Here is a 66416-nt window from a genome sequence, read left to right on the forward strand (position 1 = left end):
ATAGGCTCTCCATTAGACATTGCCGCTTGGCCTCTTTGACACCAAGGAGTGGGCATATGCACTTTCTCTCCGATGCACTCCCGTTCTTCTTAGGCTCTTGTGCCTCAGAATGTTTTCCCAAGGGAAACAACTCAGGCATTTCTCAAAAGGAGGACAAGGCAGTAAAAGCAAATCCATGGGGATCTGAGGAGGTGTGCCTGCCCCTGCCAGGGGGACTGGAACCTGCTGAAGAGAGAGCCTCTGCCCTCCTTGGAGCTACCCTTTAAGGACTGGAATGCTGTGAAGAGCTCCCCCAGCTTTTTTAACCCATGCTCAGACATAGGAGACTGAGGGGTGAGTGACATCATCAGTGTTTACAAATACGTAAAGGGTGAGCGTCAGGATGACGGAGCTAGGTTTCTTTCAGTGATGTCCAGTGACAGGATAAGGGGCAATGGGTGTAAACTGGAGCATAGGAGGTTCCATGTGAACATCAGGAAAAACCTTTTTACTGTGAGAGTGACAGAGCACTGGAACAGGTTGCCCAGGGGGGTTGTGGAGTCTCCTACGTTGGAGATATTCAAGGCCCGCCTGGACAAGTTCCCGTGTGATGTACTCTAGGTTACCCTGCTCTTGCAAGGGGGTTGGACTAGATGATCTTCTGAGGTCCCTTCCAAGCCTTGGGATTCTGGGATTCTGGGATTCCATTCTGTTCCGTTCCATTCCATTCCGTTCCATTCCATGCCATCACCTGGCAACGCAGCAGTCACAATGTCCCGGGACAGTATAAAAGGGAGCAGGCTCCTGTGTCCTCTGGCCTCCTGTGCCCGACTGGGCCAGGGAAGCCCAGGACGTCCTACAGGAAGTCCTTGAGGAGCTGCTGCAGTTCCTTGTTTGGAGGTTCTAGCAGGGGAGCGCAGCTACTGTATAGCCATGACTGAGGCAGGGGAGTGCAGCTACCGTATACCCGTGACTGAGGCAGGGGAATGCAGCTACCGTATACCCGTGACTGAGGCAGGGGAGCGCAGCTACCGTATACCCGTGACTGAGGCAGGGGAGCGCCTGTGTCGGGGAAGGTTGTCCTCTTGCCGAGCGTGCAGTCTGGGGAGGGACGCATGTGGAGTGGCAAGGGAGGAAGGGCACACGTGCGTAGCCCACCAGATGAGCTGAATCAAGCCCAGCGATCAACAAGGTGACAGATATCGCAGGCAGACGGCCCTGAAATGCAGGCAGAGCGAGAGGCCGGGCAGAGAAGAGCTTCAGAGTTGTGCGCTGCAAGGCCAGCTCCTGGCAGGGCCAGCTTCTTAGCTGGTGGCAGGGATAGCAATCCTTTTCAGCTGGATAGGCAGGGCTAGATGCTAGGAATGCCTTTTTGAGGAGCACCGCAGAGCTCCCCATTCTCATCCCCCGCGGAGCCAGGGCCAGCAGCCATAAGCAATGGGACGCAGAGGTGCTTCCAGAGATGCCAGCGCTTTGGAGCAGCCAGTGATGCCCTGCCACGTGTAGGAAGGATGGATTTTTGCCCCCAGGCTCGATGTGGCCGGCGGCCTTTGGCCACTCTCAGCAGCCGCTGAGGTGGCTCCAGATTGAGGGAGAATAGGGCTTGGGCATCTGCGGGGAGGCGTGAGCAGCCTGTGGAGCAGGAGCAGGTCCTGCTGCCATGCTCAGGGATAGCCGATCGCCAGTGCTGGGGTCAGGAAGGAATTTTCCCCCGGGCCACATTGGCACTGGTCCCGGGGGTTTTTTGCCTTCCTCTGAGCATGGAGCAGGAGCACTTGCCAGGGCTCCTCTGCTCCATTCTGGCTGCGGTACCACCTGCTGCTCATGCACCATGAAGGTGGCCCCTGGTGTCCTGCAGCTGGGGGAGGAAGGCCTTTTTTCCCCCACGGAGGGCCTGCCAGTGTCCCCGCGGGTTTTTTGCCTTCCTCTGCAGCGGTGAGCCAGCCCCTTGACAGGGCTCCTTTGGGCTCTTGTGGCCCAAAGGCTGCTGCTCCTGCTCCACGCAGGTGGCCCCTCATGCCCCCATGCGGGGGGAGGAAGCTTTCACGACTCCCGGGGTAGCCCCTGGACGTTGCTGCTTGTCCTCTGTAGCATTGAGCACAGCCCCTTGACAGGGCTCCCCTTTGGGCTCGCTTCTTGCCCGCTGCTCAAGCTCGCAGAGGGAGCCGCTTCTGCTCTGCCCTTGGCTCCATGTCCCCGGGGGTTCTGGCTTGTGTACAGCAGCCTGTGCTTCAAGGCCTTGATGCTCGTGAGCATCGCCTCTGAAACCAACCCAAAACAAAACCCCATGGCATCGTGGAAAATTCGATAAAAAGAAGATAACCTAAGGCAAAAGATAAGAAACCAAACTAAAATCAAACGGAATCCTAAAATAAAATCTTTTTTGCACTTGTAAGCTTTGTGTTTCGTGTCCTTGAAAGTGGTTTTGGAGCTGAAAAGCCCTGGCATTGCAGGGGAATAGCAGTGCCACTGTTACTCAGGTCGGGGTGGGTGCAGGGAATGGAACGGCATGGGATGGGAGGGAATGGATTGGCATGGAATGGAGGTTGATGCTTCTCATCTTTGGTATTGATCTGTTTAAAGAAGTGTGTTATTTAAAGCAAGCTTATTATCCAGCAAAGTGAAAAGGCACAGGTTCAAACTTCTTTCTATATGAAATGAGCATCATGGCACATACTTACTGGGTGGGAATGTGGAATACTCTTCCAAAGGACCAAGAAACTCTTTACTGTTCTCGTAATTGTGTTGGGTTAAAAAGCATGTGAGGTTGCAGACAACCCATCTGTTAGCATGTTATCAGGATGAAGAGGATGCATAGAGTGGCAGCTTCTTGTCCAACATCAAACTTCAAGTGCTAGCTTATGGAATCCAAGACATTTGAAAGTGTTTGGTAGAAAGCTAGGTCAAACAGTACAAGCATAACAGTTCTGTTAGCAGATAGGTTGAGTCTGATATTTCTGGACATATCAAATGAAATTAGGTGTCATGCTATTTTGGCAATAGAGTCAAATCTACAGTGCCTTACAGTACTATGACTGCTCCTGGACTGCAGACTTCTTTCTAAGGAATGTTCAGCATGATTTGCTTCTATGAAAGCGGAGGTCTTGCATCATTAAATTAGTTATTTCTAATTTCCTTATTCACAGTCCCTTCCCATTGCAAAACCAGCTTCTTCTATGAAGAATCAAGGCAAAAAGTACAATTGGAATACCACAGTACTGTGTCCTGTTGCTATTCTTTCACTTCAGGTCAACAGCTTTGGCCTCAGTTTACTCCTTAAGTTAGTGACCTATTTGCTTTCAATGTGCTCCCTGGCAACAAAAAAATAGCTGCATCTTCTGAAGCAAAATGCATCATTTCACCTTATTACTGTTACTGGCATTTTTTATGCTGCTCCACCTGTTGAATTAATTAGAATTATTTAAAATTTAATTATTTTATTTGCTGTTATGCTTGGTCATTTAAGATTTATTCTATTGAATCTTCAGTCCCAATATGTCTATTTACAAGACATATTCTCTCTAGATAGATACAGTATTCATTTATTTCACACGTACAAAAGAACTCAGAATTGTATTCCTTATCGAAGGAAAGTTTTTAATCTACAACAAATTCTTTGTATCTATACTGATGTTTTTTCTTCACTATTACACAGCTACGTTGATGTAGACGTACTGTGACCTACGACCTGAAACTATTCTACCTTTTGGTCTGTGGGTTTGCTTTCCTTGGTTCATTAAGAGCAGTGAAGTTCAAAGCACTTTGGATCTTGATTTTAGTAGCTTACTGCATTTTTGTCAGAGTATGATATGTTTCACTAGTCTTTTTTTCCAGAAACACTAAGCAAGTAAAATTAATTGAAGGCAAATATTAGCTTGCAAACATTAAAATTGTTCTCTTTTTTTTTTTTTTTTTTTGTTAGATATTTGGAAACTTATCTGAAAAAAGATATATTTTATACAAAACATTCTACAAGCTTTGGAGCATGATGTTTCATATGGCACACATATTTTGCCAGTGAGGGTTCAACAGAGCAAATGGCTTTGTTTGTCTCAATTTATGCTTTAAAAAATCAAAACTTGGAGATTGAGTGGTATATCCTTAGGGGACATGCCTTAGTTGATGCTGAAATTAATGTCTGACATTTTGTTTGAGCTTGGATATTAAAAGTCCTGATGCTAGCAACCTAGCATGCTAGCTAGAAATCCAAGAGACTCAATATTTAAGCAGTTTGAGAATATTATGCTATTAAAAAGAAAAGAAAGACTAGTTATAGCCCTGTGGTGTTGCTGAGAAGAAAGACAAAGCTCACAGAAAATCTGCACTTGAGCTAGGGAGTGATTCAGATCACTGCTTTGTGCTTTCTGAATCCTGTTATCACAGAAGATAACAAAATTCCTGAGTCTGATTAAAGGATGCTAGGGAGTGAGGTTTCCATGTCCTCTAATTAGCCCCCTCACTGACACTTGGGTTTTCTCCAGATCCTTTGGCCATGCGGTTACTGCCTTAAAAACTTCCGCAGTTTTCTCTAAGTCTTGCTGTCTGACTTACTAAACTTGAGCTTGATTAAAAGCTCACTAAAGTTAATGGAGAGTTCCTTCGCATTCAGTGGTTTTTGGAACATGACTTCAGCTGGAAGCATATCCAGCTGTGGTCATTGCCTAACACATTCATAGCTAAAATGCATTCCCATTGTATAATTGCTGGCAGTGCTAAACAAATTAATTATTCCCTTGTTTTTGAGAGGCCTTTGTTTCCATTTCAGTTCTCCCAGTTCTTGGAGGTGCAATGACTCCTAACTGTGTCCTTGAACTCAGTGCCAAAACTTCAGGGTTGTCCTCTTCTTGTTTTTCCAAACCTTGATTATAAAGCACTGAGCCTTTGATTCAGACTGTCAGCATGCTCTTGATATAAATATAATTTCTCTTTTCTTTGCTTTCCTTTGGGCCGCACAGATTCACCCCCAGGAATTTGTGATAAGAAAGAACATGTGTCAAAAATACTAGTTTTGCCATTAAATGAAAAATCCTGTCTGTCCCTCAGAAAGAGTTTGTGTATGGCACCAAGTTTCCCAGTTGGCAGGTTCTTGGTCTGCCAGCCTGAACAGAATCACAGGTCTTTAGTCATCTGTATCAGCTCCGGAAAGACCTAGTGCTTTTTAACAAGGAATGCTAGACAATATCCAGCTTTGGAAGGAGTGACAGGGGAGTCCCAAAATGAGTCCTTCATTTGGTTGTTTTTACGTGACACCTGGCTAAAAGATGCTCCTGGCCTGAAACTGTAGAGTGAGAGCAATAAATGAAGATGTTGATGTATTTTTCTATAAAACATTAGTAGCAAAATGAAAGATCTCTTTCTCCTGGGCAAGGAACCAGCGTACCTGAGGGAGAGGAAATACATAAGAGTTGCAATACCTGTGACAGTAACTACAGCTGCTTGGGCTACATAGTCTCTTAATAAAATGCATTGAGTTTCCTCCAACTTATTTCTACACTCTGTGACTAGAAATGCATCCACCAGATGAACAAAATGTGGTCACTCTCATTATGTGACAGGGGACCATTGCAGAAGCTCTGTAAGTATTAATTTCTCAAGATATGCTATGTCTCATGACCAAAATGCAGGTAACATTAACAATTTAATGCTAATGCTAGCATTAGATTTTTAACATTAATTTTAGTATGAGGAAGTGAATGTGAGTCACTTAAAAAAGAAGGCCGCAAAAAATAGTCAGGTTGAATTGGTATATTGTGTGTAAGCTAAAGACTATAGGAGAGGCTCAGCAAACAGGGGCAAGAGTCATCTATTCTGAATAAAGATGTTATAAGAATGTCATCTCAGAGACCATAACGTAGACATAACTCATTCTACAGACATTCTAAACTATTTGGAAAGACACCTATTATTGTGAACTTATACCATTTTATTTTAGAACTTGAAACTATCATTTTTCAGGCAATATACTCTAACCCACGTATATACCCAATCTAACCCAAATGGATGAGTTTTAGTTTTCTAGATGAAAGTAGCATTTAGCATTCCAACCTATGTCCACTGAGTGTTCATGAAATTTACCAAGGTTCGTAGCAAAGAGCTTTCCCTTTTTGAACCTGGATCCATCTTCTTGGACATGCTACTTCCCTCAGGCCTTTAACCATGGAATCTTCCAGCATTTTCAGAACTGTTATATACTGTACAAGAGTGGCTTTATGTACAAAAAAAATTTACCTCAGCTTGTTCTTGTGATGTTATTTACAGAATAATTACTTATTATTTATTTTCCAATTTTAACTCTGCAGTCAGAATTACATTGAACAAAGAGAAGCCATAATGTAAAATCCTGGAATAATTGTGTTAGCTACAATCCATTTCAGAGCTAAAATTCAGGCCAGTATTTAGTCTTCTGAGATTCTGAACACCCTGACTCTTTCTGTTTGCTTGTTTGTTTGTGTGTTCTAAAGGCACATCCAGATGACGGAGAGGTAGGAAGCTGCTTTGATACAGCCCTTGCCTGTCTCAGTATCATTTGCATTTCATGAATTGCTGGATTGTGGAACCTTGTTCACCCTAGGATCCTGGGAAAAGGAGCGCATCATATGAACCTCACTGGGACTAGGGAACAAAGGCTAGAGAACAGAAAAACAAATATCTTAGAGAGAAGGAAAAAGGAAGGAAATCGTGTGTCTGCAGAAGGGATTAGCTTTTCCATTTTGCTCATCAAAGTTAAACAAAATACAAAAGAAGGATTTAGAGCGTTCCAACTGTTCAAATCACTATAAACAGGAGGAAAAAGAGAGTTAAACAGAAAATGTGAGATAACTACAATTGTTTTTACTAATGAAGTCTTGTTTAGGTTTAGTTATTTCTGCAAAAACAGTGAATGCAAGGAAGAGAAAAAGCTTTTTCAGTGAGTCACAGAAATAACTAAAAAAATCAGTCACGTATGAGTCAGCTCGAGAGCCTTATTTCACACTTCAGTTTGCCTGATTTTCAGTTCTGCATGATGAATTCTTTCAATTCATGTGCCCTTAAAATCTGTTATTCTTTTACTTTTAAAGTTACTTTTATTGTCACCTCTTACTTCTATGGTTGATTAGGCAGATTAAAATGTCAAATTTTGTAGTATAAGACTTTTTTCCTGTCATTCAAATATCAATTTTTGTACTTCATGTCCAGCTGTCTTTGTTTTGTTTTGTTTTGGTTTAGTTTGGTTGGTTTTTTTAATCGTCCAGAAAAAAATAACTTGCATATGTAAAATTTGTCAGACGTATGCTGAATCTGGTTAATATTGATTACTAACAGTGAAATCTCAGAATATTTTCGTGCAGTCTGGTCCACCAAACTATGATACTTTTCTAAATGTGCACCCAGGATATTGTTTTATTGCATACATAAACCCCAAATCTATTTAGACTCTTAGTCACCATAGCATTCCATACACTTTGAATTTCTTAGTTGTTAAGAATAAAGTATTAACACGGACAATGGAGATTTGCAATTAAATCAAACAACAAATCCATAGATGCAGCAACATGAATAGATGGCTCCAACTTTTCTTTTGGAAAGGATGATTTAGAACCTGTAATGTCTGCTTTGCTTCTGAAATTATTAAACTTTATTGCAAACTATGAGGATGATCCAAAAACTATTACTTTTAATCATCTTTAGCTAGGTTTGTTGGTATGACTGTCCTGTGAAATTCAAAGATTCTCCCTAAATACACTTCCAATTTTACATCTCTAACGTTTGTTTGTATAATCAGCCTACAAGTAAAATCCATCACAGCATGCTGTTCACTCTTTCTATATGTTATAAATTTTCAAGCAGATGAAAAGCTTGTCAGATTATTACTATCTATTATATATGGATCAACCATACAGTGAAGGTAGTAAAGCACTTAGAAAATTAGACAGCTCTGACTATCCAAACTCTGATAAAACAGGTCTGAAACAACTTTTATAATAAATTATATTCCTTTTATTTCTTTTTATTTGATTCAAAACTTTTAAGAGAATATGTTTTTCTCAGGGTATTTAGTAATTTTGGTTTGGACACAATTGGCAGGTAATACTGAAATATAATTTGAATAAAGGCAGGTCCTTAAGATAATATTTTTTCTTGTTCCATGTTAACGGGTATAAGAGAGATGGAGAGATGTATTTTCTGAAGATTTTGCTGGAGAATAATGGGTCAGGTTTTTTCTACTTTGTTTCTAATCCTTTCATACTTTTGAAATTAATTGAATGACAACAAATGTGCATTTTGTGTTTCATTGGTCTATCAGCTATGTTCACACACACATATATGCAAGTTATACTTCTTGTTAATGAAGGAAGTATCAAGAATTCCCACTGAAGCCAAAGCCAGGACTGAGAGCCTCGGACACCCATACTTGGGTAATATTCTACTCGCATTAGACAGGCTGCCATTTTTCTAAAACCAAATTTACAGTTTGCTGTTTAAGAGGTATAATTTGCATCAGTTTTGAGGAGTTGGGAAAGAAATTTCTGTTCTTTTTGTTTAATCATAGTTGACCGTAAGATAGCACTGCTGAGTATGCAAGCATGTGGCATTGCAGAATGTTTTCTATTAACATGCAGAGCTATTGTCTGCTGTTCCAACCCAGGCTGCTGACTGGGGCGTGCTAGGCCCTTTCAGGAAAATACAGTTCCTGGCCCCAGAGATGGAAAACATCAGCTTGTATTTTGCTTAACTAAACAAGTACAGTTCAGAGCAGGGTTATCATATTTATCGCTAAAAGATGTATGATGTTTTGATTGGGATGGAAAAATAAACCAGAAACAAGGTTCAACAAGACGAGGATTTGGAATCCACAAAAGCACAGGCTTTGCATTGTATATTGTATGTTGACATACCCATATTTTCAAAAGAAATTGTGAAGACAATTACACTATACTTATTTCATGAATAGAGACTGTGAAAGATTTTATGTAGCATAAAGAGTTTATAATTATATCAATTAATACCTATGTTTACAAAATGTAAAAAAATGCTTGTGAAGAGGGTACATGATTGTTTGCATTTGAATGCCATCATGTAATCCTATAGTTGCAACATAAAAATTACCTTTGCTTTCACTGAATTTGTTGTAAAGTGATTCAATATTATTTGTTTGTAATATCTTAAATTGTACAACATCAGTGCAACTCATTAGCAAGTAATTCTCACCTACAGTGATCCACATAAATTATAATTACTGAAACCTGTAGCACGTAATCTGGGAATTATTAGTGTGTGTCAGATATGCAGTTGGCATTCATGTTATCATATGTTCAGTTGCATCCTTCAATGTCAGTTATTCACTGTCTCCTTTAGGTTGTCTCTTTCTAACAGTAGCCATGTTAACATCTCTGATGGCACTGATCTCAAGGAAAGCTCTACTGACATTAACGTATATTGCTCTGGTCTGGTATTTGGGAAGTATATTCATTCTCTTTATCTATTGTGGAATCAAGGATTGAATATAAGAGTGTCTTCTTCCTCTGGAAGAAAGAAAAAAAGCTAAAAAAATGCTCATTGTAAAGCTGGTGTACGAACAATAAAATAACTCCCTTTTTTCTTCAACTATTTTTATATATGTTTTAAAAAAAAAACAAAAATTGTATTTAATCTTAAAAGTTATTTTAAATTCTTATAAAAATCATTTTTATCCCATTGTAAAAGCCAGGAACAAAGTGCATATATTATTGAAATGTATTTATAAAATATGAAAATTGTAAATCTAATTTTAAGGTTCTCAAAATATGCAGGTCTGCAAAGCAGATTATTTTTCTAATTAATTTAAGTATGTACACTGTAGATTATAGCTGCATATGATAGTTGAAGGTGATTGTAGCAAAATAGATCAGTCACTATATCCAGAGTTGAGCTGAATTTCAACAGGATTGCTATTGCCAGTCCAGCTGACTGTCTACACTTTGTTCTCTTACCATTACTCTAATAACATGGAAATGATCTTTTGAAATTGCATATGTTTTCATAGAGTGTTTTTCTTCCCCTCCTCCTCATTGCAGTCTCCAAGTTTTATTTTCTGTTAACCACCAGTTTCTAATTTTGAAATATTTTATATTATAAAAAAAAAAAAAGAAAAAGGCCATCATCCAGGCTTGCCCCACGGTTGCAGGAATAGTACCAATAGTTTTAGACAAACTGTAGAGAAGAGGAGCAACTTCACCACCACATGATGACTTGTGGCATCAGAGAGGGAGCAAGGGGGAAGGGAGATGTACCAGCTTTAGTAGCCCTCCTTACTCCTCCTCCTAGCAAAAGACAGAATTCACAGTTCAGTTCATGTGATAGAAAGGCTATCGTCTGCTGCACAGGTACAGGTAGGTAGCCTGAGTGACACAATGGCTATATCCACATCAGCACTAAGTCATCTGATGGGTGAGTGACCAGGCTAAAACCAAAGATATATTTCCCAGTAGAGCTTCTGAAAAAGTATGGGTCCTGTTAAATGATCCAACCCAGACTATAATACAGCATTTCAGGCTCTCCTATCTTTCGGACTCATGGTTCCAGTTTGTCAGCAGTCACCAGGCTTCCACTGGCACAGCTGAGAGGCACAGGAGGAACTGTGGCACTCAGTACTGAGTGTGGGAGGTGGATGATGTGGTCGGGGAGCATGGGGCAGAGCTCTGAGCCAGTCACACAGAGACAGACATAGCTGGTCTGTGCAATGGCTAACCGCAGCCTGACTCCAGGACCTCTGGCACTGTAAATGAGAGACACACCACCCTTCAGCCAATGTTTCTGTTTATTTGGTTTTAATTTTTGCTTTAAACGGTTTCTTTTCTGAGTAGACTTGGGAACATGTCCTTGGAGACACTATTGCACAAAGAATGTGAGGCTCTAGATTTTTCTCATAGGCTTTAAGGAAGACTATTAATTTTCTTTAGCTGTTAGAATTACCATAGTGTTTTATCTATGATCTATAAAATACTATGGCTGTAAAGTAGAATGAAATACAACATTAGCCAGAACTCCATTTCTATAATTTAAATATTTGGAAAACATCTTTTTAAAAATATTAACTTATATGAAATACCAACCCAGTTCAACAAAACTGCAGATTACTATTAGCATGACAGCAAATGGGTTGAATGACTCTTAACAGGTTGAAGAACAACATGTAAATTACCATTTTACAGGTCAGACATTGGTTAGATTTATAAAGGCAAGCACCCAAGAAAAATACCTAAATTGATATTTTGTGATTATTTGTGGTTGAACTGAAGTATTAAGACATTGCTTTTCAGTTTCTGTTTGAAATATATGTGGTATTTCCCAAAAGTGTTTTTGCTAATTTATGCACATGCACATACACAAGACACACAGACAGATCCTGATAGATCACAGGATCTCAAGGTAGTGCAATCAAACGGCCTCAAAAAGTCTGATTTGAGAGACTGTCTTCTGGGGGGGGTTGTTTGTTTTTTCTTCATTGCCTTCACAATGTGTTATTGACTCTCACTGCTTAAAATTGAACTACAATCAGCATTAGCTAAGCTCACCATCTGCAACAAGTTACCATGTGGTCTCTGCTCTGCGAGGTCTGTCATCTCTGCATTGCCATTAACAGAAACAGGATCAGTTAGCTGATGAAAGGCCTTTTATCTAGCACAGCAAATAGAGCTAAAACAAAGGTAAAATTCTTTGTTGAGTGAAATTTCACTAGTGTATATTGTCCAAAAGGGACAAACCAAACCTTAAACACTGGCTCTAAGCAGCTGTTGGGAAAATTCTCAAGGACTGGATAAGCCATAGACGGGAAAAGGAAAGTTTTAAGGTTCGAAATAACTGCGCATGTAGTGTGTCTCAGTGCTATTTTAAGATTCCTAATATCTTGTTTTCACACAAATCTGTGCAGATGAACATTTTCAGCTTATGCAAGTCTCCTGAAATCAGGAAAGTCAGAATAATCCAGATTCATCCAGCTTTAGACTGAGGGAATTACTCCAGCTCTGGTGCAGAGGAAAATTCTCCATCCAAGCATAAAGGAAACTGTTAAATTTCATTGTGCTAATGGTGCTTTCTGTTTCTGTCCTTTGATGAGCAATGTGGTGATTATAGTGCTGTTTGCCCAGATACCCACAGTCATTTTGCTGATTCTTTTTGGTAGTCAGTTGGTCCACTGCAAGTAACCATAAAAAAGAAAATCTGCTGGCACCATGGCAAAAGAGCCTACATCAGCCACATATAAATTGAGGTGGGAACTAAATTTTCTAACCATAAGAGCAATAGATTCTGGAGCAACTGACAAAAGCCATGCATAGGAATAATAGTTCAGGCACAGGAAACAGTATAGTATGTAGTGACAAAATTCAGACAACAGCAGGAAGAAGGAGAGTTCAAAAGAAGAGGTGAGGAGAAATTAATAGCAGCAAGACACATAATTAACACTGTGGAGAAATACAGAAGAAAAGGAGCAGGCTCCATGTTTTTTCCAATCTAAATTCTAGTTTCTATAACATAGCCTTCAGCAGGAGATTGGGGAATCCTCATCACAGAGGTTAAAGATCAAGCAGTGTGAATAAATTGAGTAGTCTAAAGAAAATTAGCAATGGGGGATCAGCAGGGCATGGAAAAGAATAAGGTTAGAACTAAGATCTACTGAAGAATGACCTGAGGACACTTATGGATGGATGTTGCTTCAAAACCCATCAATAAGACGCTGAACTACCAGTTGCTCACATGATCATTTTCTTTAAAGAGAATAGAAATTTCAGCTTCTCGCTTTTATGCAGACATGGAAGTGTGAATCTCATTTGTAATCTCTAGTATTTTGATGATTGTCTTCTACTTAGTAAGGTCCGAGGGACACAGCCTCACCTGGTGAGAATCACCAGATTTTCGTGTTTATGAAAGTTGAGCCCTGAACATTTTACGGTGTTTTAATGATGGGTAATGCACAAGCATGATATGCCAAAACTAAATACACGTGAACAATAGTGCAGTGTGACTTGTAAAACTCCATTACCTAACTAAAGCTATATCTGAGATAAATCATTTGGAGCCCATGGTGAACTTAGTCTGCTGGAGAAAGTTCTTGCTTTCATTTACACCTCCAAAACACCACTAATAAAGGCAGATTCTTGCCCACATGCTACTTTAAACAGAGCTCGAGGGCAGTAAAAAGGCCAGACATTTCTATCATTAAAAAGAATCCTGCTGAGGGGACTGGTCTGTTTTGGTTGCTACTGTATAGTGCCAATGACTGTCACAGTATCAGTTGGTAGAGAAAAAAGTTAGTTCCTGTAGGATTTTCTACGATAGAGTTTGAAATGGTTTCATTTAAATAACTCTGGGTACTATGTCTGCAGCTTCAGACTGTTGAATAAAGATAATAAAAGGGAGCAGAGGAGAACTCCATAATATATTGTCTGAGAAGAAGAATAACCAAAAGCAACAAAAACTTTCCCTTTGGCAGTTATTTTTTTTCCCTTTTACTCCATGAAACATGAGAACTTTTATTATATTAAACTGCTTTCTTGCGATTTTTTCCTTTAGGCTTGCCAATGAGATTTAATTCTTTCCAGATATTCGGTTGATTTAATATAATTTCTTTCATGTGGAACAGAACTGGATAAATGGGCACAGGTCCTAGAATATCTATTCTCTTTCACAAATCCTTAAGGGTATATTTCATGGAATCACAATGTATTTTTGGCATTCAATTCTTGCTCTAATTACATGGTGTTTGATTATAAGGCTGCGTCCTGAATGCTTGTCCTTGCTTTTTTCTTTGTTTTAATGGACTTAGACGTATGCTTGAAAATACTATTTAAAACAGACATATTTGAATAACAACCCCCCTTGCCCAGGTTCTCTAGACGCAGATGTTACTATTGCAAACCTAGAAGCTTTCATGTATCTTATTCTCATTTCATTTATCTTGGATTATTTCCTGAATAGCTTGAAGCATTGATTATGGTTAAAAGTTCATTTTTCTCTAGCTGAAACCAGTTTCATGAAAGTCTTAATTTCATAATATCTTTTATTCAGTCTTCTGCCCCTTCCTCTACCTCGTGTCTTATGTGTATGAAATGTGTTTCTTTTGTGTGCTACACATGCATTGAATTGGAAAACAACGTACTGAAATAAGAGTACATGTCACTCAATCGTGTGCTACTGACATAAAGAGCAACCCTACCACTGTGAGATTCTGACAAGATGGTGTGTAGATATGGAGAGGGAATGCATTATCCACAACAACTTCTTTTTTTTCTTAACTAGAGTATATATTGAAATAAAAATATCATGCCAAGGTTGAGCCAAAAAAGCTATACTGTGGGTAGAGGGACTTGATACAAGAGCTATCAAGTCCTTTCTCATCTTTCTCTCCTACTTGTCACTGAAATTCAGCTCTCAAGGTTAATCTCTTTTTGTGCTGTTCTAGATACTGTTAAAGTAGAAAGGGACTTAGGGAAATTCACACCTTTCCTTTTACCCATTTCTTTTCCCTTCATTTTTTAATAGGAACACATAAGGTCTCCCTCAGTATCTGGGTATGACACCTTTGCTGACTTCATAGTCCAGAATGAAGGGACAGCTAAATTTTGTCGTTATTGCAGCCATGGCCATATCAAAACAGTGCGGTTGTTTTCACTTTTGCTTTGTTAAGAGGAATCTATCTGGGACCAAAGTAACCTAATCTATGTAGTAAGTGATTCATTCTTGGATTACTTGCATAAAGAAAAAAATACAAATAAAAAAAGAAACCCTCAAAAGTGTTTATCTGGAAAGTTAACCTGTTCTTTAGTGAAAACATTCCTGTGAGTTAGCTTTCTGATATTCTGCAATCTGAATTGAAATTTGAATTTGGTCCATAATGTCAAGATTAGGTATTCAGTTTTTTATGTGTCACGAATAAGCTGAATTTACAAAGCCATTTATGAGAGCAAAGATGTCGAAGATTTCATAGTTAACCAGTATTGTGATTGTACTTAAAACTTCTTTAAATGTTGTTTCTATAACCAATCAATGTTGACTTTTCTTCTTCTGCATGGGCAGCCTTTTAGCTGGAATTCATATAAAATGAGGGCTTTTTCATTGCATGATATTAAACGAAGGCTGGCAAGAAGCAAAACTTTGCTTTTGAATTTGTAGTACTTCTGAGCACCTGAAGCATTCAGCACCTGAAAGTATTAAAAGTGCCATAGCATTTCTGAAAACCCAACAAATTAGCATGCCACTGAAAATTAATGGACCATGGACCTTATATCAGCCAGTATGAAACATCAGCTGGTAAAACTAATCACAGGGAGAAGCACGTGCTTTACGGGATAAAGGTTAAGCCTGAGAACACTGCAGAGTTGACTTGCCAGCTGACATTGCATCTTCATGTGGTTTCCAACAGATCTTTAAAGAAATTCATGGTTGTGGCATATTACCATATTCCTTCTAGAATTCCTTCCAAAAGGCAACTCCACATCAGCACGAAACAGTGCACAGAATATAGTAATGCATGATCTGAAGAAAGCTCATGGGTGTTATTTTCACATTGGCACAGTTTCTTTGTGCTTGGACAAGGCTCAAATGTTGGATTATATATTAATCACAGCACTTTAGACAGCATTACAAATATTAAACACTTATTATTAGCTGTTGCTGTCCTGCCAGCTCCCAAAAGAAGTAACACTAGACTAGGCTGAGCCATTACAAGTCTCAGGTTTTAGGGTAAAAGCACAGCTCTGCTATAAGAGAAATTGTCAACCAGTAGTTTCCAACCTTCCAGGCTCTCAGTTTTTCTCCCCCAAAAAACATCTGAGCTCTTTATGTCTCCATTCCTCTCCTTTTACTCTCATGTAAAGGGGTGCTGAAAAAGACATCTCCCAATCCTCCTTCTTTTCCAGATCAGTCTTATTTTCCTTCTTCTTCTTTCATCCTATGTCCCAAATGTCTTATTTTCCCTCCCTGGTCTTCTTTTTCACATCTCATATCTTCTCTCTTGAAGTACTTGACTTCCTTTGTCTCCTTCCTTGTCAAATTGTGGTTATACTGGTGACATGGCAAACGATAAATACAGTTGTTTAACTACTTGGCCAGATGTTCGCTGCAACAAAAGTCTTTTCATGTATCTGGAAGTCCTGCCTAAAATTGATACCAACAATGGCTGGAGGTCTAGCACAGATTTTTGATAACTCTAAGAACTATCCCTAAACAGACAGTTTTTCCACAACTACAATACCGTAAAGAGGGTTGGGGGTTTGTGTTTGTTTTCTGTTGGTTTTTTTGTTTGTTTGTTTGTTTGTTCTTTGGTTGTTTTTTTTTTTTGTGGGTTTGTTTTTTTTTTGGTGGGAAAGACCATCAGTGTGGCAAAAGCTAATATACCTTTCTAAGAATACCATTCACACTTTGGCTGTAATCTAATAATTGATTTCCCATTTGTTCATACGGCCTGGCTTTATCACATCACTTCCCTTTTTACAATGTTTGTATTTGCTCACAGATAACAAGTGATAACTCCATGATCTTGTGATGCAGATGGGGAAACGGCACCTAATCCTGGTCAAGGGCTGTGTGAGTTAGCTAACTTGCAGTGCTTTCAGCTTTTTTTTTCAGGCATAGACAGCACAGAGCTTCAGCATGTCCCACTCATCTTTAGATAGCTAAGAGGCTTTAGTCTGCACCCATGAGTTAAGCTAGCATGATTCGAGGCAGCTGCAACAAATCATTACGTGCACTAAGTGACAAATGGCACTGAACCAGATGAGGCTGGGGCAGTGACAACGGCAAAATTCTGTTCCTCAGCTCAAGTCACTGATTATAAAAATTTTCAGCTTTGGTTTAGAAAAAGAAAAAAAAGGTAAAATTTTTACTCGTGTTTCACATAGATAATGTGTGATTTTATAAACCCTATGAAAAACTTAAAATCCAAAAGTTGATTAAGAAGAATCCCTTATTTTTAGGTTTTTAGGTTACCTTTCACTTTTGTTTAGATGTCCTAATCTAAGAGGCTTGATTCATGTCTCCATTACAGTGGCTGACATAAAAATTTCTTCAGCCAACTTAGGATCCTTCCTGCCCTTGCCCCTCATTCAGCCTCCAGACTCCTTTCAGGAAGTACAAGGTGTCTTTTCTCCAGGTAGCTCATGAACATTCAGATCAGTCTGTGTGGGTGGCTGTTGTAAAAAGAAAAAGAACAGAGGAAAAAAGGAAAGCACAGAAATCTTGGCTCAAGAACAGAGCCAAAAATGTTTATTCGATCATCAGGCCGATATAAAAATATTTATGTCTATTTGACTAAGAATTAAATATTTTCATCTTACTGAAATGGAAAAGAAACCTCGCACTGTGTTTATATATTGTATTGTAAATTGGATGTTGAAGAACTCCTATAAAACCAAAACAAACATATAAATGACTAGCTTTTTAAAAGATCCATAACACCTTGACCTTCTGAGAAAATCCTCATCAACAGCTTTCATTTTACCATTTGGCCAATAATTCAGAGACAGGAAACCTGGGGGCCCTGTGCCTGCTCATTCTGCTGCTAAGCAGTGTTGGGAAAGCTTGCTACCAGTCCTCTAATTTGAAGCAGTTCCTGTCATTAAAAGAAACAAATATTAGGATTCAAAAAATTGAGTGGACCTCCAGTCTGGTGCTCAAAACAGCCTCCTCAGAGAAAAAAAATCTACACTCCAATTCACTGTTCCAATTCAGACAAGGATCTGAGACTAGATCCTATAATACCATGAAGGCTATTCTCAGTGCCAGGATAGAGAATCAGTGATTATTTGAAGTCCTGAAACAAAGCAGAGAGTCATAAGGAGATTACCCTCCTTGAAATACTCTTCCTAGCAGTAGTAATATGATTTCAGACAAATTCAGGGGTTTTATTTCCTGGAGAAGGATATATAATGCTGCATGGATGTCTTAGCAACAGGCTTCTTAAATAATGACATGAGCAATGATTTGTTGTTTGGTTTTGAGGTGATTTATTTGTTTGTTTTTTTTTAATTTCCCATGTCTGAAAGTATTTGCATATTTTTTTCTGAATTCACTGATCGTAAAAACTGTGGTAGAACATTTTAAAGAATAAATGATCTATTGAAGAAGCCTAGCTTCACTGAGAGATGTTAATTCCACATGTAACTTTCATTACTCCAGCCCTTAATTAGGAACAGCTTTTGTTTGTGGAAGATGTGATTCCAGTTTCTTCACTAATTTTCCTACAGAAAAGCTGGGACACGAGAGGAAGCCTGGGAAAAGAGGTTTCCAGTTATACCTCATCTACACGGCAGCATTAGCTTGAGTCCACATATGTGTTCAGGAGGAGGTGTGAATGCTGTGAGCAAAGGGGCGTGCTGTTCAGCTGCGCTAGTCAGGATGGAGCTTCCCCTGGAAATAAAACAGATGCAAGTGAACTGCATCTGAAATTGAGGACATCAGAACAGCCATTAGTGCAGCATGCGTAAACATGCTGAAGCTGAAAAACACTGAAGAAACAAAACTAATTCAAGCTGAGAGGTAGATAAGTTGGTCAAGTGCGTATGCTGCAGAAACCAAGACAAAAACATTAAGCTGGCAATAGTGAGAGGGGTGTAAGAAATAATTGTATTGGGAAAGGTTTCAAATTCATTACAGTATAGAGTTGTTTGAACCAGCACTGACAGAGCAAGCACAGGACTCAGAAGCAATATTACCTATACGAATGGGGAAAAAGTAAATTAGTTAAAGCAGAACATGATACAGATGCTGCATGATACATATGCTTGACCTGAAGTGGTTAGTACTGTTCCTGAGTATCATTTCACACAGTTTGGTGCGTTGTGGAGCTAGCTTTTCTATTTAAATGGGTAAGCAATTCTGGAGGAAAAAGATGTAATTAGCAGACTTTCAGGCAACAGGAGGATGTTTATGTGCTGACTTTAACAATGCCAGAGATTCTCTGCCATAAACAGCAGAAGTGGATATTAGCTGTTCAGCAACCAAGACAGCAGTTTAAATGTTACAGTACTGTGATTACAGATAGCTAATGAAACTAGCTGCAATATTATATCAGCAAAGTGTTTTTCTAGGCAGGAAAAGTGATAGCAAGCATTCGTGGCAAACACTGGGAATCATCTGGGTGCAACAAGGCACAAGATATGTGTTGGAGTTAGTAATTACAATCATGCAAATTTGCTTTCTAGTTGTCTTACAAATTTTTACCTCTTAGTGTTTGTGTTTCTTCCTTCAAGTGTCAAACAAGCTGCTGTGGTCCCTGGCATCTGCAGATGATTATTGTGGTGGTGTTTTTCATTAAAATGTTTGTCATTAAAAATGTTGAAGAAGAAAGTGGTAGCAAACAATTTGCAATATTGAGAAAGAAACAGACAATGCCAGAATATGGAACAGGGAGATTCAGGCATATGGCTGAATTTTTAACTATGCTGGCAGCATCTCTAAAGGACTTTTCTTTCTGCAGAGCCAGCTGCATTATAAAACCACACAGTCTTTTGATAGATAAACATCAAGCAATCAAACTGGCAGACATATCAGAAATGTCTGGGTCTTTCTCAGTTCAGAGCCTCTCACTTTAATGCTTTTCTTTACAGAGCAACTGTCTATACCCTCGGCTGAGGTGATAGCCCATCTGTGTTAACGACCATGATTTCAAAATTAACTCACACATAATACACATTTCTGGCAAAGTGCTAGCTGTTTGTGGTTTGGTTTAGCGATTGACCACAACTGCAGTGTGTTTAAGGTGACCTGCTTTGTTCTCAGCTGCTCATACTTGTAAATATCTTTGGCTCTGTACATTTAAAACTGTTTGTGATGTGCTGTGACAATTAAGTGAAATGAATGCCTGCTTTATGTAAGCAGCTGTGGGTTCTGATGTGACATCTGAGAAGCCTGTTCCTTCCTCCTTGCAATAGAAGAGACCGCAGTTTTTTCTGATTAAGGAAATTTTGGCGGAGAGTCTTAGACCAGCTTCGCATTACGAAGAGTTAACATCAGACTTACATGCACAGTGATGCTTTTTACATTGTTTTAGGGGCCCTCTTCACAGGGAAAAGGACATTGTGTTTTACATTTTCCTCAATAAGTTCTCTGGCTTAATGAATGGATTGAATGAGGTGTGGCTGAAAGCCTACATTGTTTAGTTCCACACAGTAATGAAATTTAGACCTGCTATTGTAACCTAATGGGAAATTTCACCAGCTTTCCCAAAAGTTTAAGAATATTAAGACTGTTGCAAATAGACACATGCATGCAGTAAAGCAGCTCAAACCCCAACCAGGGTTCATTTATCTTGTAAAGGTCACTGCAGTAACTTAGCTCTTTTTCATTCTACCTTATGCTGGTTCTGGGAGAGGCAATCAAGATGGAGCAAATTGCCTAAATGAGGATACTTAGGATTTTCTCTTTATTAAACCGTTACTAGATGTGGAGTCAGCAGGTTGTGCTCCTAGTATAGAAAACAGGGCACTTGGCAGCAGTAAGTAACTTCAAAAACTTCAGCCCAATAGAAGTTAGTCCAAGGATGTATCACGAATTCTTGTCTTCACTCAGATTAACTGGGATTTGACAGGGACAAGTCTTAAACATCAACCTGCATGTGTCCAAAGATTGTTCCACAAGATAGTAGTGACCTTTGAAGAACTAATTTATGAGGCTTTCCACCCTATAGTGGATTGGAAAAATCCATTACTGTAAGGTCAGCTGGTGAAAAATAACTGTTAAAAGTGATTTCATCAGATTATATGGCCCTAATTTCGTCATATAATGCCCCTACCCAGAAAATTGAGTACATTCATGCTCCAGTGTTCCTATATGATTTTGCGTATCACCACTTTTCATATGTAAGCTTGACATCTCTTTGGGGAAGGGTTTTCTGTTTTAATATGTATATAATGTCTAAAAGGGTCATAATCTTTGGCTGGAATGTAAAGACACTGCTACACAGTTAGAAGTGCAAATAATGTTAATAATATGCATATATGCCTGTAAATATTCACTTTGTAGTATGTATGTTTGTTCTTTTTTTAAAGTAGAATTTGATTTCTAAATACAAGCACGATTATTGTTATAATTTAATTAGTAACATTGTCAGTTGTTTGGGTTTTTTGTCAAAAAAATAATTACTATGCTATTATTGCGTGAAGAATATAGGTAAACACACATACATATTGTAGAGACTTTTAAAATCTGTATTTTTTCATATAGGGTGAACACACAGGTACAGAAAATATTTTGTTAGAAAGGCAGGAGTTTCTCAGCAACCACATAAAAAGAACTGCAAAAATAAATGTTTTTGTTATAGGATTTCTGAGTAGGTTATTTCTATGGTGGGTTTCTATACTGGGTTATTTCTACAAGTGCAGTGAAACAGAGTAAGGCCTGATTTTTCAGGTAAAAGAGATTGAATATTAGAAATTAAAGTTCTCAACCCTTTTAAAAATCTATGTTTAAGAAAATGTTTCAACTAACTTCAAAGAAAAATTTTACCACATGCGCAGTCTATAAATGCTTGCTATTGAGGCCAGTCTTAAAATGTCAGAAATAAGCACAAGCTATCAAAGAGCAACTAATTGCTTCTATCTACAACTACGAGAAGACTAAAATAATATGACTGATGGATAGTCTGTTGTGCTGACTATCAGAAATAAAAATGTCACGCTCTCCCAGTGAATAGTTGACTCTAATATTCAAGTTCTGCTTTGAAATACCAATTTTTATAAAAATTAAAAAAAAGCAAAAGAAAAAGGCAAAACCAAACTCGCAAAAAAAAAAAAAAAAAAGAGTTTTCATAAAAAGATGTCTGCTGATATTGCCCTTGTTAGTGAATTGTGAATGTGTTGTATTCTAAATACCTGGACTTTTCTAAAATGCATTGTTATTACTTGTACGTGTATGAGTCAGCAGATAGCTAAATACTGCCCTGAGTTCATTGCATTTGGTTAAACTGATACAATTCCTTTGCAGATATTTGACTAGTTTGGTAAATAATTGGAAGGAGATGTACCTCTTAATTTTTTAATTTTCTCTTTATGACAATTATATTAAGAAGCCATTCCAATTTTTGTAAAATACTTTGTATGCAAAATATGTAATCATTACTGTTCTTGGTTTTATACCTGTGGAAAATAAAATAAACCAAATATTCAGTGACTATCACAAAGCTATAGGAAGAAATTATGTCAAAACTAGAAATTAAATACTGAAGAATGAAACAGCAGGAAATTGCCACTTTGATAAACCAAGATTTTATCTCATGTTCCCTTGCCCCTGGATTTGAGTTTTGATAAGTGTATTGCAATTCTGAAATCATACACTGAATGAATCCATACAACAATATATATATTCAGTATATTTCTCTGGACTCTGAGCCTCATATACTTATGCCTTAAAAGTATCAGTCTTCATAAGATGACAGCAATTTATGAGTTATTTACATATTAAGTGGTTGTTCTCTATTAGTCACTATCTTAAAAAAGAGAGTGGCAATTCTGATAAGCAGTAGTCATGCAACTCATGATTTTCTAGCATATGTATTTAGCCAAGTGCACCCAAATTCATTGTGTTAGTTACTATGTAAGAAAATGAGGAAATAGAATTTGTCTGTAGCATGATATTAACAGGATAGCGTAACATTTGACAAAAAAGATGGAGTAGACAAGAATTTGCTTTGTAATATCTGGGGTCTTACACAGATGACTTTCAGCATATCTGCATTAGGAATTCTTAGGTAAAGCATTAAGCACATCCAAAATCTCTTCTGAAAGAACTATATTTCCAGTTGTAGAAAAGGTGCGAGCAAGGAAAATAGTCAAAATAAAGCTGTTACTTCTTGATGAGTTACAACAAGTTTAATTCCAGCAAAACTTGTATTTTAGCACTCTTACAGTACAAGAGTGACACTGTGATATCTTTATATGACAACAGCTTGAAGTAGTCGGAAGCATATCATGATGTCTAGTGGGATTGGAGGTTGAATTTCATTACCATCCAGGCGAAGATATCGGAGACGAGGGATGTTGCCATAAAAACCATGGTCTTCTGCTATAGCAATTGAGACTGGGCATATTTGAGTACCATTGACATCTGAAAATGTAGATCAACATGTCAGGTAATTTCCATGGAAAAAGCTTATGATAATAAAGTTCATTAAGAAAACAAATAAAACAAGCTTCCAATGATATTTGTAAGGGAGACAATTTCTCCTATCAGAGTTGGAAAATACTGAATCAATAACAAATTGCTTTTTTGATGAAACAAGAGAGCATCTTAGCGTAATGTAATCTAGATCGCTGAATCACAGTATTTAACATACTGCAATTGCGAATGAAAGCCACTGGATGCATAGTTCTACCTTGGAGAGAAAAGAAACTAATTTAGACAGCTACTGGGTAACTATTCATTGAGAAATAGCTCTCTGCCCTTAGAAACAGCAAAACAAGGTTAATGCTGAGGGATTTTGAACATCTTACTGCCATTACAATACATTAATTTTAGCAGATAATATTCTCCACTGAATATCTTGCATTAAAAATAATAGCAATACTGAATCAGAGGAGCTTTATATATAATGTCTGAAACTTTTAACATCTGTACTTTCTTGTTCTCTCAAATTCTTCTGGACAGTTGGTTTTAACTGTGAGAATACAATGAGTGCAGTGGGATATTTTTCTTCCTAATCTGAAAGCCAACAAGTCCTTAAAATACTTTATAAATAACACATAGCTTGTTACAATTCAGATAAAACTTGAAACTATGGCTTAAGTTGTTGCCCATTTTATAAGAGTTGATTAGATTGGGTTCTTTACATGGTGTCCCCTAAGTTACTTCTGCGCTGCCAATTGCCTAAAATTCTTCTCATATTTTATCTTAGTGAGGCTGCTGTTGCCTTATTTCAGGCTTAAAATGGCCTTGTTCTAGACAACACTAGAGTGGTGCTTTCTTATGAAAGATGACAAATTCCCTTGACAAAATTATGGCGTTTAATGTTTGGTCTGACTGCCTGAGGATCTTGTTGGGCCCAGATCACCTGCAAAAAGTGGTTGCACGAAGAACGTGTACGTAACAGTTTTTTTGCACGCAGTTATGGTTTGGTTTTTTTTAAGCCCATAAATAAGAAAAGAAAAGCTTTTTACAAAAACATTTCTCCCCATATATTTAGAAATGATAATATGCATGCAGTTTTTTGATTACAATACTACAAACTGGTTAACTGTTAATAAATAAAAACTGCCATGGTTTTAGTTTTTGTTTGATTGGTTTTATTTGGGTTGCGTCGTTTTGTTGGGTTTTTTTTTAATTAAAAAAACATCCTATTTTGAAAAACTGATAAGATGCTTGAAATATCTTGGAAATTGACTTTATCTTTGTCATGGAAATTAGATAAATACATCCAGTTGGCCAAGGCCTAAAACATTTATCATATCCATGATATCAAAATGTCTTTGTCTATGTTGTGAAACTTGTTTAGTGTTTGTAAAGCATTTGATATTCTTGGAAGAAACAAACTACAACTTATTTTTATGTGTGAAGCAGGAAGCTGGAGAGTGAGGTTTTGTTATTAAAGCAGTTATTAAAATTTTATAAGTGACTCAATATCTGCCTCTTCAGGTCAGTATTACTGTCCTTAGGGGACAAGATGCGTTCTAAAGCTCTGTGTTCTCTGACCAAAAATCTATCCCACTGCACTAGTTTTCACTGGGTTAATTACTCCAATCTTAAGATGAGGAAGCAGTTATCTAACCACAGGCCACCTATGAAGAAGTTACTTCCTGATGATGTGTGGTATGAAGTACTTTGGGTTATTATTTTCTTTCCATGAACAGTGAATCCTACCCAAACTACCAGATGATTGAAAGCCTCCCACTCTGCTCTTCCCTTGTGATCCTGTTCATAAGTAGACTGCTGAATTTTGCTTAAGCAGGAGGGTCAGGGCAACCTATCTACATGTTTACAATTCACCCTACCTAGACTGATCTGTGTAGAGGGTAAATGTCAGTATAAGTAAATCATTTAGACTCTTTTTATAAACTCTGCAGAGAGATGAACACTTCCAAATGGTGATTCACATCTCCTTAAGATGAGTTGATTTTCGCTCTAGAATTATGTACGCCTTTCCATCAATTGAGTAGATAGTCTGTATCACTAACCCAAACTAGATGGAAAAATCTAGGATCATTAATTCAAATAAGATGAATTCCACCTGTTGTCAACAGTATTGTTAAATAGCATTATAGTTAAAACTCAGACTTGAGCTGCTGTAGGGGAAAACTGCAGAAGAGGTGCTCATTAATGGCTAACAGCATGTCTGCTGAAGAACCACAGAAGATATTGTTTGTTTTCCAGTAAAAGTCATAATTTAGAAACATTCAGAAAGTAAGTTTGTCAAGAAGGTAGATACATTCTTACATATGAGTGTGGGGGTATTTCTGTTCTATTCTCGCAACATCTAGCTGCACTTACTGTAGTCCAGCTCAAATAGTTGGACTTCCCTTCTCCTTGTCACATTGTATTTGAGTGCAGCCGCCACAGATCAGTCAGGAAATCTTTACCTTTCTGGGCTCTTCTAGCAATAGCGCAGAGGTCTGACAGTAAGTCAGGATCTGTAACTTCAGCCATTTCTTTCCAATACCCTATAATGGATTCTGACAGACTGGCACTGCTACTTGGGCCAAGGACTTTTCCCTTTCTCTAGAATAGTCTAATATTAGCTCACAGGACATACTCCAAACTCCTGGTGTTCCTCTAGGGGAAGTTACTGCTCACTTCCTTTTACCACTCCTTTGATAGCACTGTAATACCACCTGCTTACACTTGCTCACTCTCCACATCATTTCATGCCTTCTCCTCTTTTTGTTTCCTCTAACACTCCCTTTTTCATCATTTGACATCTCCCCATAGCCTCACCTGTGTATCTCATAAATAAATAGGTAGGGTGAATTGTAAACATGTAGATGGATTGCCCTCACGCTCCTGCTTAAGAAAATATGTTAAAAAAAAAGAAAATTAAAATGAAATGCAACGTGTGGTGAGTTGTAGCCATAACTAATTTCAAGTGTATGTTAATTTTGATTCCAAATTTTAAGTTTGATTTTTTTATTTTTTTTATTTTTTAAACTCTGCACATGGAGATCCTTAGGGTAGAGACCACAGGAGAAACCCTGGTTCCACTGAGACCAGTGATGAGGCCATCACTGATTTCACTGGGCTTCAGGGTACTGCTTTATGTCTTTATAATTTTTTTTCTGGAGGAATAAGGCCTTGGGCTTATGTGAAGAACTGATTTTAAAGCAGGCAAATACAATTAACATAGAACTTTTGATGTCCTAGAGCTTGCAGTGCCAGCAGTGTAACTGTGAACCACCAAGAGAAAATAAAGCAGCAATTGGCAGGTGTGCAGGGGTATCTGACAATTAGCACTGTAAAAAGTGCTTGCACTGCACACATAAAAGTAAGCTCTTAGGAGGACTTTTTTGTAGAGAAACCAGACCCAGGATTTTACAGTTATTTTTCTCAAATCGTTTAAGTATGACTGATCATCACTTCCAGGGTTTAAGAAGACAAAACCAATCTGCAGAATTAATGCCACATATAATTACTCTTGCCTGATTGGATTACATTCCTTGTTTGTAAACCTGAAGGCCCTTTGAGATATTTTCTATTAGAGCACTGTCTCATGGAGACAGTGTCATTATCACTTACCTCTTGAACAAATATGTTTTGTGGTAAAATGTATCTTACATAATATCTGCATTTCATTTAAGGTGTCAAATTGCCTTTTTAAATGTTTCTGTGCTACTTGATAAATAGTTATTAACAATAAAATCTTCTTTTTTTAATTAAGAGCAGTGTTTTGCTTAGGTTAGTGATTAATTTTGAAAAGTGGTAAAGTCATTAAAGAATATGAGGCTTGTGGAAAACTACTCTGATTTATGCTCATGGGTGCCCATGTTTCAGTGGAAAACAGGATTTGAGTTTGCACATACTTCAGAGGCTGATTTTCATGGTTTTAACCTTTTTAAAACTTCTTTAGTGAAGGAAGATTATTTGGCAGCTTTTTAAATACTACCTAGACACGAAACACTTCTTAAACTGAACAGGCTACATTTTTCATGAAAAATAGCTCCAGCATTCTATGCACAGCAAGCAAAATATGAGGAAGATATTCAAGCCTAAAATATTCAATATCCACATTCTAATCATCCATATTTAAAATAGATTTTGTTGACTACAGGCAACATTGTATTCTCTCTAAGGGTTCATCACATTAAGCTCCCTACTACTTTAGGTGGACACAGAGATACTCAAAACTGAGCATGCAGCAGTTCTGTAATTTTAGTGGAGTCCCTAAGGTGCTCAGAAACTTTGAAAATCTAACAGTCAATACAGATGTGGATTGAATATCCTCATTTGTTGCACCCACTTTTTAGTTGTTGTTTCTTGCTTTTTTGTTCCTAGCTCTTCTGTGCAAAATTAATTTGTTTTTACAAAATAGTTACTGGCATGTATACAGTGAAATGTGAATGTACAAATTCTCCTTAATCCCCACATATTTCTGATCTGCTTGCAAAGTGGTTTATCTGTATGCATATGAACATTTTTTACATACGGTATTACTTCCATGCGGATATTTGGTTGTCATATTTTAGACCTGACTTGAAAACTGGCCTGTGGGTGGTCTTCTTTGTCTTCTTCCTATAATCTACAGCACATTTTAACTTTTTATTTCAAAGAGCATTTTTAGTGGTTATAGAAACATTTTAAAACATCTGTCTTGGGAGGATCCCACATTGACAATACACACTTACTTTTGATTCTGTTGTGATCAAGGTGAAGGTGCTCTAGGTGAGCATTGATTGGTGGAATTTTAGTGAGCTGGTTGTGAGACAGCTGTAGATCTAGGATAGATGAAACATTAAACCCATTTGGGGGAATACCATCATCAGATAATTTATTGTAGTTCAGCCTGAGGAAAGTCACTTTGGGTATTGCACTAAAGTAGTTTTCTGGTATTACTTCAATGGAGTTGTTGTCCAAAAACAACTGTAGTGTATTAGCTGGGATGCTTAAAGGCATTTTCTTGAGTGAATTTTTTGCTATGTTTAGTTGCATGAGATTGTTGAGTCCTTGGAATGTGTTGCTTTGAAGAGCGCTGTCCAACAAATTGTTCTGGTGCAGATCTAACAGAGTAAGGTTTTCCAAATTGCTGAAGGCTCCTTCTGGGATTCTGGAGATTCTGTTTCTAGCCAGTCTTAGCTGTTCCAGGCCCACTGGTAATGGGGCAGGCACCTCTTCCAATTCATTATCTTCAAGGAATAAGTAAAGCAGCCTTTTCAGCTTGCTCAGTACACCACTCTCAATTCCACTGTTGGTGATCTTATTCTTGTTCAGATTTATCCATCTCAGATAAGTGGCATTCACAAAAGACTTCTCTGAAATTGTTTCAATTAGATTGTTTTGAAGATAGAGGTACCAAATTCTTGCTGGGATTGCAGGTATTTCTTTAAGTCCTTTGTTATCACAATATAATGCATTGGGGAAACTAGGAGGACAAAAGCACTCTCGTGGACACTCAGAAGTGTAGTGAGACCAGTGCTCAGGGTCCAGCTCATCATAAACTTGTCTCACAGTTCGAGTCCACACAGAATTGAATATGAATAAGATCAAAAGGCTTGTACAGACTTTTAGAGTCATTATTTGCCTTGGAAGGGAAAAAAAAACCAATTAGCCAGCTCTCGACAGAACTCTCTAACAGCACGCTAGATTAGATTAACAAACCAGTATTAAATAGAAAATAGTACTTTGTAAACAGCTAAATTCTGTCCTCTGGGATATTACCTATGGTATGCTAAGGGAAAAAAAACTGATCAAGAATATAAGAGATATACAAATTTCAGTGCTATATGTTGAAGAACATTCTCCTGATTCAATTTAGACTCCACATTGGCTACCAGTTTAACTGATATTCATGCAAATGTCATTTCAAAAAACATGAAAGCAAGGATCATTTTCCTGACATTAAATCAGTGTTTCTTATAAATTTGTTTTTCCCGTATAGAGCTATACATTATTCTATATAATGTACCATCTTCAGTAAAGCTATCAATACCATGATGATATAAATACTGTTATACTCAGTGTTTCTCCTTTTAAAATTAATCATACACTCTTTTCTGTTTTTCCTTTCAAATTCTAATGTCATCTGGATCAGATTTTCCAGGGTCCTTTCTCATCACAGGGAAGTGAAAGATCAAAGAGTGTTTTAACAGCTGTTTGTTGGACATGTTCTTAAAAAGCTTAGAGGGAATATGTTTGAGTAATCCATTCTCCTTCTGCATTCACTCTCATATCCAAAGTTACAAATTTATTTCTCTAAAGCAAACAGCCAAACATGCCTGATCTAAATGGCACAAAAAGTAAGTCCTAGCTAAATTATATCATATACACTCAATTATATCATATACACTCATGAATCTTGTATCTCTTTTACTTACTTAATTATTTGCTTTGTTTAGCTTGTTCCACCCTTAAAGGGTGAACAGAATAGTCAATGATAAATTACTCCAGAAATATTTGTGCAACGCAAAACCAATGCTTCACAAACTCTGTTAACCTGCTTGCTTCCTGACAAAGATTAGCAAGCATTTTGCAATGCAGAGTCAAGAGATTGATAGCTGAAATTTCTGGTCAGAATTAGGAGTTTAGTTTTGGCAAACAAAAAAATTAAATAAAAAGTATTAAAAGATTAATGAACCAGTAAGGTTAAAAGCTCATTTAAGTTGATGCATATATGTACTCATTTTATAGTTTTTAACATTGTTATTAGCAGTAACAAGTGCAATATCTTACAGATCTTCTAGCCTCAGAAATTTCTATCTGGAAACATTCCAAAAAAGGACAAATAAAATGTTTCTAAAGAATAACATCTCCAATTTACACAGTGAAAGGGCATCTTCTCTCTGTGCAAATATTCATAACTTTAATAACATTTAAAAAAAAGGAATATAAAGTAATTTACCTTGTTAGTCAAGTTCCTGGAACTATCTGAAGCCACTCAGAAATCACTGTAAATTCACAGCTTTTTGGCTGCTAATCTCTATGTTAGCTTCCTGTCCTCCCGAGTATTAATAGCATATAAAACTTGATGCACATGCTAGTATTCCCAGATGTATTACCATATACACCTTATTAGCTATTGCTTCTAATTTGACATTGCTTCAGAGTCTGGGCTTACCTCAGCTTTCTTGGATCTTCTTTTCTTTCTATTGGTCACTGTTGTTAGACTGTAATAGCTTGAGTCAGGCTACAAGCCGTGTTCTATGAATACAGCCTAATATATACGCATCAGTGGCTACAGCTTTTAACCCCTAAAATAACTAAGGCACTCAGCACCTAGGCAGGAAAAGACAGGAAATCCTGACTTTAATAATAAGCAGCCACAGAGCTGAAGATATCTGTTTTTTACAGTTTAGCTGATGACATGAACTCGTCTAGATGAAACAGGTAACACAAAATGCACCTTTATTCAAAACTTTTGTCAGAAGATACTTTACATGCAAAGCTCACTTACATCATAATTCATTCTCATAATATCTGAACTGGCCACAGAGAATTAAAAACAGTGCCATCTGTTTCTACGGAAATATTTTATTTGATTTTTATCAAATGCAGATGCTGCCATGCCATTTAAAACAATTCTTGATTAGGAGAAGGAGATAGCAAAAGCATTTGCTAAGAATTTTTTAATAACCTATTTTCATTAAAAAATTAAACCATATGTTTTCCTTTTTCTTGAGAGAGATTTACATAAGTTTCTACAAAGTTCTCATACTCTTCAGTGCCTCCTGCAGTAAGGTCTGGTTTTAATTACCAAGGCACAAATTAATGAGTTTGGTTTCTCACTGATCTAAAGTAAACCCTTTCCAGCCAACTTGCTATTCAAGGCAAAGACACATATTTCTCATGTTAAGTATTTTGGGGGGGTTTTGTTTTCTTTTTTAGTCCAAACTTAAAGCTATGACTGAATATCAGGAACACTAGCTATGTTCAAAGCCAGAACAATGGCATAAGTGTTTTAAGGAAAAAAACTAATGAAGATATTGAAAACATAAAATATATCTTGGTGCTTTTTATGAGTTTTTATTAGTTTTAAAACTAAATTATATAATTATTTTAATTCAGTTTTGTCTAACTTATTTTAGAAATTTTTACATGGCTTAAGTGTGTGCTTAAAAACTCCAATGCTTAAGTAAGTATTTCATTCTGCTAGAGCTACAGACACTTCAACATCTCTTAGAGATTATTAGAGCTGTCATGTAAGCCAGATTTAAAACTGATTCCATCATGAATACTAAACTGAATACTCAAAAAGTTTAAATTAGATGAAATTTATTTATATCTAAAAATAAAGGCTCTAGCATTAAACAGATGTATTAATTATAAGCATAAAAATTAGATGTGATGTATCAACCTTTTCATTGTGAGTGTGACTCTAAACACCCAGGGCTTAAAACTTTGACCTTCCACAGAAGATGTGGTACCACACATCAATGATGAAGAGGCTTTTCAGCTGGAGTCTGCAGAAGAGAGGTGGGAAGAGACAGAGGCACCCCTGTATGAAGGTTAAAATACTTATGTGCTAAGTTGTAAGAAATTTAAGGAGGCTTCACCATGAAAAGTACATATATGATTCTTGTAAAAGCCAGGCAGTGCAATGTAAAACTGTTTTGCATCTATGCTAAATTTTCAGCATGAGTAGAGAGAACATGGAGGCACTCAGGTCTGTTTACCATTAAAGAATGAGCTGAGACATTCACAGATGTTACACTGAAGGATTTAAAATGGTGAGTCCTGGTGGTAGGTATGTTGTGACACACTTAAATGCAAGTTGCCAGATGTTGCACATTTAATAAAAAAAAGAAAGAGTGATTCATCTTATGCTTCATGGAGGCCTGAATTTACCCTTTAACCTTCTAATCATGTTCAGATGTTCATTATATTAACACAGAACTCACCTTGTGATAGGCAGTGGGACTTTGTGTTCGTACTACTCTTCAGCAAGAGAGAGGCACACCACAGTCTACCCTTTGTGCATTTAGAGGACAGGTATCCTTATCAAGCACATAACCTGCCACCCCCTTAAAGAAGCAGCTCTTCACTAAGAAAAGAAAATAACAAAAACATTTGCTAAGACTTTCTCAATAATGTGAGTTTTCATTTCTCCTGATGCAAACAAAGACCAGAAAAAAGTGACAAGAAATGTCTTCAAAATCAGGAAAAAACAATGCAATTACTCTAATATGCATTCTTATGTGCATTCAAAAAGTTTGAAAAGATCTCTGCAGGAGCAAGTGGTTGCTTGGGTGCCCAAGTAGACTTTGCAGAAAGGTTTGCTTTCCGCAAAACCTTCAATATTATACACATATACTCAGTCATGCATTTGTTTTGTTCAGTCCTCCATGATCTGGTGTACTATTTATTATTTAATGGTGCAATATATGGTGCTAAAGTTTTACGGTCAGGATTTAAAAAAAATTGTTAATGGTTTGTGAGGTTTTTGTTTTGAGTATCAAATCTGAAACACTTGTCAGGACTTTATTTCTTTTAATTATTTCAGTAAGAGAGGACTAGGAATTTTATAGTAATGAGGTAAGTTTTAGCTTGTGAAACTGAGCAGTCAAAGACAAATATCATTGAAACATAAACAGCTCCTGAGACCATGAGCAATCTCCCAAAAAATAACAGTATGCAAGGTATTTGCATAGCAATAAAAGGAAGTAGAAAAATTATTACAGTAAAAATACTGTGAAAGCCCCCTCTCTGAATTTTAGAGACCTTTTAAAAGATACTGTTGGGAGTAGTCTAGTTTGAGGAAGATATCTCAAGCTGTTACAGGACATGCTCCACATGTCTCCTGGCAATCTACGTTGTTAATCAATGTAATAAAAGAATCTGTATTAGAAAAAGAGTTATCAAAAAGTGAGGAGCATCAAAAACCACAGAGGGTGGTAACATCTCCTTGAGCAGACATGTTCATGTTAGGGATTAGAACAGCCCACAAGCTTAAGACTAGAAGAGCTAAAGAGACTAGAAAGACTCCCTGGGAGGAGATGTGGACAACTGGGAGTGCTGTAAGAGCTGTTGTTCTCTTTCAGCATCGAAGTTGCTGACGGTGAAAAAATGCACTGTTTTCTTTCAGTAATGGCTGCCATATGCCTCAAATTTAACACAAGGCAAGGTCTGTTAACCATCAAGCACGTGTATAGTACATCACCGGCAAACCCAGGAGTATACTACAAGCAGGACTAATTCACTGGCCCTGTGGATTGCTCTATTTAGAAAGGCTGCAGTCCAGTGTGCCCAATTAGTGTGGCATTTTAGTGAAATGCTAGGTGTCTTGATCCAAAGGACAATCAGTTTATCTAAAACATGCACTTAAATCCATTTCATGGTGACTAGAGAAAAGGTAACATTTTGATGCTTCAAAACCTGAAGAAGAGTATAAGTCCAGTTTATGTACCTAACCCTAACTATATACACTACTGGTACCTCCAGGCACCATGCAGACCATTTAAGGCAGGTGTTAATATTTACTCAGGGTTCAGTCTGCCCCTTTCACTTCTGACTGTCCTGCAGCAGTGATATCTCTCTCTGTTTTGCATTGCTGCATGAAATAGAGAGGAAAAAGTTCTGAGCTTTACTCACAATCAGAAAAACAAAACTTCTGTTTACAAACAGGTCTCTGGTCACCAGACAGTGATATATCCTACTGACTAATACCTGCTACTGTTTTTTAAAAAAGAGGACATAAAAGATGAGAAAGTCCAAAGAGCCTAAAATTAAACAGATGAGCTTCAGATCCCTTCAGGCTAGCCTAAAGGACAGTACAGACAGATCAAAAGGGCCAACGCAGATGTTCCAGATTATTCCCTTATGGATGGATCTTAGTCTACATCATTCCTGGTGAAAAAACAAAACAGACTTAGGAGCAGGAACTCTGAACCTCTCCTAAAAGCCTAGAATTACCTGCCTAGACCACTCAGTAGGAGAAATTGCATCTCTTAAATACCTGCATACACTGGCAGATAAAGCATAGTGAATTTACCTGGGGAGCTTTCAGGTAAGACCAGGAGATACTGTTTAAAGAAACACTGGAAAATAGTTGGGCTGGTTTAATTTGCGAAATGTAAATGTCATCTGAGCCCTTTTTTCTTAGGATTTAGGATGATAAGACTCTATTCTAAAAGTCCAGAAGCAAGATTCTGTCAGCTTGCTTTCTGCACACCTTCACTCCCTTGTAAAAATCACAGTGAGAACAGAATAGCTCAGCTTGAAGAGATCCTTGCAGACCAAAACATTTCAGAACAGAATAACTATGGAAAAGGGCTCAGATTTTATGGGGAATATACTGACCTCCTGAATATGCTTCATTAAGGAAATTTTGGCTGTCTCTTTCATTTCTCTCTATTTTGAGCTTGTTACCAGTGTGACACCATAAAGGTTCCACAACACAGTGCCAAGATCTCGTATTTATCTTGGCTAGCTAGGTTTAGTATACCTACTAAGTAAATGTGTCTGACTATCTCTTCCCTGAATGTGTTTCCATGCTTTCAACAATTTCAACACTGAAAAATATTTGTACCACACAGGGACCCCGATTTTAAAATGCTAGATATATAACCAAACATATTTTAAATTAAATAGCTGACATGCATTTATTAATTACACATGTAAATTTATTTATCAAATAAACACATATATTGGGTTCTTGCACCTGATGATTAATATTTTCCAGGCAACTAATTGTAAGTTAGAATATGAATTAGTTATCTGATGCCCATTCTGTAAATACATAGCTTTGAAAAGTAAAAAATCATGGTTTAAGTATTCTAAGATAGTGAAAACAGACTGTGAAGTGTTAGCTTCACTTTTGTTCCCTTATTTTAGTTCTGTTGTTAAAGTCCAAAAGTATTTTAATTCTGCTGTATTTTAGATTCCCACAATAGGATTATAAATTCCGAGAAGCTTAGACTTGTAGAAAGATCTGTCCTCTAAAATACAAGACAAGGGTTTCATAGAAAAGCATTCCCACAACCTACCTAAAAAGAATATTTTAGTCCCCCTATAATAAGCTTTGCTATAGTGATTCTGCCAAATTAGAAATTCAATGTTCAGGTGATTTTTTTTACTATTTAAAAAGAAAAGCCAAATAGCATATATGAAAATCCAGCCCATATTTTATTTTCCATTAATTGTAGCCGGTTTAGTCTAATTTTTAATGCAGATACTCCTGAAATTAAACATTAGAATATGTGATTTTGGTTTTTTAAACTGTCATAATTTTTGAGAGTTTGCATTTCCCAAAGCACTCAAGTTTTCTTCCAGAGTCCTGACTTGAAGCTAGAATAGTCCTGACCATGAATACTCCAGTCACTAATTATCTTTTCAGATGGAACATATTAAAACTATACTACAGATGAAAGTCCTCAATACCCAGCACTTTGGTGCTGACACCACCTTTTTCTTCGAGGAAGCTCTGGAACCCAGCTCCAGGGAGAATTCATGCAACCATCCCCTTCCAGTTGCCATGCAGCACTCCAGAAGCCCTAAATAGATAGGGCTGTGCTTCAGCATTGCCTAAGCTTAACGTAAAGGATTCCTGCTTATCGTAGTGGCTGTTGTGAATCCCAGAGATGAATGTCCAGCTCCTTTCTACATTCTGTGAATAATATGCACCTCATTTCAAGGCTGTGGTTTTCATTAGCAACAACATAACTGCATCCTTTTGAATCTACAGTGGGAATGAAAACACTGCAGGGAATTACTTTTCTCACCCAAACCTAGGAACCTTAATAGAAATGTCTAATTTTTACACAATATCACAAGTTCTTCTTGAAAACTATGTGATCCTTTGATCACATAATTTTGAGACCTTATTAATTTTACTGGTGGTTTGTTTTGTTGTTTTTTTTTTTTTTTTTTTTTTGGGGGGGGGTGTTTTTTGTTTGGTTGGTTTTTTGACAGCAAAATGGTTGTAATGGTGAATTCCAAACGTGAAGTTTAGGAAACATTTGTTTATCTAGTTTGGAAAGCAGACTACAGAGTGAGATGAACACAATGAGATACTGGAAAGCTGATAGATCTGATTGAGTAGAAAAGATAACAGGAGCCACAACTTCTGTACCAGCATGGAACTCCTGATATGGAAGCTCTCCAGGCCAATGATATACTGATATATTTCTCTGCTGAGTGCGGGTACATGTGAACCAGCAAGGAGTCCATCTATCTATTAAGAAAATGCATATTACCTGCCTTGCAGGCAGCTCAGCTATGCCCAGAGGTGGACCTATAAAGCAGCTCCTCAACAGATATGAGATGTGTGAGGTTTTGTGTTACAGATGAAGGAGAAAAGAATAGAAGGCTAAACCCTGTAAATTCTGTAATATTAAGCAGCTAGTTATGTTTTCTGGAAAAAAAAAGTGCTACAATTCACATTAGTATCCCAGACTTCATTTGCTTTCTGTCACCAACATTCACGCCTGTCCCTTAGGGAACAAAAAACCCTCCACACTTGCAGGCCACGATTCTGAGAAAATATTTGGATGATTTTTCCCACCTGAGATACTATAGTAAGGATCATTCTGCAACTATAAAAGCGCAGGCTATATGCTAATCAGAGTAACCTTATGGTGGTGTCACTGTTACAACTAGATCTGACAGAAGGTATAGGCAGCACTTATAAACCATTTTAAACAATGTGGGACTCCTTTCATGAATAGTTAAAAAAATTTTAAACATCTTAAACAATGGATTTAGACACTATTGTTCAAAATGTTACCAAAGATTGCATTCCTGGAGGGATTAAAAACACTGTGATCCTTTATATCTTTTGAGGTGGGTTTGATTTTTACCAGAACAATAACACTTTTCCCAAAATTCCTTCGGTTCAGAATTTGGGTGCACTTGACCAAATCCCTGTGCTTCCACACTATCATCTGAACTATAAATAACTTTTCTTCCTTCATGTATTTACCTCATTTCTTCACAGGCTTCTAATTAAGACTTTATTTTCTGTTTTTCTTTAACAATTTCAGAATGAAAGGTATGATGTACCACAGAGGTACTGCATAACGGGGATTATAGTTAAATAATAATTATTCAGGTCATCAAGGCTTGTTATAAATGCTGTGTTTTCTGATCTGCACATTAAGATTTCAAATTCTGAAAAGAAAGATAACATCCGCAAAGAATTGTAGCTTATAATACTGAAGAGTATACATAGCTTCTCAGATATGCTGCTGCCAACTGAAATCCCATGCTCCTGGTTATAAGTCTATACTTTCATATACATTGTTGGAGGGATATAGGGCTGACAAAAAAATAAAACAAACCAAAACAAAACCATCTAGAACCTTAGTCATCCACAAGAACTATCAAACTGATGACAACTCAAAGTATCCAAACTCAAATCTTCAGGGCAAAGTGTTTATGTGATTCAGTGAGCACAGCCTTGAGCAATTCAACCTTATCTCTGTACTCATTTGAGACCTTCAGGCAGGTTACCTTTCAGAGCGGTCTGGTGGGATCCTTCTGATTTCAGCATGTGGAGATAGGTGCACAATTATTACCTATCTAGGCCACAAGCACAATTTTACCTCAGATGCTGCAGAGTACAGAGATTAAAAGTGTTTCAGCCTCTTCTTTTACGGCTGTTTTGCTTTGCATAATGAAGCAATCATTTGCCTAGAAACTTGAACCTGACATTCCTGCATTCAAGGTGAATGTCCAGAAGCACAGAGTTAATACTCCTTTTCTCTCTCTGTGCTAGTTGATGTTGAACTCTTCACACTAAATAGAAAAGATTTAAGAGCTATTATCCATGAAAGATATATAGCCTAATGATTGAGTTATTTTTTTACAGATTGAATCTTTTATCCATATCTGAATCTGCAAAAAATTCAGGACCAAAATGTCTTCCACTAGCACTCTGCCCACTGCGATAGACTGTTTCCCTTATTTTGTATAGATATCTAAGCATATTTGTGTTGTGCAGTCCCACATGGGGCAGTTAGATGGGATGGATCTCTGATTTCACTCAGTAGCTCTCACATTTCAAAACTGGAGCAGATTTGCACAAACCAACTGCAGACATCTGGGCATTGAAGGAAAGTTTCCTCAGTTTTTACCTGCGGAATCTATATCCAAATTTTAGCTAAGTTATGATTTTGTGAGTATCCTGGGAGTCTGAGTTATGGACTGGAATCTGAAACAATAATTTTTACACATGAATTTACTTCAAAATTCTTCAGCTGTAGAACTGGTTATTAAAATTTATATTGTCCCCCACCGGTTACTAGTATTCTTAGAACCACAGGTTCACAGAAATCATAAATAAGTTTGAAGGAACACCTGAAGGTCATTTAGTTCAACGTTCTCCTAAAAATATGGTTAACTTCAAAGCCAGCTCAGTTCCTCAGGGCACTGGCATTGCAAGTTCTGAAAATTTCCAACAATGCAGTCCACAGGGTAATCTGTGACAGTGCTTTACATGCTCATTGTGAAGAATTACTTTGTATGTCCAACCTGAATTTCTCTTTTTGGAACTTTTCCTCTGCCTTCTTGTCCTTTCATTGTGCACCCCTAAATCTGGCTCCTTTTTCTATAGTTCTCTTTTAGGCAGTAGAAGCCTGCAACAAATCATGGCACTGAGGCATATGGTATATTCAGAAAGGCTAAGGGAAGTGATTCATATAGCCTGGAAAAGAGAAGGCTGAGGAATGTTCTCTTTAGATCTCTTTCTAAAAAGAACTCCTTGCAGCCTTGCATCTTAGTAGCTCTCCACTAAACTTAATTTTGCTTTCTAACTTCACTTTCTCTACTGTCCTTGGTCTATGCGTGTTGCAGCTGTATGTATAACAATTAGTCTGCCTTTCTTAATGATTTTTCATCTTCTTGTTCCAGGGTTTGTTTGTTTGTTTGTTTTCTGTTGGTGTATGCTAAGCAACTACTATTTATCATCTTTCATTAAAACTGAAGATTTGCAAGTAGCAATGGGACCCTGTCAAGTTCCTTGCACTAGAAGGACAGTTGTGATCAACCACTGCTCACTCCTTTCTTGATGCATCGGACTATGTTGGACTTTATAAAGCAGTAGAGGACATGTAGGATTTTTACTTCCAGTGTGTATGTCCAGAAATTCATGAGTTCCTCCTTGTTCCTTCTAGTGAAAGCCTGTAATTTAATCTAAGAAGAAAAATGTCTTTTAAAGCAGACAAAATTTGTTTGTGTGGAAGATGACTCTTTGTGAATGGCTGTGGAACATGCTTGCAGACCAGTTCCTGAAATTTCATAGAAATTTTTTGTCTGTTGAATTTGTATATTGTTGTAATACTGCTTTTCATGACATTAGTAGCAAACTTTCCTTTTTATGTTGTCCTGGGTTCACCAATAGCAGTTTTTCTCCTTCTTAGTAGCTGGTGCAGCACTGTGCTTTGACTTCCAGCCTGGGAACAGAGCTGATAACGCCAATGGTTTTTAATTGTTGCTAAGTAATGTTTATTTTGGCTAAGGACTTTGTGGGTCTCATACTCTGCCAGGGACGAGGGGAGGCCGGGAGGAAGCAGAGACAGGACACCTGGCCCAAGCTAGCCAAAGAGGTATTCCATACCACAGTACGTCATGGCCAGGGAGGTAACCGGGAGTTACCCAGAAGGGCACGGGCTCTCTTCGGGGGGGTTGCACTCGTTCGGCGGTGGTATTGTATTCTCTTCTCTTGTTATTTTCTCTTATCATTATTATAACTGGTGGTAGCAGCAGTGATTTGTGTTATACCTTAGTTACTGGGCTGTTCTTATCTCAACCCATGGAAGTTACATTCTCTCTATTCTTCTCCCCATCCCTCCAGGAGCGGGGGGAGAGGTGGGGAGGAAAGAAAGAGGGAGAAAAGTTGAAGGGAATGAGTGAACGAGCTGTGTGGATCAGTTTAAACCACAACATATGTCTACTTTCAAACTCAAGTCTTTCCAACAGATCTTGATTTTTGTCAACTGCTCCATATGAGATTTCACATGAACATGTCATTGCAAATTTACCCATTTTGACCTGAAGGGAGGAGGGACATATATCGTAAAGAGGTTGCACAGCTATACTGTAGACTACAAATTATGTAGCCCTAAACAGAGTTTAGTTCAGGCTAATTTACCCTCTCAGCTGTCTCCATACTACTGCAGCTGTGTTATAATCTGTTCATGTCTGCCTACGTTTAAGCAATGTGTTTACACCTGTACATGTAAGTATTTTATAATATGATCAGGTTAGGTGGGAGCAGGCATGTATGCATCATGTTTTTCAGTATCCAGAATACTGACTGCTTTTTACCCAAGTTCAATCACCTTCCTTTCCATGAAAAGCAGAAATTGGAAGCTGCTGTGATTGAATTTCCAAGGGTCGAGCTCTGTTAAATATTCCCAAACACCTGCCTTTCTGTCTAGTGCCTAGAAAACAATTCATGTAACTTTCCTAAACTGAGAAAAAAGATGCATGTATATCGCTGCCTATTTCTTTTGTAAGATATGTAGAGACTGGGAACTTAAACTTCATAGTGATTTAGACCAATTCATTACTGCAGAAGTAGAAACCCGTGCTTCAGTGGCTCCTGAAAGCACATTTACAGTGTCCCAGTTTTTTACCAGAAGAAACTCATATTTTTTTCACAGATAGTGTGAAGAGCAAGCTGTGCAATCTTATCTCTCCCCAACTAACTGGGAATTTCTGAACTACTGGAAAGAGGTGTTCAAGATGAAAATTGCATTGCCAAATACCATTTTCTCTCAGCTGTCCAAGTGCTCACTGTAAGGTGCAAGTTTCCCAGTTTCAGAGAAAGATTATTGGTACTTTTGGATATTCTCACAGAGGGCTTCCTTCTACTGTGTCTTTTGAGCAGAACTTCAAAATGCCTTGTGAATATCTGTGGATATTTGCAACATACAGGTATGTAGAAAATACCCTCATCCACAAGTTTTAGTCTATCCTGAGGTGGACTGTTCTCAGTTTCACTGTTCATGTTCTTTTATTTTGCATAAAGGTAACTGGTTTGCTGAAACAAGCTGCAAAGAATACATTTATGTCCTGCTTGCTAGAACACAGCTGTGGGGTGGCACAATTCAGTATCCGTTTGTTTCCCATATCTTTTTATGCTCTTTAGGTTGTTTTTTTTGTTTTTTTTTTTTTTTTTTTGCATGTGCTTCTTTCTTCTTCTCTTGTGTTACAATGCCTAAAATACTACTCCATAATGATTCCCACCCTGATGTGTTTGGGAAGCCCCAGCTTTAGACTTTATTCTTCTATAAAAATTCTGGCTTACTTGCAAAGGTTACTTTCAGTTCCTGTATCTGAATAATAAAAGAAATAACTTACTTTCAGTTCCTGTATCTGAATAATAAAAGAAATAACACTTAAGAATTCCAAAATAACAAAAAATAAGAGGGAAATGTTTCTATTGTCTCCTACATCTCTCCTTTTCAGTCCCAGGTTTATCTGTGAACTGTATATTGATTCTAAACATCTGGAATAAGCAATGTACCAACTAAATGTTTTGGTGTGGGGTTTTGCATTTTTATTGAGGTGTTTGTTTCTGGTTTTGCAATAAGAGCTAGCAGAGTTTCTGTTTGCGGGTTTAATAGTCTAGTAGTTGAAAGGGTACCGGTGGGATGATCTGTGTTTGTAAGCAAACCATGTATGTCTCTCAGTTACTAGCACATTTATTTTACTGTGTATTCCAGGATGCTGACAATATTTGGACTATCCATTCCCAGATAGAATATACTACCATCTCTCTATCATGAGTAGCTAGGGTTGCATTTTACTCAGAAGCTTGTGGCTTCTGGAGACTTCATTGTCCTTTTGGCAATACTGAGAAATTAATTTGCACTATTTCGTAGTGTTGTGACTCCCATACTGGAAACTCCATTAAGCATCAACTAAAAGGCCGACACAAGTGAAGTGGAGTATGTTAAATTATATGTTTACAAATACTTTGAAACATGAAAGTAGAGAAAAAATTTTATTTAACCTTACAATAAATTTTAATAATAATAGAATACCTTAGTTTATCTTGTCTTAACCTGAATTTGCTATGTTTTTTTTTTTTTCTACAGTCTGGTTAAAAGTAGCATGCAAATAATTGAATAAAAATAGTTGCATATATGAATTATTTCAACATAACAATTGTACCAGCAATGGATAAAAATCTTACCATGAAAGTTTAAATGAATGTATGACAAAAAGAAGACTAAAAAAATTTTTAATCTGAAAAATGTTTCCCTGTTATCTTTCACATATTCCATTAATTTAATATTCATGGCCCCTGAAAACATATTTTCACAAATTGTTCTTAGATTATTATCTCATTTTTTTCCTTTGTAATTTATAGCAATATGAAAAAGTGTGAATAATTAAGAAAGTTGGACTGATTGGAGAAGAATCTTGTATTTACACAGGCTAGCCCATACAACTCAGCACTCTGATTAAACCCACCTGATTCCACGTAAGCCTGGTACCAGCTGGCATATTTTGCATGCATGAGCATCAATTTCTATGAAGCTGAATGCTTGCCATCAGCTTGCCTATCCAGATGGAGGCACATTTTCCACCACATTTGGTTATTCTTGTGCTTCCTAAATACAACCATTTGTAAAAATATGCCCACGTTTCCTTAAGGTTGCCAAGTGCATTCTAAATATTAACAAACAGCATGGATAATATGCAGATTGACACTTTTTTTAAGGCATATCCTAATTTTAAAGAGCTATCATGATGTAATTCCTGTAGTTACTCCCCCTAAAAGGGATCTGGATGTTCCCAGCTATCTCACTCCAGTGATATCTCAGCAGCCACCCGGAGGCAGTTGTACATCTCTTGAGGCAAGTCAGCCCGAGTGATATTGTTTCCATCCAAGCGCAAATGTGTGATCCTGGAATACGTCGTTGGCCCAACAACCTTACAGAAGCTGCTCAATGGGAATTCTGAAATGAAAAGGATGTGAATAAGAGCATTAATAAGTAGGACAAATAGGGCAAACTCATAATTTTTCTACTTTTTTATATTATTTGGGAAATGCGACCTTAATTTATTAAAATATTTTTCAATATTTTGCATGTCCATTGATGTAATTCTCCATGAGTTTACTGGAACTTGAGGGCCTTCTGTTAGGAGAGGTTCCTTCCATTAGTTGTGAGAGTTCAGAATTTCAAGAATTAGTTTTTCAAGTGCAATGCTCCCAGTGCCCATTTGATTTTTAAGACTTCAGAGTTTATATAGAAGTCTGACCTGACATTTAGAGAAAACAAAGAAAAAACAATCTCCAGTAAAACTGGAGATGCAGAGGGAGGAATCAGTTGTGGAGGGATATATTATGATGGAAGGGTAAAATATTGAAGAAAGAAAATAGTTTCTGGAGAAATTGAAATCGTGATGTAGACCTTCACTTAAGAGCAGGTTGTTCAATGGGTGTTTTTGTCAAATATTATTTTGGATGTGTCATTTCAATTTATTACTTTCAAAATGAAATTTGAGGCTGGGGTTGAGGAAGAGTTTTCTATTTAAATTGTACAGTTGAACCTTTCCAGAACATCAGGATTGGAAGTTGAGTATAAATGTAAAAAATATTTATAAAAGTATTTATTTTTATTGTAACTTATATGTAGTGATATATGTAGCCTCTATTCAGACGAAGTATTATTTTATTCACACAGCAACAGACCAGTCTTGAATATAAAACTGTCATATCTTATGAGCAGTATCAACTGTAAGGTAGAAATTATGTGAAGTAGAGAAGTTCTGTACTCAGTTTAAATAAACACACATAATATACATATTATACACCTATATCATGCAGAAATCTATCCTCAAGAGAGAATGTATGTGAATAAACTTTATGTCCCCTACATACCACATTGTGTAATTCTGCAAAGATGATCCTTCATTGTCACCCGTGTTTCTTTTGAGTCAGAGAGTATTAGTCTATTGAAAAGCTCCATCACTACTAAAGAAGCAGTGTGAGAGACTTGTTCTTTTTCAGGACATAGATATCCATTGAATTCACATCATAGCAAATATTTTACAGGGACTCCTTTAATGAACCCATTCACCAGTATGCAGCCAAATTTCATATCTTCAGTTGCTTTTATGTTGCAAATGACTAGCCCTCATAAATTCTGAGAAACCAAGGTAGTGTTCTCAAAATCACATGCCATTTTAACTGCCAATCATAGGTCATTCGAGAGGTTTTGAAAGCACCACCTTGTATATCTTTTCTGTATAACTATTTAATGTATCTAAGAAAATGTGACGACCTGCATCATACTGTAGTACTAAAGGAAGTGGAGGAAGTATCTTTATATCTCCACTTTAAATTCAATTGGATACTTTCAGGAACTACAATAATCTGCTATCATTAATGAAATATGGCTTGCAAAAACTAAGTAAAAATTTATGCCCATCTGTACAGGCAGCTTTGTAAAGTATGAGAGCTTAGGTAATTTTTTGGACAGTGAGATTGTATCTTTCACAAAGTAAGTTGTTTTGAGTAGGGATTAAGGAAATATATTTCAAATGTTAGACCTTGATCACCATTTTGATTAAAGTGAATCAGAACAACTTCCTAGGGTTTGTATATTGTACGGCCTTCTTTTGGAAGGGTGAGAGATAAAATGCATCCTTAATGCACATTTATTGTGCAGTCTATATTACAATAATTTTAAGGCTGGAGACCAATTCTGATACTCTTCAGATTCAGAATGTACCAGCTGAAGTAAACTGATAATTCTTGTCAGTTAGGATCAAATAATCTGAGAAATGTTTATAGGGTTAGATCTGTGTGGAATTTTGTTGAGTGAAAACATAAGTTCCTGAGACTTTGAACTCACTTGTTTGGCTTACTGGCTATACCATTAACTATTTAGATCCAGTTTTCTGCAGATAGTTGGGGTGTAATTGACAGAAATTAAAATAGACACAAATTTTAATATAGACTCTTTTTTCTTCCCATTTTTCTTCTAATTCAACAACTACCTTGTAAGTAAATTTTCATTAAAATTAGGCATTTAAAAACTTTTGTTTTTTTTTTTACGGTATTGTTATTTTTCAGCAAAAATGCTAGCATTTGGTTGCAAACCAAGGTATGCTTATAGAAGTTGGGTAGACGTTTAACTACTCAAAGGATGTAAACTTTGTGCATGTAAACCACAAAATTTTTATGTGTTCCCAAAATACTAATTTGTGCTGATAATTTTTTGAGTCTGAAACCACTTTGGAAGTGAATATGGACCTAGTCCTCACAGAAGTCAAAAGAACTCTATAATAGACTTCAGAGGGATTCGACTCCAGTATTTCATGCACACTGTTTTCATTTGGGTATTAAATTTTTACACAGCTTATATAATTTTCAGTTGTTAGAAGCGTATTAAAAATGTTTGTTTTCTAATTTCTACTTGCAGAAAATAAATGGATCTGGTAAATGCACTTAATGTACTGTTATTTACATGGTCTGTATGGAAGCTGCAGTCTGTGAGACTACAGCATGGTTGCATAAAAAATGTCAGTAGTTTACTTCCTTCTTTATTACACTTACTAATATTGCAGGTGTTAAAATCTCCTCCTGATTTTCTAATATTCAGGTTTAGAGGCAGTGTAATTGCAATTTTTGCACTAGTGTAGCATTCATATTTTCCCAACACAGAATTCCTGCATGAACTAGACACTGAGGATAAAAAGGATTGAATGAAAACTGGATTTTTCATCTGAACAATTACTTTCTCACTAAAAGTGTCTGTTACCATAAGAAATTCAGATACTCTAACAATCTACCTGAATATTTGAAGTATCTGGTGTGTGTGGGGGTGGAAACAGGAAAAGGCATCTCTCCTCTCCTCTCCTCTCCTCTCCTCTCCTCTCCTCTCCTCTCCTCTCCTCTCCTCTCCTCTCCTCTCCTCTCCTCTCCTCTCCTCTCCTCTCCTCTCCTCTCCTCTCCTCTCCTCTCTTCTCCTCTCTCCTCTGTCTTCTCTCTTCCATGACTATAGATCAAAACGGGAGTATAGAAAGATTTATCTCAGACAGAATTAATTTTTTACTATATGCTATGTGAGAGTCTACTCCTTTTACACCAGCAGTGTAAGTAGCCTTTACCTGAGAGGAAGATTAACTGTGCAAAGTTTTCTTGTTCAGGTGTGTGATACAGTGGGCAGTCCTAATGGGATCTGAAGTCCCGTAGTCATCTTTGCTGTTGTGTGCTCCCACAGTAATCCTACATTAGTCATTTTTGCACAGGCCATTGCAAAAAAATCCTTTTTGGGCTGGTGGAGTGAGCCAGATGAAAAACCACAAAGAACCTCCATAACTAACCCTGGTTTAGAATAAGTATGATTTATGGTACAGGTACTGATCAATGCAATGGACTGCAGCAGAATATGTGGCCTCTTATAACTATTCCGTGGAACATTTTCACATTCCCTCTTGTTATCCTTCATTCACACGGTGTCTTCTTGCTGGGGTTTCATGTGGAAGCAACAACTCTCTCCTTAATCCCCTACAATTACAAATGAAATATGGTGGTCTGCCTTCTGTCTTTGATGCTCTTGTATTACTGTTTATCTTTGATTCCTGCACTTTTTTCCATCCTACAGAGTTTGTTTTTACCTTGAGGAGTCTGTAAAACAAGCCTTTGTGTGTGTGTTTGTATGTGTGTGTGTTCATGTGTCTGTGCATAATCCTAACAGCATCTTAAAACATGGTAGCAAACCACTGTTGGTATTAAACAGAAAATTCCACCCTTGAATTACTACTAATAAGAAATACTTAAAAAAGAAAATTCTATTTGAAGTTACAGTTCAAGTTTGAGATATGGAAAAATCAAAGGCTTTTATAAAGCTTTCGTGGTCTTATGCTAGCTTTCATGAGTCCATAGGGTAGCAATGACGGTGCAGCAGTAGCTGGTGCACACACTCTGCTACTGACTACTACTCTGGAAGTATGGCTTTCATTGTAAAATTAAATTGTTGTTTCAGTCTTTGACTTGGAAGCCCTTGAAAATGTGAATGGAAAGCAAACTTCAGTACATATGTATCTTGCAGGAGGCTCAGAACTACTCTAAGTGTGTAAAATTGCCTTATATATCTCATGAGAAATTAAACATCATTGTTAGATCTTTTAGGAGAGAAGGAGTATCTGATTGAGTTCTCCAGGTCACTGTATATGGTGCCCTAGGTGAGAAATACTTTTTTTTTTCTCTCAACAAAACAAGGGATTGAGATCAAATGGGAAAAAAAGAAAACAAAACCAAACCAAAAACATAACACTGAAGAAAATGTGAAGCATAGTAAATACAAACCCTTTTGAAAGCTCTTGCCCTCTCTCTGGTATAATCTACACTAAAACATTTGTCTTTTAAAGGCTACATCTGTATGGAGTTAGGTGTGCATGGAATAGCTAGCACTGACATTCCAAAACCCTGATAAACGCAACCAGGCAAACAGAAGGGAAGGGTTTATGGTTTGCTTTATGACAGCTAGCAAGATAATGTAAGTCCTCCTGCAGAAACACTCTTATGTCTGACATATCTGCCTCTTTATCAGAGACCACCACAGACATAGGTGCAGCTGGAGAGCTTCTGACATGATGCTGAAGCCTCTGCCGCTCTCCAACACCTCCTTCCCACCTCAGGATAAGGACAACCTTGTAAAATCCATCTCAGTAAAAACCTCCATGATCTCATGAAAGGTGTGACATTTATTGACTTCAGGAGAAACATTTTTTCAAATCACAGCTGGAGAAGAGCTTGCCACCTGATGATACCACGTGTGAAATGGGAATGAAAAGAAAAAAACAGAGGCAGGTCTTTGGATTTCAAGATGGATTTGGAGCAATTCTGTGTGAGAGAAGAGAGGAAAGAGAGAAAAGCAGCTACTTTGTTGTATCTTTTTCACTGTGCCTTGTGCCTGATACCTTATGAATTTGTTGTCTTCTCCCTCTTTCCTCCCTCCAGCACATTCTCTATCAGCCTCCTGAAAGGTTACACATGCCATAGTCAGATGCTCCATTGTACATGTCTCTTTTTGCTGACTTATTAATCCTGAACATCTTCCACACTGATCAATCCTTTCCCAGTGTTTTTTCCTCAGTTGTATAATAAAACTCCATTGTCTTCTATGGATTTACTCCAATTTACATGAGATTTTGCCCAATAATACACACAGTAGTATGAGGACAGAAATTTCTCTAAGGATAATTTAAACAGCTTAGTGTCTGTCTTTTAACATTAATGTGGACAACAGAGAAATGTCAGTGTACTAAATAATCTAACCAGTATCATTTCTTCAGACTGCTTGATCTACCTTTTTAGATACTTGGATTGATCACCGGTGTCTGGACTGTGGCAAATAGTAATGAAAATACTCAAATTTAACTCACTGTTAATTTTGTTGACTTGGAGGTAGAAGTTTTCGAGGTTCTCACTGACAGTTGGAATGCTCTTCAGCTGATTGAAAGAGAGATCCAACTCAACCAGTGATGTGATGTTGAAGACATTGCCTGGTATTCCAGAATCTGTTAATTTATTGTGGGATAACCGTAAATATTGCAGGGCTTTAAAACCTTGGAAGTATTCATCGGGAACATTTGAGATCTGGTTATTATCAAAATACAGCATGAGTAAGGAGTGAGGCAGTCCTGTTGGTAGCTTTGTAAGTCGATTGAAGCTTAAGTCAAGATACAAAAGTGAATTCAGGCCTTTAAAAGCCCCAGAAATGGAATCTGCTTTCAGCTGGTTGTTCTGGAGGTGAATGACAGTCAGATTCACTAGCCCCTCAAGTGCGCCGGGATTGACTTTTGTGATCTTGTTGTGACTCAACTGCAGGTCATCCAGAGTTTTTGGGAGTGGTCCAACAGCTTCAGTCAAATTGTTGTAGTTAATGTGAAGTTTTTTCAGATTCTTTAGTTTAGAGAAGACTCTTCCCTTAATTTTTGAATTTTCCAAATGGTTGTGGTCTAGGATCAGCCACTGTAGGTCTGTTACATTATCAAATGTATTCTCTTCAATGCCCTCAATCATATTGTTTCGAAGATAAAGGTATTTTATTCCACTTGGCACAATCGGAATGGTTTTCAGTTTAAGATTGTCACAATACATGGCAGTAGGGTAGCTTAGTGGACAATTGCATTCTGGGGCACACACTGCTGCAGATGGCCCAAAAGGATCATAACCGTAATCATCTGCAGGACCATAGTCATATTGGCAAAAAATGCCACTAATCAATAACAGAAAGATGGGTAGGGAGTTTAAAGTCATCTTTGCAATGCGTCTTGTACCTGTATGGTAAAAGGAAATAAAAAAGTTAAAACTTTATTTATTTTCCTCTTTCAGCAATATTTGATATTTTACCATGTACTACAAATAAAAATGAATTAAGACTTCCTGTCTAAAACAATTAAGGAAAAAGTATATTAGTTTGTTAATATTACATTGTTATTACTACAAACTTCCAGTCCCTGTCTTGCTAGAATCTGCTTTTGTAATGGAAAACTACAGGCCATTCTGCTGTTGTAAGTAAACTGTTCTTTGCATCTTGCTGAATTCATTCATTAAGTCACAAGAAGGATGATAAAATCCAAAATTTTTAAACTTGGCACAGAAGTATCAAACATCCTAATACACTAAATTGATTCGTATGAAAATAACACTTGGTGAAACTACCAAAGTTTTTAAAAGCTAGGGAAGTTACAAACTGAGGGTAATGTTCTAATATATAGTGTGTTGTTAAGATGCCTGTAAATTGAAATATCTTCTCATGGTTCACATCAAGTAAAGCATGGTCCACTAATTTTTATATTCACTTAAAGATCAAACTAATAAAAATACATAACATATTCTCCTGGACATGTCAAACAATCAGCACTGCCTATGTGTGCATGAGTATACTCTATTTACCACAGATCTGAGATGACTGGATTTGAGATAGTGTAAGTATTCTATATATAACATATTCTATACATGTTCTATATATAACAATAAATGCACTGATCATATTGCAGAACCATTCTAATTCAATGGAGCCATAAAACTCTGGCATCATATAGTTGGTCTCCCAGTTCACATGACAGTAAAAGAATGTTCAGAGTCCTTGGAGCTGTTTTGCTGTGATCCAGTGTGAGCCATCTCACCTTATATTTTAAGGGCATTTCTCATCAGATACTCCACAAGATGCTAATATGTGGAGATTAGTACCTTGTTTTTACTTCTTACTACCTAGATAGCTGTTGTGTGGAAAACTACTGTTCTGAAAGTGAGATGATTAGGAAAATCCTTAGAACCTTCTTATTCTCAAGTCATTTCAGAAAGCATGCAAAGCCTGTAAACAGACCACCAGACGCTAATCTCAGATCTGGGCAATCTTCCAGCAAAGCAAGTTTGTCTTGCAATTGTCATTGTTTAGTGTTACACAGAGCACATAGTGGTAAAATGCAGGACCATAGCTAGATAGTCTTCCTTAATACTAAATTTTCTTGCTTTTATTGACCTGCTAAAAATCACATCACATTCTGGTTAGCTAACGGTTTCAACTGAGGTACCTGTGGGCAGGGCCTATTGATCTCATGCAGTATAGCACAAAATTTCTGAAAAATGTTCTCATGTTATCTCCAGTCAGTTACCCACAAAGTCCCTTTGCTACACATTGAGCTGCTGCTCTCTGAATAAGGGGAATATACCTTTACCATGGTGTTGCTCCCATTACATCACAAAACAGAGAATATAGTGATCATTGAAATATGAGTTATAAATGTAATTTTCTTTGTCTGTTCTTCACTCCTACATGAGAACATGCAAACTCAACCTTTAGTCCCCTGCTGGTCTAAATAAGTACAGATCTGTTGAAAGCAAAGACCCTACAGTGACCCAATTCAGCTCAAAATCTGGTCCTGGTTAGGTACTAAACCTTAAGGATGGGGGACTACTGCTTCTGTATTCAAAGTATAATGTAATGAATATCTTAGACTACACTCTGGCCTCTCAATGACAATTTAGACATCTGCATCATTTTATAGTCTTCTTAATAAAGTAGCATAAATGTCTTAGTTTAAATTCAAATTCCATTTTTATTCTAGTTTCAAATTATATTTTTAATGCTAAATTTTATTATTGATATCATAGGCTGACAGTTCTTTTAAGCAACATACAGTGTTTAACTGCTCTGCAGAACCCTGGAAGAAATTTAAAAAGTTAAATATCAAGTGTTTTGAATTATTTTATTAGCAACATTTTAAAATGTGGGTGAAAATCCTGTAGTGCAGGGGCATAGGAGTAACATAAAAGAGCACAGTAAAGTACATATGTAACATGTTTAACTTGCTTTATTCGTGGATTTCTCATTCATGTATCTAAATGTTTCTGTGTCAGAAGTGTAAAAGGTAAATAGGCTGGGTACACATAGTTGTTTGTTGCATTGAACTGTATGAATCCAAAAGATAAAAACAGAATACATTCTAAGACATTTCTCTTGTAACAGAAACATGCTTGAACTAATTGCCTGTGTTTATTCTGACCAGTTATACTGTAAAATAGCTGTGAAAATATTTTTGAAGTTGCTCAGGCAACTTGCCAAAATACACTAAATGACAAATCCCTGATTGTGGAAAATGCTTACTACAATATAGACAGACTATTCAAACTATTTTGGAGCTACTCTATGCCACTTTAATACTAAAGTTGTCGTGAAACAAAATAAAAATGAACATATCATTCAATCATCCTTAAGGTAAACATACCTTAATTTAAATTTCCAATAGTGTACTTAAAATTTACTAAATTTAACACAAAATTTCAAAATACCTATCACTTTCTTTTCATTGTTTGCTTGATTAATTATTTAAATATCAGGATACCTTTTCTTTTGTATATGAAGCAAAATGATTTAACAAATTATGAATGAATAAGGGAGCAGAGAGTATTCTTAAAAATGTCTTTGGACTGTACATCAACTCTTCTTTTGAAACAGAGCAAACAGACTGTAAAAAAAGTGCAAGAGTCCAATGCTGATGCACAAAATACGTGAGGTTTTAAGGAAACAGAGAAAGTCAATCCACTAAGCAACTGTTGATTTGTGTTCAATTTACAAATTGGCAAACTTATCCTGACATTTTCGTGTTCCCATTACAGCCTCTTTTAAATAGCTGAATATTACAGTTAAAACATGCAGCAGCACTTACCTTACTGCCTTGAAGCTGCTTTCCTCAATTCCCAGAGCAGATGCAATAAGGGACTGTATCGACCAATATATGCTGTAAACAGTGTCAGGAGGTACGAGTCTGCCAGATCCTCTGTGTTACAAGAGAAAAAAAAAAGCCCTAGTCACGCTGTTCTCTGAAGCTGCTATGTCATCATGGTGATCTTGTGGTGTGGCATGTACAAAAATGCAGCTCTCTAATGAAGTGCAGGTGGATACCATATTTTGTACAAGGACAACCCATCTGTTATTCCTGTGGGATGAAAGAGCGATCAGTGTTTCACAAACCTGAGAAAGTTCAGACCACTAGCCATAACATTATACAAGAATTTTTTGTATTTTAGAGGGAAAACATTTTAGATTGTAAAATGTATTACAAACAGACTTTTGTTTTCCAACTTATTTTATGCTGCTAGACATGAGCTAACAAATAGCACTCAGACCTCTGGGCTTCTTCAGCCAAGTGACTCATTCATTTTTTCTGCCTTTTTCTTTAACTATCTTATGTCCACAGTAAAGCATCCTTAATAAAAGTTTTAGCTTAATGATCAGAACCAGAGATGCAGGATTATCTTTAAATTATAACCTTTTCCACAGCACTAAATACCAAGTTTAAAGTTTCTTCTGCAAAGCATTGGAATTTATTTGGTCTGGAGATTTTCTTTGATGACTGAATGTATGTTTGCTTAATAAAAACACATCCCAGAAAAGGCTTTTCAGCAGTTACTGTAAACTCACTTTATATATTTGTTCATTTTTGCACTTACAGCTTTCTCCTGCTTTTCAGAATCTGGAACTACTCAGCTTTATGTTGTCTGTTTCTTATTCCATGGATGTAGTTCAAGAATGCATCTTAAGGCTTGGATAAGATGTTATTTTCACCAGGCAATGCCAAAAAATAATACACTAAGTAACTGTTTAAAGTGGGTCTTAATATTTCCATGAGAACCTTCCCTTATCTCTAAATGGTGGATGTCTTCCCTTTTTATGGGAGGCAAGCTCTTTCTTATAAAGTTGGATGGGGACAAACATGAAATATGCGTATAGAAAGCATGTGCAAGCCATTTTAAAGTGTCCTGTCTGTTTAACTGTATTTAAGTTTAGTTGCTGTGGGTACAGGTTAAGTTTCTTTGTTATCTACTGGCTATCTTTATGAAAAGTTGTGGTACAGGATGTGGCTAGGCTGGAGAAGCCTAGCAGCTTCCTGAAGAAGAGGAGCCTGGATGTGAGCTTCCCCCAAAATCTGTTGCTGATGCATTTGGGCCTCCATGTCAGTGCAGGTTACTGGGAGCAGGGAAAGGCCTGGCATAATTCACTGCCCTTCACAGAGAACAGGAAAGACTAAACAGTTGCAGGCCTGTGCTTCTGCAATAACACAATTAGCAAAGTTTCTCAAGAGAAGAGTGCTAAATACCAGTGCAGCCCGTAGAGACTGAACGTTACTCTTTTGATGTTCTGACATTATTCCTATCATGGGAGAACCATTTACACATTAGGAAGCATGCTGATGACAGGTTATAACTACTGAATGATGCAAATAAGTAAATGTAAAACACTGGTATTATGATGGTGAATTAAGCTAAGTAGGTGAAGAAGTGTGCATGGTATCAGAACTAGACATGTAGAAGTGGACAAAGCTGTTGTTGCTCTGGCTGTGGACAACCAGAGACCAGATGGAGTTTCTCGTGCACAATATGATTCTTATCTGAATTAGTTTCCACAGACCAAGGAAAGGCTGAACTGTAGCTTTGACAAATGGGACAACAAGCAGCATCATTCAGGAAAAGATCAACTGGAATAAAAAAAAAATTTATAATAGATAAAATGTAATAGTAATAGATGGAGATTTATATTTATAGTGAAACTGCACATTGACTGCAAATACAGGATAGTGCAGGCTTAATATGTTTTTGGCACTGTTATATTTGTGCACCAGTTTTTTATTACACTGATTTCTGTAGGTCCAATATGTACCCTGTTTCTCATTCTATTAACAGAATTACAAAGCATGCATATATTTATAAATTGTAGAAGAATATTATTAAACAGAAGTGGTTTTTGCAATTAGTGCATGGTAAATGTTTGGGTCACATAAAATTCAGCTGAGACTTTTTCATTCATAATATTCTTGTGTTGTCGAGTGTTTTAAATTAGCTAGAAGAATTGAATAGTCAAAGAATTGTGTGCCTTCCAAAGATAAAATATTAAACAATAGATTTTTTCCCTTTGTTTAATAAGGTTTTTTTTTAGTCTTTCCACTCTGTTATCTAATACTGTCCTTTCAGCATAATTTTATATGTTTTTCTGATCTTATTGTTCTGAATCATGAAGCACTAATCTCCTAAACTTCTGTATGGGAGACCAGGTAGGAACTGAAGCCCAACAAATGGAAGTATGGCTTCTTCTGCAGCAAACGGTAGGAAAACGGGTGGGTGATTTCATCTTTCTGGCTTTATTTCATGGTTTTGGTGATGTGATTTTGTTTGGGTTTTTTTTTTTTTTTTTAGCCCTCAAAAGTCATTGAACAGCACGTGAACATAGTCTAGCTAATTTCCAAGGAATACACAAAATACTATGTAAATTCACCTATGACATCTAAGTTGAAAACTGGTTATGAATATGCTTCACACCTGGTAATTGATATTTTACCTTTACAGCAAATGTGCTCCTAATTAAGCCATATCAGTATGTTTTATTTAAAATTAATTTTCTTTCTATTACTTATTTATTAATTTTTTGATGTAAAATGTGATCAAAACCTATTCTCATCTAATTTTCTTCAGCTTGTGAGACATGAACAGAAATATTCCTTTTATTTGTTTCAAAGCTCCTTTCTTGCTGTTTCATATTTTCATGGCTGGAGATGGCCAAGAAGTCTGACAAGTTACAGTGAAAAAATCTGAAAGCAGAGATCACTGTATCTGTATATCACTTTGTAGTCACTAGTTCTAGCATTCAGATATTGTCAAATTACAACATCGGTTTTCTCTCTTCACTCAGAAGTGATGCCCTTTCTGCTTTTTCTCTCCTGTAAAAAAACTTCTTTATAACTTATACACTGAAGGAATGGAAACTCTTCCCAATCTTTTTTGCTTTTAATCCCCTTTTTCACAAAAGATTTAAGTTACTAAAACCTAACAGATATTGCCTACATCAACTGCTTTTTTCTAGTCTTAAGTCATCTTACCAGGTGTGTACACGAAAAACCAAGCCATTTGGGTGCCCAAAATTAGGAGTAGGAGATCTGGATCTTAGGAGCATATAGCTCCAGAAAAAAGTGCTTGCGGAAATTTTCACATTGCCACACAAAATGAGTAATGAGTTTTCACAACAATCACTCGCAATTTAAATTAAATACAACTCTCAAGATGAAATGAAGGTTAATACGGTTTAATTGGCTACCTGCAACAGAAGGTAAGGAAATCTTCATTAAGGAAAAAGGCCATTCCATGGGCAACTTGCAGCAAGCTATTTCATTATAAAGTAATAGTGTAGTGTTTACGCATGATGTTTTCCATATCTCTAAATAGTGAATATATAGCCTGATAGCCTATACATACTAAATAAAGATATGATATTAACTCAATCTCCAATAATAATTAGTTCAATGTTTTTGTGAAGTCCTGCAGCATATTGAAAATATCACTTAAGGCTGACTCATATCAAATGAGTTCCACTAAAAACAATTCAGTTCCAGATTCTGAAGGCTGTAGGTGCTTATTATTTTTTCATCTCAAAACTTCCATCCCTCCAAATTGAAATTTTATTTGCTCAGCCTCTACACTGCACTTCCATGCTAAATGGAAAGTGTTAGAACACATACTATAAGCATTACAAAATTTGTGGTAATCCAAATCCTTTTTTCCCCTCTCTCCTAAAAAGGAAATAACAGCTTTGGAAATTTACAAAAATGGTAATAGTGGTACAACCTATTAGCAGACCGCAACACATATTTTAGTTGTGCATGAATCTTTCTTTTTGTCATTCTAAAAAAATTGTTCACTGTTTTGCCTCAAACTTGACAGTGTCCGTATTCTAATACTGTTTAGCCTCCTCTCCACTGCTTTTCAGACTGTTTTTGCATGATACTGCACTTAATTTTACTTAAATTGTCAATGGCAAAATTCCTTTGAATTTATTCAAAACTCTTTGATCAAAACACTCTTGTGATAACAGCTGCACAGATGAAGGCAAATTACTGTTTTTAAAACAGATTTCTATGTATATATGCTGCATATTGTATTAAAGTATTTAAAACATGCTGATCCATGTGTAAAAGAAAGTCATGTGTCCCTGGAACATGAACCAATTCAAATAATTGCTAATGTAAAGACTGTAAGAGGATCTCAAGGAGTTGTTGAGTTTGTGGGAAAGTTGTGGTTGCAGGTAAAAATTATAGTAGCAGCTCTTTTTTAAACAGTACAGTTAATCTATAGGAAAAGAAAGAGGTGAACTTGGCAGACTTGGCTAGCTTACTGCCTATTGTTTGCATAGACTAATTCTGTATTAACGTAGACCTCCTTCGAAAATCATCGAGTGCTAAACACTTTCCCCGAATCTAAGCATTAGCAATGTCTGCCTGCTTTCAGATTACTATTGTTTAAGGTCAGATGGGATGTTGCATTGTCTACCCCAATGTGCTGTATAACACAAACCACTGAACCTCATCCTGTTACAGCTATACTGAGTTCAACAAAACACCTTTGCCTACTTATGTTCCAGGAAACATATAACCATTGTCAAGACATGGAAAGCTTGGGAGGTCTCTAGTTTGGTGCAAGAATCTACTAATTTTTGCCCAAGGTGGTTTCAGGATACGGCCGGTTATGACAGGTACTCAGAACTTTCCTATCTGTGGGCAGAAGATAGCATCTTGGTGTGGCAACTGACATAATTTAGACTGCCAATTGAGTGAGGCTTATTTATTAGTTTTCATCCTTGCTATTCTTGCAGGCAGTACCCAGAAGAAGAGGGCTTGTTCCCAGGTGCCGTGGTTTAAGACCTGCTGGTAAAAATAATAGTAATGATAAGGGAAATAACAACAGGAGAGAATATAAAACTAAAAGTGAAAGGTAAAAAAACCCAACAATAAACACAAGTGATGCACAATGCAATTGCTCATCGCTCACTGACCGACACCCAACCCAAACTGAGCAGCTATCTGGGCCTTCTAGGTAACTCTCCACCAGTTTATATACTGGGCATGATGTGCTGTGGTATGGAATACCCCTTTGGATAGCTTGGATCAGGTTTCCTGTCTCTGTTCCCTTCCAGCTTCTTGTGCCCTTCCTCACTGGTAGAGCATGAGACTGAAAAGTCCTTGATCAAGGTAAGCATTACTTAGCAACAAATATAACCATTGGTGTGTTATCAGCATTGTTCCCAGGCTGAAAGTCGAAAACACAGCACTGCACCAGATACTAGGAAGAAGAAAAATAACTTACAGCCGAACGCAGGACATTATCTACCTCTTATTCCATACCATTCCATATATCAGGCTCAGATCCCACATTTTTCAATATATCATTTTTGTCTCTCTCTACATATAGAGACATACCATGGTGTCCCAAGGGGTGTGGCTGTCCCTCTAAGTGCTGGTGGCCCCATGGGTGATAGTGTCACCATGAGTGATGTTGTCCCAAAGGGTAACAGTGTCCCCATAGGTGACAGTGGTCCTATATATATATAAAGAGACAAATATATATAATATATATATTTATATATGTAAAAAAATCAAAAACTAATTTTTGTCTCTTTATATACATATAAAGATATATACAGATAGATATATTTGTCTTTATATATATATTAAAAAGACAAAAAAATTGTATCAAAAAGTCATTTTTGTCTATACATATAAAGAGACAATTTTTTTTTTTTTTTACATATTTAATTTCTTCTCACTGTCCTCTGTCTGTGCCTTTGTATCTCTATAAAGTTACTAGAATTCATTTCCCTCATCACAAACTTCAGCTTCTTTCAACTATCTTCAGCCATGTTATCTGTGGATCTGTCACTGACATCTTCAGTGCATCTTGGGGTTTTTTTTGCCTTATTGCTAACATGTACAGAGACGCTATTGTATATACTTCATCCCATATTTCCCTATTCTTCGTGTCTCACACTTTTTCTTTTAATTTTAACTTCTAATTGCATTTCACTTTACTACTGAAACAAGAAAGCTTATGGCTAAAATTGGCTTTTTCTTTTTTTTTTTATTGTAAACTCAGGGGGGATAAAATATTTGAGGACAATCTCTTAAATTCTTTTTAATTATAGGTATTCTTATTTTTCTTCTATTTTTTTTTTCTCCCAGACAAATTTGATCATCCTTTTCCTGTTTTGGGACATTTAGCTTCTCTGAAATAGTGGCTGGAAATATGCTTTTAACCATATTAAATGGACAGCTTGACAACCACAGATTCCAATCCAGTGATTAACTTGTCTTTATTCATCATAATGAGGTCCAGGATGGATTTACCTCATGTTGTATCCAATACCTTTTGTCTTAGGAATTATGCAGTGTTGAGAAACTCTACTAATGTTTTATTATAGGCTGCATAGCACTGCTGGCAACATCTCATGAAATAAAAATTCCCATTACAAAAGACATTTATTCCATAAATTGCTCCTTCTTATATGAAGATTACCTCCATTTCTCTGTGTGACACAGACCACCTCTTTTATAAATGGTCTCAGATACTGTATTGGTCCTGAAAGGCAGCAGACATAGGCGTCTACATGTGTGCTAGTAGGCCATTGATCTTCTTCAAGGTCAATGGGGCTCTAGTGTATAGAGTTATAGAGCCTAGGAAGTGGTCCAGTTCCTTAACATAGATGTAATAACAATCTTCAGTTACCTGAATGTAGGCATCTAGTACCATTTGAGATGCTCTGAGGCATCCAGCTCATTTGTATAAGTTATAAGAAAGGACATGAAGACCTGTCACCTTTCAAGTGATGGCTGATGACAAAGCACAGTACCCCACAGTGCTTAATAGCAAGGCATCTGCATTTAGGCAGTTGCCTGTTTTCAAGGGGCTTCAATGAGCTGGTGGTGAAAAGACATCTACCACTGTCTGACGTGCCTTGGAGCCTACAGCACACCCAAGTGGGGCTAGCTGCTGTGACTCAGGATCTTGAAGAAACCTGTTCTGTCCTGAAGTAGTGGCTGGAGGCCAGGCACATCTAAGCAATCTAGAATGACATTAGACATGTTTTGATACCCTTGGAGCGCCAGTCGGGGAGATACTCAGTCTCCTAAGTGAGGTAATATCCTTACTTTACGTAAACTGTCTGAAGATTATTTTCTCCAGCAGTTTTCTCTGTAGACTTCTCTTAACTGATCATTCAGCACAATGTCTGCAAAGAAATGTCACAGAAATGGAGCCAAGCAAAATGAGATGTACAAGACTGGAAACAGTCATGTTCTATTCCACCAAAGGTATTTTCCATTTTCTTACCACCTTTAAAAATCATTATACTAAAAAAAATAAAATAGGGAAATTTTTGAAAGTCAAATCAAACTTTAGAAGACAGTCCTCTGCTTCCATTAAATCATCACCTGAGTCCCACTGACTGTTTTAGTCAAACAAAGCTTTTGAATAGATTTCATATATAATTGCATAAGTTACACTCATTAAAAAGAACAGAAGCAATTTAAGAGATTTTTGTGTCACAAACTTCATAGGCTTATTTTGAATTGACACATGAGTGCTTAAAGGTCTAATCTGCTCTCCATCCAACCCAAGAAGTGACAAGATGGAGCAACATTTCCCTAATCCTGTTCTGATTAAGGAGAATACACCAGTTCCCAAGTATTCTTTTTCCCTCCCATAGATTTTAGATCTCGGCCTGCTTAGGCTGACTCTTTTTTCTTTACCTTTTTGTGTTTTTTGGACCTCATTAATAGCTTAGCAATTGTATTTGGATAATTATGTATCTGCACATTTATACATATATATGTCTGTTTGCTAATGGCAACCTGATTTGGACCAAAACCTGAAATCAATGGCTATCTCTTTACCTTCCCAGTAGCCTTTTTCATGTTTTCTTAATATTTAAAATTATTTTTGTTTCTATAAGTACATCATAATGCAAAACAGAATAGTATTCTCAAAGATGCTCCTCCTTTTTGAAATAGTGATGTAAAGCTAAGCTAGAGGAAAATTAAAATGCTGGATTGTAATTTCTTTTGGATTGTAGGTACGGAAAGTAAAACACTTGGCTAAAACAATCAGATACTCTACCTCCTCAAAACTCAGATCAAAACTCCATGTCATCAGCTGTTCAAAGATATAAAAACTCAGAGTTAAACTTTGTCATGAAGGGATGAAGAAAGTAGTACAACTGACTAAGAAGAAAAAAAAAAAGAAAGCATTCAGATAGCAAGCAGGTAATTGTCAATATTTGGATAGATCAATACAAAATATTAATGTCACTACACTTAAAACTATGGTATATAAACAAACGGATGATTTATCTCCCCTTAAGGCTCTACCTCCATCAGTAAAACGCACAGTGCCCCTGGCACTGACAAGACATTCCTTATTGTATTAAGTTGTTAGATTGGGATTTTTCATGATTCCAGCCTGAACTGAACAATCCCTAGCCACAGCTTAGTACTTAACACTCTCAATAGAGAGTTTAAATGAAGTCACTCTGTTTTGTGGGGTAAGATAGTCGTACAGTAGAGACGGGATTAAGTCATAATAGCTGGACCAGACCTGGAAAATGGCATGACTTCTCTTAATAATACAGATGCAGCTTAGTCTCTTGATTATAACCTTGGCCATCAATACAAAAATAGACATTCAGCTCCTAAGGTCTGCTGACATTAGCTGACCCACAATTTAAATGTTATCAAATTATATTTTCATTGTTTTCACCATTTTCTCAAAAATTATGTGTGTTTGCATGCGTACCTGCATGTCACTCTTGCTATACACTGAAGTTTTGATGAAGACACATGGATTATTTTTAATTTTCAGAAGAGAAAAAAACATGGCCCAGAAATAAGACCTGATTACAAGCTTAGAGTAATAATTTTTAAGTGGAAAAGCTGGTTTTGCATAGAACTGCTGACACAAATTTAGCTACAGCACTACCAGTGAGCAACACTATAATTTGGGTCATGTTCCTGTCCCATAGATAACTTTGATAATACGGTTAGCCAGTTGCAGTATAGCAAAGTCCATTGTTCCTATTCCAATCTCATAAAAGAAGGACAAGGCCTTCTTGTTTCCAGAGCTGAGCATCACACATTTGTAATAACTCTGGTCATGAATGGAAAGGTTTTACAGTTTTACGTGTGTTTTAGCTGTTAAATCTTTGCATTTATTATGGAAGTTTTAGCACAACACAATCATTGAATAGCCCTGAGAGTACATGGTGTATTTAAACAATATAAACAGGGTGATCACATTAGAAAGACCCACAACTTCTGTAAAAGAGTTTTGTTGGGGCTTTCCTGCTTTTGTCCTTTCCCCCTTTTGCTCTTCCCTCTTTCTAGGACTTAGTAGAAGGGTTTTTAAGGCATGTGAATGTTGACGAATGTGCAAAGCTATTTCTGAGCACATATGTAACCCTGCATCTTCATGTCCCCTACATCCAGACCCACCAGAGGTTTGTGCTGTTTCAGATTGCTGACTTTTCTAAGGAGCCCACGAGGGTCATTCTTTCACATAGATAGGGAATAGATGTACAGGGGATAGCCCACAACATTTTGATTCAAAGTCAGGTGAAGAGAAGAAATTGTTTGCTATATCAATGAGCATGGTATCCTTCTCCCGAAACCCACTGTCAATGACTTGTCACATACTCACATCAAAACTTTATCAGAAATGTGCCTTTCAAGGTTTTGGAAAATGACTTTTGGGCTTCTAATTCACTCAGGTGATGGTGAATATTTTACTCCATGCCTATGTGCTTAGTAAAAGGCATCTTGTTTATGCCTGAACTGCCTGTTCAGCTTGGAGCCAAGGGAAGAAACTCTTTATTTCCCCCATTTCAAGCCTGCAAACAAGGTTGTTGGAGTGACTGGGAACTTCTGCAATCTCTATATGTGACAACACACCACATTTTGGGGCTTGAGCATATCAGCAGGCTCTGATTGCCCTGACCAGGCTCATCCATGTTCTCCAGCCATGCTGCCTCCACTCATTGACCTAACAGCTGTCTTTAAGCTGAAACCCCAGTCCTAGCTGTGTTGTGGGTATGCTGTGCCTGGTTTTGTACCTGAAGTTATCTTATCAACTTCATAGATGAGCTTGACCTTGGACCTGACTCCTCAGGGGACATCTGTCAGTGGATGGTTGGCCAGTCCTCATTACCATTGCCAAAACAGCTCTGCTCTTCTTTGTTAGATGCTGTAGGACTGCGCACCTTGCTCATGAGGTTGCTGTGGGACTATGCACTTTGCTCATGAAGTGTAACTGCTGGTTCCCAGCTTGCCTTCCTTTGCACAGCTAGCCTTATCTTGCTTAACTCCAATAATAAGCTCAAGAAAAGAACAACTTCAGCTTAAGTGTAGCTCCTGGGAAAATGAGCGGTGGATGTCTAGGTAGGAAGAAGCTCTGACAAATTATGGTCATGGTAGCAACAGCATCCCAGTATACTCAGGGCTTTGGCACTACATATAGATTCACAGAATGCTTGCAGTTGGAAGGAACCTTTAAAGTTTATCTAGTCCAATTCTCCTGCCATGAGCATCTTTCACTTGTTCAGTTTGCTCAAAACCCCATCCAACTTGGACTTGGACACTTCCAGTGGTGAGATATCCACAACTTCTCTGGGCAACCTGTTCCAATGTCTCAACACCCTCATTATAAAGAATGTCTCCTTATATCCAATTTAAATCTTGGCAAAACCTCTCTCTCCACCTTTCCTATAAGCCCCCTTTATATAGTGAAATGCTGCAATGGGGTCTACCCAGAGCCTTCTCTTCTCTGGGCTGAACAGCCAATTTCTCTCTACCTTTCTTCCTAGGAGAGGTATCCCAGCCATAGAATCAGAATCATAGAATAGTTAGGGTTGGAAAGGACCTCAAGATCATCTAGTTCCAACCCCCCTGCCACAAGCAGGGACGCCTCACACTAAACCATGCCACCCAAGGCTTCATCCAACCTGGCCTTGAACACTGCCAGGGATGGAGCACTCACAACCCCCCTGGGCAACCGACTCCAGTGTCTCACCACCCTAACAGGAAAGAATTTCCTCCTTATATCCAATCTAAACTTCCCCTGTTTAAGTTTTAACCCATTACCCCTTGTCCTGTCACTACAGCCCCTGACGAAGAGACCCTCCCCAGCATCCCTATAGGCCCCCTTCAGGTACTGGAAGGCTGCTATGAGGCTCCATGCAGCCTTCTCTTCTCCAGGCTGAACAGACCCAACTTCCTCAGCCTATCTTCATACGGGAGGTGCTCCAGTCCCTGATCATCCTCGTGGCCCTCCTCTGGGCTTGTTCCAACAGTTCCATGTCCTTTTTATGTTGAGGACACCAGAACTGCACACAATACTCCAGGTGAGGTCTCACAAGAGCAGAGTAGAGGGTCAGGATCACCTCCTTCGACCTGCTGGTCACGCTGCTTTTGATGCAGCCCAGGATACGGTTGGCTTTCTGGGCTGCGAGCGCACACTGAAGCTGGCTCATGTTCATTTTCTCATTGACCAGCACCCCCAAGTCCTTCCCTGCAGGGCCGCTCTGAATCTCTTCTTGTCTCCCTCCTCTGGATTTACTGTAACAGGCCCATGTCTCCCTTGTGCTGGGGACCCCAGAGCTGAATGCAGTATTCCAGATGTGGTCCTCATCAGAGCTGAGTAGCGGGTAAGAATCACTTGACTGGCCAGCCATGCTGCTCGTTACGCAGCCCAAGATGTGATTGGCTTTCTTCCTTGCAAGATCACATTGCCAACTCATATCCAATTTTTCATCCACCAGTATACCAAAGTCCTCTGCAAGGATGATCTCAATCCATCACCCAGTCTATAGTGATACTGTGATTGCTTCAACCTTCGTGAGGTTCACATATGTTCATGTACTACTGCACATGCTCTCCTACCAGCCCAAAAGGTGTCTGTGATGTAGCCAACTAGCTAGAAAGGTCTTTTATCTCCTCTCTGTCACTTGAACTGTGAGGAAAGGTGGAGTGGGTGGGAATCATCCCCTTAGCTTCCTCCTCTGTAAGGCAGAGCTTTGGTAAATGGGACATCTTCTCCAATTCCTGTTCCTGCTGCCTTTTTCTGTTTTCAGCTCTGCACAAGAATCTAAAATCATTGTGTTGTTGTATTTTTCCATAGTGTGAGCACATTCCCACAGCATAAGTTGCAAGGAACACAACAATCTTGTGCGTCAGAAGTTTGACAAGGAAGTTCAAAGGAAATGAAAATACTAACATTTCATAGTAATTTAGTCCTTTGACAGCAGTAAGGAGTCCAAATACTTAACTTCTTCCAGAACAATCCAATTATCTGCATCTGTTGAACAGAAATTTGCACAATCTTCTGTATATCCCTGTAACCTACACATGGAGTAACTCCTACTATATATAAAAAGTGATTGGCAAGTCTTTGAAGAACTTGGTGCTGGAAAAGAGCAGTAAGGGACAGAAAAGAGAAAAACACCCAAAAGGTTAATATTTTTGTTTAACTTTGGTGATGCCGTGATTAAATATTAAATTGCCTGAGGTTTAGAACCTCTAAATTGCTCTCCATTAGCCAACACTTCAAAGACAGTGCTTTGTTTCAGGAATCATTGCAAGCATACCTACTTTCTCCTTCCACATTAGAATGATGTGTACGGACAAAACTCTGAAGGATTATTCTCAGAAGCAAATAAGCCTTTTGAAGCATTTAACTTGTCTGGAGTTTCTAACATAGTCAAGCAATTTTTAGAATTATTATGTCTTTCATGTCAAGATTATTTTATGCATTTTGAAATTCCTTTATTTCCCCCTGCACTCAGGATTTTAACTTATTTTTTATAATCTTTTGATTTCAGTGAAGATTCAATACCTTGAAATTAAAAGATTAAAGGATTCACCAGCAGAATGTTACGTGATTAACTTAGCTGATTCTGAGGTTTCCTGTTGAAAGGGCTTTCTAATATGCATTTAGTAGTAGACACATGATCCCTATTTTCTATGCCTTTATATTGGAATTTAAACACATTCATAAAGTTACAGTGTGGAGAAGCACTAGCTTAATTCATCTCAATTATGTCTTCATCTGGAAGCAATAATGTAACTTGTCCAAACCTGAAGTTTGTAAAAATAGTAGCAAAATCCTTAAGGATTTTTCATTCAAATATAATGCGTAGTTTAATGTAATAGTTGAAAAATTAATAAAAGATGTAAGTATGATTTATCACAAATTATATACCTCAATGCTGTTGAGTTAATAACATAAAGAACTGGGAAAAAATATGGAATTTTGACTGATTTCATGTTAGCTATGAAAATAGAAATTATAGTAAATTGTAACCATTTGTATATAATAAACCAGTTCCTATTCTATTGCCCATTTTGCCAAATAGTAGGGAGAACAAAATCTACCTATTAATATTTGTGCATATAAATAAAATATCATGCCATTTATCACCAGAAGTCATAATTATCAAGTATTTGTCTTCTCTGTCTTTGGCTGGGTTTTAACCCAAGACAGTACCTTTTGGGACAGTTTTTCTGAGTGAAATGAAAGGTGGTTTCAGCAGTTTTTTGTTTGTTTGAAAAGTGCCCATTATATTTAGACAGTGGGTGGCATTTTTTTTAAGTTCCCTTCAAAACTGAGTACCCATCTGCAGCTTTCAGTTCCTTTGACTGAAAACACTATTCATGTTGATAAATATTTGTAGATGCAAGACCTACAATATTTGTCAATTTCCAAGAAGTTCTTCATTGCACTGCTTGCTGCAGCTGTATGTGTGGATTCAGAAACATGACCATCGCTGCAGATTCCCTGATTTTATTAGTCCCCTTTATTATATTTTTTAGTCTAAAAAGATGTGTGTGTGTATATATATATATATATAATTAAACCAACATATTTTGCCATAGTTTTGCCATTTTTTCTGACACAGATTTAAGTCCTGGTTTAAGCAGGCAGTAACACAGCATTAACATTCTTCTGGTCTGCTGATTTAAGACACCCACATAGAGGTAATCTCCAAAGCTTTCAGGCAGCATAATGTACACACTGAGTA

At 37.4% G+C, this 66416-nt stretch overlaps 1 protein-coding gene across 1 annotated transcript; it reads right to left on the reverse strand.

The window, feature by feature from the left end:
- Window positions 1-22861: 22861 nt before the first annotated feature.
- On the reverse strand, window positions 22862-52461 carry LOC136006018 (keratocan). Its single transcript, XM_065663969.1, has 5 exons — window positions 52201-52461; window positions 48409-49305; window positions 42818-42968; window positions 27756-28648; window positions 22862-23034 (listed from the first exon to the last, which is right to left on the reverse strand). Exons 2-5 carry the CDS (start codon window positions 49283-49285, stop codon window positions 22862-22864), a joined length of 2094 nt encoding a protein of 697 aa, XP_065520041.1. The 5' UTR covers window positions 49286-49305; window positions 52201-52461.
- Window positions 52462-66416: the final 13955 nt, after the last annotated feature.

The sequence above is a fragment of the Lathamus discolor genome, chromosome 1, assembly GCF_037157495.1.
Source record: "Lathamus discolor isolate bLatDis1 chromosome 1, bLatDis1.hap1, whole genome shotgun sequence".
Lineage (NCBI taxonomy): Eukaryota > Metazoa > Chordata > Aves > Psittaciformes > Psittacidae > Lathamus > Lathamus discolor.

Coding starts and splice junctions, on each gene's coding strand:
- LOC136006018 (XM_065663969.1), bottom strand. CDS start 49,285: ATGACTTTAAACTCCCTACCCATCTTTCTGTTATTGATTAGTGGCATT. Junction 42,969..48,408: donor CCAAGTCAACAAAATTAACA/GTGAGTTAAATT, acceptor TTTTCATTTCAG/AATTCCCATTGAGCAGCTTC. Junction 28,649..42,817: donor GCTGCTGAGATATCACTGGA/GTGAGATAGCTG, acceptor TTCCCTTCCAAG/GCAAATAATGACTCTAAAAG.